The following is a 72,089-nucleotide window of genomic DNA, read 5'->3' as shown; positions in this document are numbered from 1 at the left end:
ACGGGAGGCCTCCCGGGAGGACGGAGCCTGGAGGCAAATTTGGAGCAGAATATGAGCGTGCTCTGGAGATGGGGCAGCCAGGGAAAGGGGCGCACATGTCAGTGTGAAGCCCCGAACAGAGTGGGGAAAATGGCTGAAAGAAAGAGCAAGAGGGAGTATATTAATTAGAGAGAGAGGTGGTGGAGGGAAAGACAGAGACAGACAGAGTGTGAGACAAAGAGAGGGAAGAAGGGAGAGAAGGAGATGAGAGAGAGAATGGAAGATGCTCCTCAGAAGAGGAAAGAATTCAGCTCTGCCTGGCTCTGTTCAGCACATTCTTATTGGGTATCTACTATGTGCTAGGTACCAGTCTCAAGTATTGAGGAACAAAGACTAATATGCTCCCTGCTGTCAAGGGACTTATGACCATATTATAACATGAAAAACAAGCAAAACTTTAAAATGTCAACCATGTCAGTGTGTCTACTGCAAGGGGATCTCGATCTAGAAGATAGTAATTCTGGAAAATAGTAACAGCTAACACCCCATGCCCTTATTATTTCAATCTTCACAGCAACCCTATAAGGTGGGTATAATTATCACCTCTTTTATAGGTGAGGAAACTGAGGCATGGGGAGGCAAGGTCACAGAGTCCGTCAGTGGCAGGGTTAGGATTCAATCCAGAGCAGCCTGGTTTCAAAGCCTGAGCTTAACCATTGCTCTCTACCTACAGGGTGGAAAAATGGAAGCCACCCTCCTCCAGCCTGAGACAGGGTAGAGGAAGCTCACCCCTTACTAGGTAGCTTTGCCCCGCAAAGGGCTGATTCCTTCCCCTGCATCTGCTTTGTATGGTAATAAGAAGTCTGTTGCTTTATAAATACACGCACCTCACAAGAGAAGGAGAAAGGAGCAGAGCTCTGTGGGGACAAGCTCCAATTCTCACAGTGAGGACCAGACCATGGCAAGATTGGCACATCTTCCCTCGTGTTGTCCCAAGCTCTCTCTAAGTGGTAATGGAGTGATGGTTTGAGTAAAATAATTCTGGTATCGAATCCTGAATTTGCCACTTATTAGCTCTGGGGCTATGGGCTAATGACTAATTCTTTCCGAAATGCAATCTTCCCATCTGTACTGCAAGCAGGTTGAATTATGTCCACTCATTCTTCACTCTGTGTCCTAGACTCCACTTACCTCCTCTGTAGCTCTTCTGTCCTTCATTTCTATTAGGTGCTACATTCTTAAATCTTGTATCAGAAACTGGTTCAGGCAGTGAGCTTGGCAAACAAGCAGTTTCCATCATGGAGATCAAGAAAGCGGTAAATGGCCGTGTCTTCATCAGTTGGGAACTAATTTGGCTGCCTATATCTGAAAGACACACAACAAAAGTAGCTAAAACAAGATAGAAGCTTATTTCTATTGTGAAAGAAATTCAGAGATGAGCCAACCACTCAGAAAGATGAATCCTCAGTGTCACGGACCTGGTTTCTTCTGTCTTGTGTCTCTCCTAAACCCAATATGTGGCTTCCACCTCATGGTTCAAAATGGCTGCTAGAGTTCCAGTCTTTACATCTACATTCCAGCTAGTAAGTAACAGAAAATAAATTAAGAAAGTTGTGCCTTCTCTTTTTCAGGAAGGCTTCACAGAAGTCTCACACGACACTTCCACTTAGCTGTCAGTGGCGAGGACCTAGTCATATGAACACACCTGGTTACAAGAGAGGCTGGGCAATGTAGTTTTATACGTAAACTAGGTTTCAAGCCTGGTGCTCAGCTGAGGGTTTTGTTGACACAAAACAGAGGAGGAATGGGTATTTTGTAGACACTCAGCAGTCTGAGATCCAGGACGATGGAAATGACCACCCAGGAGGTTTATCATCAGGAGGTGGCGTAGCATTCAGGGATTGGAGTCCGAGGTTCTAGAGTTATCTAGACTGCAAGAAGTTGAAGGTGTGGTCAATGCCACAAGGCAGGAGCTCCAAGAAGGAAGTACGACAGCTGTGCTACCCCCGCCCCACTCCAGGCCCTTCCAACTTCCTGTGTCCTGGGCAGTAGCAGCCCTATCTAGGAGCCAGGCAGCTCATCACACCAGGCACGTGGCCTGGGAGAAAGGCAGGTGGTGAGCAAATTGAAAATGTCAGGTGCTTAGACCAAGGACGGAAAAGCCTGGACTCCTCATTCTCAGGAGCTGAAGCTCACTCTCAGTCCAGGGGTGGGTCCACATAGATGGCAGGGCTGGGCCACTCTTGGGGAGCAGGAGGGGGAGGGTCTCAGAAGCTGGCTAATAGGAAGCCCCCTCTGCAATAGTAATGGTATTCTAAACAGGAGAATAAAGCTTGGGAGGCAAAACAAAGCTATTCCACTGAATAAATGTTCTCTGCATTAAAGCAGCCAGAATAGCGATGAATTAAACATCAGGTCTGAATGAAAGGAAAATGCCGTGATTTATAATTGCCTCAGGCAGGAGGCAGCCTGGGAGAGAGGCTGAAGCTTCATCAGGGACCCAGTTTCCCCTGCAGAGCTGCAGAAGCACTGAGAGGAGATGCTGGCCGCCTTCAGGTTGGAGAGGACTGGTATAGAGTCTTCTAGAAAAGAGGGCATCCTAGAGAGATGAAAGGAACATGCGCCAGAAGTCAGGAGGCCTGGCTACTAGCCTCCGTTCTGCATGACCTTGGTTAAGTCACTGGGTGTCTCTAGGCTCCTTTCCCGTTCTTCCAGTGGGGATAGTGACACCTGCCTCATCTCACTTGGTTCTTGGAGAATAAAGAGACATAATAGACGATAAAGGGTTTTGCAGATGTAATAAGCTGCTATTACTTCTTGGTCTCAGCATCACCCACCAGTGGTGAGGTTCATGCTGAGCTCTGGCAGCTTCTCCAAGGTGACCAGTCTTTAGGAAGGGGGAAGATGGTGGGGGAGAAAAGCAAGAGGTGTTGGCAAGCTCCACTTGGAAATGCCACTCTGGAGATGCCTGTCAAAACTGCTCCATGCCAGATGGGTGCATCTACTTGCAGGGCAGTGTGTGCGGTGGTTAAGATCCATCCCAGATCACCCTCTGGTTAGCATGTGACCTCAGGCAAATTAAGCAAATTTTCTGCACCTCAGTTTCTTCATCTGTAAAAGCAGGATAATCACAGTACCTCAACTCATAGCATCCTTGTAAGGATTAAATGAGTTCATATAAGTAAGACACTTGCAGTGTTGCCTGGCACATAGAAACTTACCTGTAACTGCTAGCTCTTATTAAGTTTCTAATACCAAGTGCATCAACTAAACCTCTGGAAAACAAGCCATGGGCTGGCTTTATAGGAACCAGAATACTGCCAAACCCCAGCTACTCATACTTTACTACGCATAGGACTCCCACAGGGAGCTTGTTAAAATGCTGATTCTGATTCAGTGGGTCTGGCCTGTGGGCTGAGATTTTGCATTTCTAACCAGCTCCCCAGGGATGCTAGGGCTGCTACTCCTGAGACCACACATTGAGGATCAAGAGGTGAAGGGATGCTACTGGCTGAATTTCGTGGCACTTGCCTCCCCTAGCCCAGATATTTGGCTATTTCAGGAGGCTGGTGGGTCAGCAGCCCTGTGCTGCTTCATTCCGCCCCCACCTCCCACCCCCAGGGAGCTGCTACCCAGAGCTTCCTTCCTGGGGAAAAGGAATGATCTTCATACAAGAGGGATGAGCCTGGATTTACCACCCAACAGACACAGGCAATCTGTCTTGCTAGGATATTCCTGATCTATTAGAAATGACACAGAAATCCATTCCTAAAAATTCCTAGCAGCTGATGACGGTGAGAAGGCTGCTGGGAGAAAAAGCAGTGAGTGGGCGGGTGTAGCTCCCCACTGGCTGCCCCAGATCTTGACAGGCTGGGCTGGTCTGTCCCTCCTGAGCTGTGTGGTTGGGGAAACTTACCTTCCCTGAGGAAGCCTGGCTTCCTCAGCAATAAGTGGGGACCACAAGAAACCCCACTTTATAGATCAGTATGCATGCATGTGAACAGTTCAAGACTGACTGTTAAGTTGAAGAAAGCGAATTGCAGCAAAGCATAATTTCATTTTTTAAAAATGTACAATCATATTTGCAAACCCATGGGAAAGTCTAGAAAAACACATATCAAACTGTTAAGAGTAGTTATCTTGGGGAGAGAGAGGTGGGATTATAAGATACTTTTCCTTTCAATACTGTGAATATCTTGAGTTTCTATATTGTTTGATTTTAAAAATAATGAGTATTTATTACTTTTGTAATTGGAAAGCCTCCACTAAAAAAAAAAATCTGCTTCAAATGGCTAGTGTCAGCCTTCTGGACCACATCGGGAGAGAGGGATTTCCATACAGTCCCTTCTCCTAAGCAGCACAGGCCACAGGGGCTGGGGGCAGAAGCCCTGGCTGAGGGGCTTGGCTCTGCTGCGCAGTCCTGTGCAGGTTCCTCCATCTTCCTGAACCCCTGGTTTCTTAGCAGCAAAATGGGAATAATAGCGACCTGAATCAGGAGGTCAGCATCCAGGGAACACCCTGACGACTGAGTGATAGCACCTTCCCCCAAGCCCGGACACTCCCCTACTCCCCAGAGAAGAGGAGGAGGGCAGGGCTGCAGGACGGCCTGGGAACTTCGCTAGGCTTCTTAGGGTAGCACTGAAAGCTCCCACAGTTGGGCATTCCTCAGACCAGGAAAGGAGAGGAACAGAGCCTGGTGCCTGGAATATGACAAAGTCTACTTACCCTATGTTCCACTCTAAATCTTCCATGCCTCCCAGCCTCTGCCCATGCTGATCCCACTCCCGGGCTTGCTGTTCCTGCCTCCTGATTTGCCCTTGCCTCCCTCACCTGCTGCTTCCTACTCACCTTTCAGGAATCCTCCAGGAATCTTCCCTGAGCCCCTGGTGAAGTTGGGGGCAGGGAGCCCCTCTTGGCTGTTCCACCAGCAGGCTGCATTTCTCTACCCTCCTGGGCTCACCTACTGCACAGTAATTACCTGTCTCCTCTTTGAGACTGAGAAGTGGGCAGATAGGGGTCTTATTCACCTTTTAATCCCCAGCAGCTGGCAGAGTGCCAGGCACTTATTTTTACCTACCGTTTCCCTTGAAAACCTTTTGACATAAACCTCTTAGATTATCCTGGGATTTCCTAGTTGGCTCCTTTCTGCCAAGTGTGATCTGGCAGGACTATAAGGAAGGCAGAGGTAGGAGTAGGCTGGAGAGCTGGGGTGGCAGTGAGGGCATGGTGCCCTCTTGCGGTCAGGTGCAGGGGTGGCTGCAGCATCCTTATGGAAGAAAGGGAGGAGAGGACAGGTGGGCTGGTGAGCTAGATAAGATAGAGAAGGGTCTCCAGGAACAAGTAGAGGAGTGGGGAGACCACTGCATTGGCAGTTTCCCCAGCACAGCTAGGAGTGGTCCTTCTTCCGTAGATCCCAGTGAGGGGCTGCGGCTTAGCTTAAAAGCACGAGGAAAGCTGGAGGAAGCCCAGAGACTGCTCCCTTGTGGAGAGGAGGCCGCCACTTGGAGGTGCGTCAGGGAAATGCTTAGGCAGGAGGATGGACGCAGAGGTCCTAGAGGCGTGTGACCTGGGAGAGGGACACTGGTGCAAGGCTCCTGCTCAGACATTGATGGAAGCCTGAGAACCAAGAGGCCTTCCAGCGAGGGAAACCAGACCGGCTTTCTCCTGCAGGGAACTCATACTTGGAAACCTCTTGATCCTCCTCTCTGCTCCAGCCCTTACTGTGAGCAGGTCTTCAGCACACTGGATACCATTTTGTGCTTTGAGATGTTGGCGAGGGACCTGGAGGGGGCTCAGGCATCCTCTGGGGTATACACATCTGTTTCCAGGTGACATCTCTAGGACGTCACACTGCATTCACAGTCCCTCCTCTATCTGCCCCCAGAACCCCACTCTTCCTGTGGTCTCAGAGATTAACTGGGGGAAGGGGCAGGTGAGAATGTAGGAAGTGGGGAAATCTAGGGAAGGCGGTTGGATGAAGCCTGCCAGCTAGAAAGTGCTGACCCCAAAGGAGCCCCCCGTGAGAGGCCCCCTCAGCAGCCCTGCCTCCTACACCAGCCCTCTACCCTTAGCTCTCTCTAAAACAACAGGAAATCTTGCCTGGCTCTTCTCACCACCCAGCCCAAGAGAGGAAAATCTTTCTTTTCTCTTTTCCTTCCTGCCCCTTCCCCATTTCTGGCCCCATCACCCCTTTCCAGGCCTCTATCCTTCTCCTGTGTTCATCCTGACCTCTCCCCTGGCCTCCTGGCTCTCACTTTGAGAGTCAAACATGAGCTGGTTGGAGGAACACTGGGTCAGATGTCCAGGGACCTGGGTATGCTGCTGATTTCACCACTGATGTTCTAATTTCTGAAAGCTCCCCAGAGCCCAGTGTCTTCACTTGGAAAGGGGTGGGAGGTTGGATTGGATAATCTGCCACAATCCTTTTAGTTCTGACATCCTGGGATGCATTAGGCTCCGTCAATCCTCGGCGACCCCTTTCCTAAAGCTGATCCCAGGGTCATAGTCAGAATGCATCAGCTGCCTTAACTGATGTGAGACATTTCCTAGGAGATAGCCATATGGGAGATAACCTAGAGGAAATGTGAAAAGTATCCAGTTCCTGAAACATCACTGTTTCCCCATGCCATATGACCTAGGGACAGTATCAGATAGCTCCTGCCTTTACAGCCCCCTCTAGGACTTCACATTTCCAGTCATCCTCATGCCTGGTCCCTTGTGGGACAAGGGAGGGGCCTGCCAGGCCCTCCTGAGCAGAGGGGCAGCCAAGGGAAGTACTTAGTTCACCAGAAGCCTTCATCGAGGTTCATTTCCTGGAGTCTAACTTAAACTTTTCTTGCTGCTGTATAAATCAATGTCCCCCAGTTCTGTCCTCCCCACCCTCCTCAAACTAAAGAGCTGCTCATTTGCATACACCTGCCTCTCCCAGCCCCATTTAACTCCCACCTCTCTTGGACTTTTCCTACAGGTTCTATTTTTTTCAACCTTTCATCATTTCTCCTATTGGCTCTGGCTCTGCTCCAGAGCTTCCAAATCCTTCTTAAATGTGACAGCTAAAATTAGATGCCGGGAGAAGGCCAAGTGCAGTGGGATGATCACACCCTGCCTGGCATGTGCCGCTTCCTCCTTCCTGGGTCCTGTCCCAGCATGGAAGAGGCTGGTCCTTCCCTAAGGATGTTATTAGACTCCCAGTCCCCTGTGATCCTGGGTCCCCTTGGGTTTCTCCTCACCTCCCCCTGGTGAGGAGAATTTGATGAGGCTTGTGTTGAATTTCTACAAGCCTTGCCTTGTATTTCACCCATCCTGAATGGATCATTTTTCTAATCTGTCAAGGTTTCCCTGAGTTCTATTTCCGCCCTCTTGGACTGCGTGTTTTCCTTCTGGTGCTCCAGGATAAGCCATGATCTCATTCTAAGATGTTCTTAGCTGGTCCTGGGTTATTCATTTGTTCACTCACTTGTTCATTCAGTCAACAACTATTTACTCAGTTTTTCCTTGGTGCCAGCTACTGTGCCAGGCTTGGGGATGCCTCCATGGAGATTGCAGCCTTAAACTGGCCAAGGCCACTCAGGGGCCTGTGGAAGAATATAAGAGTGGTCTCACTCTCTTTCTGGGAGAAATCATTATAGCATATAGCAACTGTGTTTTGGTAATACCAGGCTGTGCTGTTTGCTGTTGTTGTTATTGTTGTTGTTGTTTGTGTGTTTTTAAAATTAACCTCCGAATCTTGGTATCTTAATACAATAAAAATTTACTTTTTGCACATGTAAATTCCAGTGTAGGATGTCTGATTCTCCAAGGCAGCTGTCCTCTCCTTGGGGATCCCTTCTGTCCACTGATGTCATGTCAACACGAGTGGGCTTCAGCTTACTGTGGCAGGAAAAGGAGAACTTGGAGAACTCACACCTGGTTTTAAGTGCCTTGGACCAGAAGGGATCCACTGCTCACAGCCCATTGGCCAGAACAGGTCACATGGATGGGTCAACTTCACCTTAAGGGAGGCTGGGAGATATAACCTTGCCACGTGCTCAGACAGAGGAAATGGGGAGGTGAACACAGAGCATGGTCTCTCCCATAGCAACTCATGTGGCTGGATCCCAGAGAAAAAAGGTCGGGAGTGGCCATTACCTCCAAGATATAGGTTTAAGAACATGGTAGGAGGGGTGCCCAGAAGGTGAAGAAGATGAAAAGAAATGTGGGAACAGGGTGAAAGAGGTGGAGAGGAAGCAGAGGTACTGTTGCCCACAACCGCTCCCTCGCCTCACACTGACTGATTCCAGCAGCCAGGGACCACACCTTTTTCCTCAGCCACCTGTCTGCAAAGCAGCTGTTGGTCCTAGAGAGGAGGGCTGGGACAGAAAGCCAGAGAGATCCTACCCAGGATGGGCTGTCGGGGTAAAATCCTTGGCTCCATCCCTAGCCAGGTCCCAAACCAGGTCCCTAACCAGGTCCCTAACCAGGCTGCGGGACCCTGAAGAAGTTGCTTCACAATGTCAGTACACAGTGGTCTGGAAATTCTCTGGTATTGGTCTCCTGCCTGTTTGTCCTCAAGTCCCTTCCTCAAAACATACAACCACCCACCCTTCTCTGCAACGCTAGACTCTGTGCCTGTTTGGTTTGGTCTCCCTTGGGGGAGTGTAGGGTTCGGGGAAGAAGCAGCAGGTGTCTTTCCTGCTCTCCTTTCTGGGGAGACTCCTCTGGCAGTGGCCTCAGCTCCTGCCCTGTAGGCTGGCATTGTTCCAGCTCTCATGGGTGGCCCCGGCTCCCAGGCACTGTCAACACCACTCCCCTGCCACCAGCCCTCGAGCTGGCAGGAGCTTCCTGAGGTTGCTGATTTTGAAGTTTCTTCACTGTCCCACTTGGCTCTTGGCCCCTCCAACACCTATAACCAGGTCGCTGCATTACCTTCCTTCCATCATGTCCTGCCATTAACTTGATTTCTGTTTTCCTGTTTAGACCCTGACTGCTGTACCACCTACGTGGCAGGACCCTGGTGGGGCAGGGGGGAGGAACAAGGGGAGAGAGAGTGGGTGTTAACTGAGGCAGAGAATATGAAAAACAGAAATCAGATACAAACGGTGGTCTCCTTCCTACCCAGCCTTTGTGATCTCCACCACCTGCACTCACCCTCCAAAGGGCTGTGTCCTCCACATCGGCCCTTGGCCATGGAGGGCAATAAACATGCATCAGGGCAAGATCTAGCTGCTGCCCTCCTGGGTGGGTCCCAAGGCAAATGGTAAAATAGGCAGAGTTGAGCCCTCCAAGTGAGAACAGAATTTTTCTAGAACTTCCTGCAGGCAAGGCCTGTGTTGCCTCATCCATCCATAACCCCTGTGCTGGGGAAGCTTTGGGGGAGATGTTTTGGAACAGGTAGGGCTTTGCTGCATCACAAAAATCACCCCCAGGAAGCTGACCAGCTTCTCAGCCAACTCGGGGGACTAAAGCTGCACATCCATCCAAGCCCAGCTCATGGCGGCCCCAGCAGCGCAGGCAGCAGACAGCCTGAGTTCTCAGTATGCAGAAGAACAGCTCTGAGGCGGGGAAATAAATAAAATCAGAAACCATAAATAAACCTGCTGGCCTCACACAGGGTGAACAAGCAGCCCCCTGGGGAGCTGGGTTCTGCTTCCAAGGAGGTGATTAAATTCCAAACCAACCCAGCAACTTCCATGGGAAAGGCAGGGCCGGGACTCTGGGCTGGGGGAGAGGGATACGATCATAAAATACTAGAAAACTGAGATTTTAGAGTGAGGATAAAAACTTCAAAATTGTAAGGGATATTCTCAGTGGCTCTCAACCCTGACTGTGCATTACGATCACCAGAGGTGGTTTGTTTAAACATAGCAATGCCAGACACCACCCCTCCCAGTCCCTGCAGAAATTCACTCCTTAGGCTGGACGGGGGCTGAGCACCTCAGATGATTACAAAATACACCCCAGGCCAGATGCTCTAAGCTCTGCCGCTAGGGAACTCAGGGGTTCCCAGAGCAAGGTCAAGAGTTTCCTCCACTAAAATTGAATCATGCAGCTCTTTTTTCAGCGCACAAAAGAAATCAAGTTAATGAATAGAATGTTCTGTATTTAAAGTCCTTCCCCTATAAATTTTTCTCTCCTTTTGGCACCTGCTGCTGCATGCTTGCCAGTATATTGGTGAAAAAACAATTGGAACAGAAAATCTCAGAAGCCATTGATCATGTCTGCTTTGATGGCTTTTTTTTTTTTAATTTGGTAAGTTCATGTGCTTGAGCCTGTGTTTTTGTATTGTGTTTCTAGCACAAATTTAATTAAAGGTAACATTTCTAGGCAATATAAGCTTTGGATAACTAAATCAGATGGCAGTCCCCTCGAATCCTCTTTAGAGCAAAGTGGGTTAGGTGTAAATGAATAGGATTCCATCTTTTGCTGAACCTCAACTTCTAGGTGGTACAGCCCCACCAGGGGTCAAGATCACAACTCCCAGAACTAGCCTGTTGAGGGGTGAACGTCAACCCTACTGCGAATGAGACACCTGGCCTTGGGTAAGCTAACTGGCATCTCTGGGCCTCAGCATCCTCATGTGAGGAAGAGGGATGAGATATAGTCCTCACCTCATGTGGCTGTTGTAAGTACTAAATAAGTCTGTATATTTAAAGCTCTGTCAGCAGCACCTGGCAGTAATGCTATTTAGCTGAACACATTTGAGGACTCCGTGGGAGTGTGGGACAGCGGAGTTAGTACCTTCAGAGAGGATGCTTTAGTCAATAAAATTGGTTTTCTTCCATTACTTTTTAATCACCCATTAACACATGGATCATTCTCATTTTTAAAATCCAAACAATATAGCAGATTAGAGAATTAAAAAGTAATAGTTCTTCAGTAGTGACATCCCACCCTGATCCTGCTTCTTCCTGGGGGTGGGTAACTACTGTTCCTCTAGTGGTATATACCTCTTGCTGAAGCTTTTCCTGGTACGTTTACAGTCCTGGGAACACACAGGAAACTAAGACATATCCTGTTCTTTGGGGACCTACATTCTGGAAGGACAGACAGACAAGAAAACAAAGCACAAGAGAGAGTGGGGACTGGTAGGAAGAGGCATCTAATAAGAGGAAGCACATGCAATTTCTGACTTTACCTGTGAGGAAGGTGGCAGAGGCGTTCTGGTGCCAAGTCAGGAGCTAGACCAGTGGTTCTCAAAGTGTGGTCCTCGGACCAGCAGTAGCTGCACCTGGAAGCTTTGCTAGAAATGAAATTCTCGGGCCCACCTGGAACTCTAAGTCAGAAGCTCTAGAACGGTGGGGAGGGGGTGGGAGGGCAGCTTGAGTTTTGTCAAGCCCTCCAGTGGATTCTGATGGACCCTGAAGCTTGAGAACCACAGTCCTAGAAGAACTATTGCCCTCTAAAATCATTTCCTCAGACTCCCTGTCCTCCTGCCTGTAAATCGAGAAGGAGGGATCCGGCCGGAGCGGCTGTGGAGCTGCCCCGGGGAGACGTGCTGGGCTGTGAGCGCGGTGAAGAGCCAGCTGAGCGGAGCACTGAAAGGCGCAGGGCAGCCCAATGGGTGAGCGGGAGGGGAGGAGTCATTTTAGCCATTTTCCCTCCGGGCCTGACCTTTTCCTGGGAGACTTGTCTCAGCCCCTTCCCTTTGCTTAAGGAAAGTGCCGCTGCAAACTGCTTAACTGATACCTCTGGGGGACTCCGCAAACTGCACACACCATCCATTATGAATGAGCCCATTTCCTGTGCAAATCAGGCGGAAGTCGGGACAGATTAGCCCTGGTAATGGAGTTAAAGTCAAGCTCATTTGTTTGCAAGATTACTGGGAAGCCGGAGTCCCTTCCTGTAGCTCTGTCTGTGGGGAACAGCGGGGGATGTTTCCTTGGTTAAAAACACGTGTTGCCTGCCTGCCTGCCTGGGTTCATTCATGCGGGTATGTGTGTATTTTTGCATAGACATTTTTAGGAGAGAAAGAGGAATACGAATGTCTTGTTCCAGAGCCTGAGACCCTGACTTGGTACAGTCACGGCTGGGACCTTTCAGCCTCCCCGCTTCCATCCCTGCCCAACCCAGGACCCAGTTCTGGCCTTGCCCCCAGCCTGGTGGACAATGAGTAGGAAGTTCTGCTACTTTCTCAATATGAACTAACAGTTTCTTCTTTCAAAGCTCACCTTTTCCTGGATTCCCAAATGTTACAATCACAAAACGACCATCATTCATCCCATTAAGACAACTTGGATCCTTCAAAGTCACCCACCAGGGGCAGCGGAGTGGGGCTGGGGGTCGAATCACTAGAGAGGCGGTGCAGTGAGAGCTGGAGTGCTCACCTTTGTCCCCACAGTCACCCTCCCTTGAGGCTCTCCCAGTAATTACCATGGGACAGTTAGCTAAGACCTTACGGGCAGCTCAAGGATATAATAGGAAGAAAAGAAATACAGAGAATCCCATGCGACTGGCCCATTTGGTTCACAGGGCTCTCCTGCTCTGGGGTGGTCTGGCCCCTTTCCATCCCCATTCCCTGCCTGCCTCCTGGTGTGGGCACCACTTTGGTTCCTATGGCAGAGAACTCCTGCCTGGGCAAGAGCCCTTGTGTGACTGAGCCCAAGAGGACAAGACCTGGAGATAGACTGATGTTACTTCTGGCTGTCTAGGAACTGCCTTCAGCATTCCAGGTCTCTAACCAAGGATTCTGCTCTTCTAGGTATGACTGAAAAGGACGTAAGGACATTCTCTTTCGGAGAAACCTTACCCCTTCCCCTTGAGGATGGAGGGTGTGGTCCCAACAGGCACTAACACCTCCACTCATATCCCAGTAAACCGAAATCGACTCCCAAGTTTTATCTCTACCTCTGTTTATTTATAAACAGAGAATCAAGGGCCATTACCCTGGAGCTATGCCCACACGCCTGTTTGGTCCCAGCTAGCGAACACTGGCCTTTACCAGGCTTCTAACACTTTTCTCTACTTCAAGCCTGTGCCCAGAGATGTATCTGGTCCTGCCCTCCTGCCTCCCTCTCTTCCCTTCTCCCCTGCTGGTGGCTGGGTCTTGTTCCCTGTCCTGGGCCCATAGTCTCCCTTCCCAACTGAGGCGAAATATCCTATACCTCAGCTGTGATAGGAGAAGCTGCACCACAGGTTTCCAGAAAGACTTGTGAGAATCTATAGCAAAAATGGGCCTCAGCTCATAGAGCATACAGCCCAGGAGTGGGCTTCAGATGCCAGCAGCAAGGCAGGCCCCAAGCAGGACGGTCTGAGGGCCCAGACTCATGCTGCTTCTTCCTGGGAGATCCAAGGTTTCAGGTAAGAACATGCAGTTCCTCACTGGGGAAGGTACCCCTGCCTTTGTTTAAAATCCTCTATGGCTCCCATGCCTACTGTGGATAAAGTCCAGACAGCTCAGTCCAGTCACATGTCCTTTAGGACCTTGCCCCTCCCTGGACACGGGGTCTGTCCATTTCCAAGTCCTCCCCCATGCCCCTTGGCTGGTCCCACACTACCCTCTGCCTGGTGAACTCTGGCCTATCTGGCAAGACACAGCTCAAGTGTGACCTCCTCGGGGACCCCTTCATGAGTGCCCCACCCAGAGGGCTTCCTCACTTTCTCCTCTGTGTTCTCCCAGCACCTACATTTTCCCTATTTCTCCCACAAGACTTCTCACACCTTTGGTAATGATTTGTCTATGAGCCAAACTCCCACGGCGGGCTGTGGTCCCCCAGGGTGGGTGGGGGGGTTCCTGCACATCTTTGTCTTCCCAGTGCCCACACAGTGGGGGGCACATGGGAGATGCCAACTGGACAAGGAACTGCGTGAGGCTCAGCTTGAGCCCTAGCCAGGAAAGCTCACAGAGCTCGGAGGAATGTGGATTCCCCAGGGATGCAGCACTCTACAATGATAGCCATCTTCTCCTCCAAGCAGGACCCACTTTCATCACCAGAATGCCTTTTTCCTCCCAAAATGCTAAAACAGAAACTGTGGGGGAAGGAGGCACGTGGAAGCTCACTAGATGACTTTCTTCATTGTCTCTAAGCCAGGTGTCCCTGGAGGGTCAGGGCCCACTCTCTACTCTTCCCACCTGCCAGATGGTTCCTTTGGAATTGGCAAGTCTAATTTTATAGCCAGAAGGAGGCTGCAAGGATGGAAAACTCCTGCCTTGGGGACTTTAATCCCCTTGTATCTTGCAGGATCAGGCTCCTTTCCCATAGAGCAGGGCCTCAGAACCCAGATCCATGGCCATCTTCAGGCATGGGCAGAAGAGGCTGTTGCCTGGAGTGTGATGGAAGGAGGGAGGCTGTTTCAAAGAGTGCCAACACCCTCCATCTCCCCTGAATCCATCTCTCCCCACAGTTTATGATGCTCCTCCTAGGCCTGTCATTAGCACTTCACTCTTTGGGACGTGGATATGAATAGACTCTAGAATTCAGACGTCCCTGAGAGAGATAACAACTTAAGTAATTATCAATAAATTCTTCATGGAAAGTTACATTAACAGATGATGAGAACTGTCTTGGCTTAAGCTGCCATAAGAAAATACCATAGACTGAGTGGTTTGAACACCAGGGATTTATTTTCCCACTGTTCTGGAGGTTGGAAGTCTGAGATCAGGATGCCAACATGGTCAGAGTTTAGCAAGGGGTCTCTTCCAGGCTTGCAGTTGAAGTCTTCTTCCTATGTGCTCACAAGGTAGAGAGAGAGAGAGAGTTCTGGTGTCTTTTCCTCTTCTCATAAGGGCACTAATCCCATAATGAGGGCCCCACCCTCATGACCTCATCTAAATCTAATTTTCCTAAGGCCCTATCTCCAAATACCATCACAATGGGTGTTAGGGCTTCTGCATATGAATTTTGGAAGGGGAGCACAATTCAGTCCAAATCAAAGACAATGCCCTGCAAGAGCAAAGGGATTTACCTAAGACTCCTGACCACAATAGCAGGGCAGATTCCTTATTTGTGCATAGTGTATCATATCCTGAAAACAGGGCCATGTGTATGGTTGTTCAGGTTGTGTACTGCACAACTCTAGTGGTTACCAGTCACATAAGAGATGTTGTAGATTTGAAAGTTTAATATGGCCATTTTATGGCAGATGGCTCTAATGTGTCTTATTCTAGGGAAATCAGTACGTTAGGATAACTAGTCAATGGATGGCAATGAAATGTCCTGAGGAAGGGTTTCTTTCCTCTTATCTACACAAAGGCACTGTATAAGCTAGATGGGCTCTTCTGTAAAGTCTCCTTTTGAAATTCTATCTCAAGATAACTCTGTGATTAGGTATTCTGAGTCCATTTTACTGGTGAGAAGATAGATATGGGCAGGATCAAGGTAATTCGGTAGATAAGGAAGGAACTAGCGACCTGCGAAGCAAATGCAAAACAGAGCCCTTTCCCACTGTGTTTTGGCCACTGTGGATGTGGATCCTGTGTCTGGTTCCATCACCTTCCATGAAGATGTTCCTACTGATGGTGCTGTGCCAGGCATCCACTCCCCAACTCAGTGCCCCTGGGAGCTTTGGTTCCTTATGGCCACACAAGAGCCACCTGGCTCAGGAGGAAGGTGTGCTGAAAGCTGCCATCCCCAGCCCCAACTTATCCTGATGGTGGAGCTCAGAAAAGGAGGAAGTCCCTTTGGAACCTGGGGATTTCCCTTGTTGGAATCTGGGAGGTGGAGTGAGGGGAGAGGAGAGCCCCAGAGCCGTCTCTCAGTTAAGGTCTAGCTAAAGCACCTGTGCAGAGATACGCAGAGAAATGAATGGGAGCCTCTACCCCAAACCTCAGGTAGGGGAATCCTCGGGTTCTCTTTGGAAAGCAGCAATTGATTAATAAAGAACAGCATAGACTTGAAGGGCTTAGAACTTTTGTCTATCAAACTTGTGAATGAATTTTTTTTAATTGAGATATGATATACATAAAGTATACAGAACATAAATGTACATCTTGATGAATTCTTATCTGTGTACAGACCTGCATAATCACTACCCCTATCAAGATATCTAGTTTTTGAGCCTCGCAGGCTTCCTGATGCTCCTTTCCACTCTCTACCCACCCCAGAGATAACCACTAGTCTGGTCCCCGTCACCAAGATTAGCTTTCCCTCTTCTTGAACTTCATATAAGTGAGTGTACATAGTATGTTCTCTTTTGCGCCTGGCTTCTGGTCCTTTGCTGGCCTGGATGAATCTGTGAGATTCATCCATGCTGTTGCATGTAAAAATAGTCCTTTTTTTTTTTTTTTTTTGAGATGGAATTTCGCTTTTGTCTCCCAGGCTAGAGTGCAATGGCGTGATCTTGGCTCACTGCAACCTCTGCCTCCCAGGTTCAAGTGATTCTCCTGCCTCAGCCTCCTGAGTAGCTGGGATTACAGGCACACACCAGCACACTTGTTGTTTGAGACAGGATCTCTCTCTGTGACCCAGGTTGGAGTGCAGTGGCATAGTCTCAGCTTACTGCACCCTCAAGCTCCCGGAGTCAAGCAATTCTCTCACCTCAGCCTCCCTAGTAGCTGGAACTACATGCAAGCACCATCACACTCAGCTAATTTTTGTATTTTTAGTAGAGACGGGGTTTTGCCATGTTGGCCAGGCATGGTCTCGAACTCCTGACCTCAGGCGATCCACCCACCTCTGCCTCCCAAAATAGTGTGTTCTTTTTCCTTGCTGTGTGGTATTCCATGTATGAATATGCCACAAATTATTTATTCATTCTATCGTGGATAGATATTGACTTGTTTCCAGTTTGGGACCATTAGGAATAAAGTTGCTGTGAACATTCTCATGCATGTTTTTCCATGGCCATAAGCCATTATTTCTTTAGAGTAAATACACAGCAGTGGAATTGCTGATGCTTAGAAATGGTTTCACAGTGTGGTTAGATTATCTGTAGAGCTGAGCTGATACAGAGTGGTCAGGAAGGCTTATTTCAAGTGCCCACTCCATCACCGTGTAACCTTGGCTAACTCACTTTCCCTTTCTGAGCCTCAGTATTCTTCACTAGTAAAATGGGTCCAAGAATCTATCTCTTGGCTGTGTGTGATGGCTCGTGCCTGTAATATCAGCACTTTGGGAGGCCAAGGCAGGTGGATCACTTGAGCCTAGGAGTTTGAGACCAGCCTGGCCAACAAGGTGAAACCCAGTCTCTACTAAAAATACAAAATTTAGCTGGGTATGATGCTGCTTGTGTGTAGTTCCAGCTACTCGGGAGGCTGAGGTGGGAGAATTGCTTGAGTCCAGGAGCTTGAGGCTGTAGTAAGCTGAGATTGCGCCACTGCACTCCAACCTGGGTCACAGAGCAAGACCCTGTCTCAAACAACAACAAAAAAGAATAATATCTCTCAGGTGATCAACAGGAGAGACAAGCCTTGTTGAGTGCCTTGGACGGTACCTGGCACACTTAAGACAATGATAGTCCCTGTCTACTTTCCTTCTCCATTCATATTTCACTTGACCAAGCCCAGCCTCTCCTCAAGAAAAGGGTGGCTTAAAATCTGTATCTGTGCTCATCACCCATAAGCTGGTGAGGCTCTGTAGGTGAGGAACCTCATGGTGAGGACCTTCAAAGCTGTCCCTGTGCTAGAACAATCAGCGCTCTGTGGTGGACGTGAATAGTTCATTCTGCCCAGAACAGTATTCCTCGTCTTCCTAAATGCACGTGGTTCTGATGAGAGCTGCTAACCACTGGTGCCCCACCCCTGATCCATACCCCAACTCCAGCCACAGCGATCAGCCCAGGATGGCTCACATGATGCAGGCCTGGCCAATCAGACCATTTCCCTAGAATATTCAAGCATGAGCTCAGAAGAGAGAGCCCTCTCCTGCCTGGCCAGAAAGTTTCCAGACGGATGTGGGTTCAGAACTGGTCATTGATCAGTTTCTCAACAACTCCCGACCTGTCTACCTACAATGTGGAGGAAAATGGTGAGATGAGACTTCATCTCACACAGGGAAAAGCTGGGAAGTAGAGGAGACAGGGAAAGAGGCAAAGCTTCTGACAGTTGTGTCTGTGGCTCCCGGTATTCTTTGCTGGCCTTCATTGTTATTTGGTTTCACGAGACAGTAAATCTCTCATTCTATTTAAGCTACCTTGAGTTAGATTTCTGTCAGCTGCTCCCATGACAGTTCTGACAAATATATCCTATACGGAGGGTTTAAACAAAAGTCCTCACAGGTATTCTCCTCACCTTTCTCGAGCTACAGGTGTAACAGCTCTCTGCTTATGAAGGAGAGGCCAGGGATCACATATTAGGCACACAGCAGGTGTGCACCCAGCCCTGGTGTGGGCTCTGGGTGTATGGAAGGCAGGTGCATGGCCTGGCCACTGACCTTGAGCTTTGCTGCATCCGTGTACAATTTCTCATAACTGCTTTCTGATTTATGCTTCCTTCCTTGGCATGGTATTGATGAATGGAAGATTTGAAAGATTCTCTACAAGCCATCTATTAACATGCCCTCAGGTAATTCAGGAAAGAAATGGTGTTCTGTTTTCAAGTGACTGAACTCCAGCCACATTTTATTTTCAGTAACATGCCCAGATACCTAAGCAGCCACTCTGGCCTGAGCTTGGAAGTGGGCGTGTTGGATGCAGGGAGATCAGCCCTGCTTGACTGCTGCCTTCCTAGGTGGCCCCTGAAAACTATAAAATTGTGTTACTAGCAGTTTTAATCCAGGGCAGGTGAGGAGCACGAGAGGGAGTCAGATACATTGACTCTGACGCTAAGGCCCAAATAGGATTGAGGAGGGAGGGAGGAGGGTTCTGTTCATTCCTGCTCTGGTCACCAAGGGACACCCTAATGGATGATTAGACCAGCTGCCTGGCATGGCTCCTGTGAGAGGGCTGCCCGAACACCAGCTGTGATGGATTACATCACTTGGCTCCAATTCTTTGCTTCTCCTGGTACTCATGCCCTTTGCTGTGTAACTTTGCCAGCATTATATCACCTGGTGGGGTGATATACTCCATCTCTCGACTCTGGGTTTGCCATGTGACTGGCTTTGGCCAATGAGATATTTGTGGGTAAAATACAACTGAGGCTTGAAAAGGTGCTCTCTTGAACCACTGACTTTGCCATGAGAATATGCCCAGTACAGTCTGTTGGTAGATGAGAGAACATGGAGCAGAGCCAAGTTTCTCAGTCCCGCTGGCCAAAGGTAGCTTGCAGCAGCCAATTGCTAGCCCACCTCCAGGCTCCAGGCATATGAGCAAACCTGGCTGGGATCAGAAGAACCATACAGCTAAGCCTCACCTAAATCACTGACCTACTGCGTAAATGTTCATGGTTTAAAGCCACTGAACTTTGGGATGGTTTATTAGATAGCATTATTGTGACAATAGATAGTAAATACACCAGCTCTAATGTAGAGCTTGTCAAACCACACATTTGCGAACTAACCAGGTAGAAAAGAATGCTGAACTACTGAGAAAGCTGAATTCATTATTTCCAGGAAACAGACTTTTGGAGAATTGCTTCTTAAGGCCTACAATAACTTAAGGTAGATGTTAAGCCATTTTCAGGTTGAGGAACATACTTACTTTAAGAAAAAAGATAAAATAAACTTGTAATTTGCTTATGGAGATGGCATCGAGAGTTACTAAATGGTTTAGGAGAGAACTTTAGTTGTTAGTCATATGGAATATTTTTCTTGCTAACAGGTACAAACCCAGGCACAATTTTTCTTTTTTTATGAAATTTTTTTTGTTTCCTTTCGTCTATTTACCTCCCTCTTTGAACACATTCTCCTCCACAGGTGCCCACTGTTTTAAGGCTGCCCTGGGGTACCTCGCATAAAAAAGAAGGTAGTTAAGAAAACTAACTCAGGTTAAAATGTGGCAAATTTTTACACATTGGAACACTGGAACCAGAGTAGAATATAGAGCAAATGCTTCTTACAAAATCCTTTTTTTGGTTTTTGTTTTTTTTAGATAAGTTCTAATTCTGTTGCCCAGGCTGGAGTGCAGTGGCACAATCATAGCTCTCTGTAGCCTAGAACTCCTGAGCTCAAGTGATCCTCCCACCCTAGCCTCCTAAGTAGCTGGGGCTATAGGCACATGCCATCATGCTTAGCTAGCTAATTTTTAAATTTTTTGTAAAGCTGGGGTCCTAACATACTTGCAATAGTAAAGGAAAGGAAAAGTGGGCTTCAGGGGAACTGGAAAAAATCTATGCTGGCCATGGTGGTATGTCCTTAAAGATTCATATTTAATCTAACAAACCCATGTGATATTTGCCAGTGATTCTGCCTTGGCGATGTCACCAGGAGCCTTGCAGAAGCAAACGCAAATCTTTTCTGAGGAATGTACTCTAAACACAGATCTCAAAGGATTTTCACAGATAAAATGCTGATAGGGCACAAGCTCACAGTTTAAAATCCCCACACCCACAGGGAAACAAGCCACCATGAGTAAGAGTAACAAAAAAATGTTTTAAAAATAGGAAGTATTGTAATAGTTCATTACCCAGCATATTAGGATTATCTAGAGAAACAAAACCAAAAGGATATATGTATAGATATACAAGAGGAGATTTATTATGAGAATTGATTCACGTGATTGTGGAGGCCAAGGAGCCTTATAAAGACGTCTGCAAGCTGCAGAACCAGGAAAGAGGTAATGTAATTTCCTACAAGGCTGAAGAATTTGGGATGGGGTGGGATGGGGAGAGGGGGGTTAGTCCTTGAGCCTAAAGAACCAGAACCAGGAGCTCCAATGTCCATGAGCAGAAAATGGGTGTCTCAGCCCATGAAGCGGGGTTAGGCTGGGGGGAGTTTGCCTTTCCTCCACCTTTTTGTTCTATTTTGGGCCTTCAATGGATTAAACGATGCCCCTGCAAAATGGCGAGGGCAGATCTTCTTTACTCCATCTATAGATTCAAGTGCTAATCTATTCTGGAAACACCCTCACAAACACAGAAAGAAAGAATGTTTACCAGCTATCTGGGCAGCCCTTAACCCAGTCAAATTGATGCATAAAATTAACCATCACACCCAGTACAAAAGTGGTATGTTTTATATGTTTTAAAATTAAAAGGAGACTCAAGGTGTGTCAGATGTATGAAAAACAACAAAAATGGACTGGATAATTTGCAAAAGAACTAACTATAACTTTTATAACAAAAAATAATTGATGTAATACACTCAATGAAAAGGAGAAATGGTAGCTTTCTTGGTGAGGCAAAAATGTGTGAGCTAGAAGATAGCTTGGAATTGGTCCCACTACCCAGGAAACTGGTCCCTGGCATTCAGAGTCAGTCTGGAGGTTGAGTGTTGCTGGGAGGATGGCTGGCAGTTGGGCCCAGGCCAGCAGTGCCTTGTGACCTGCAGGGAGATGGGCAGATGGAAAAGCAGCACCCATTCTGCTTTCTGTATCAGACAGGGGCAGGAATTGTGGGGACAGAGAAGTTGGGAGAGGTCTGTCCCTGGCAGATAGAGCCCAGAGGTAAAATAGGGTATTTCAGAGAAGACGACCCAGAATCACAAAATGTCCCCAAAGGTAGACACAGCTGGTGTTCTGTTTATCTACTGCTATGTAACAAGCCACTCCAAATCATAGGGGCTTAAAACAACAATAATCATTTATTTTGCTCAGGAATCTGCAGTTTGGGCAGGACTTGGTGGGGACAACTTGCCTCTGCTTTACATAGCATTAGCTGAGTGACTCAACTTGGGGCTGGAAGATCATGTTCAAAGTGACTCACTTGACTGGCAAGTCACTGCTGGCTGTCAGCTTGGAACTTGATGGGCCCTCAGTTTATCTCCACATGGGTCTCTCCAAAGCCTAATTGGGCTTCCTCACAACATGGTGGCCAAGTCCCCAAAGAGAAAGGCAGAAGTGCATGACACTTGTATTAGCATCAGAAGCTACATTTTGTCACTTTGGCTACATTTTCTGGGAGAGGCAGTCACAAAGATCTGTCCAGATTCAGAGAGGGAGTGTGAATGTTCTAAAGATATTGCTGTGCTATCTTTGGAAAACACAATTTGCTAAAGATGTTGCCAATCCAGAATCAAGTGATGGTTGGAGACCTAGATAAGCAGTCAATCAAGCTGTCATCCCTGAGCTGGGAATCAGTGGCAGAATTACAGTCCCTACTTAGGGCAGCTGACAAAGAGCAAGGCCAAGCCTGGAAGTCGGGTTTTTAGCATATGGTATAACACAGTGGTCAAGACCAGAGACTCAGGGCCAGAGAGCCTGTGTTTGAATCCTGGCTTCACCAATTAGTAGTTTAGAATCTTGGGCAAGAAACTTACAACCCTCTTTGCCTCAGTTCCCCCATCTATTAAATGTGATAACAACCATACCTATCCTATAGGGTTATTGTGAGAATTTGGCAAGTTACTATAGGTAAAGAGCTCAGAACAATGCCTGGCTTGTGGCAAGGGCTGTGGGAGGGTAAACTAATATTGTTAATAGGCTCCTAATCCTTTCCTATGAAATAACCTAACAAGCGACCAAGTTGCCAAATGGTGTGTATCAGAGATCAGAAGCGAGACAACCTTCCAGTCATGGAAACTGGTACACACAGTCTAACCCCTCCAGAGCCTTCCTACCTCCCATCATCATGGATCCTGGCACCAACATTAGGGCAGGCTGAGCCCTCCCTGGGGTGGGAGGGGGTCTGAAGAGAGAAGGGAGGTAGAGCCTGCAGGAATCCTTGTTGAAGTGAAGACAGTGTCCTTGGAGCAGAGTGATTCGCCACACAGCTCTGGCTTGGAGATCCTTCCAGGCTTAGAGGCAATACCAAGTCCAAACACTATAAAATTATCTGTAATGTTGTTTGAGCAGTAAAAGTGGTGAAGAGACCTGAGGCTACTTAGATACAGAACAACTGTTTTCTCCTTAATGAGCCACCATACACAGTGTTTAATTAAAACTGCAGGAGCATCCTGAGAACGTGGACCGAGGAGCGTGGAAGTTGTGGTGGCAGTCATCATGTGTCAGGGCTGGGGTGACCCCCAGAGACTGAACACAGTCACGTCCTCCTCCCTGAACTCCTTTCATGTAGACCCCATGTCTACTACCATGTCTCCTGGTTCCCGGTGAACTGTCTTAATCCTTTCCCCTCTCGCCATCATTTAAGAGCACCCGGTGAATAGTCACATTCCGCTAGCTTCAAATATTTATGGGCAGCATAGAAAAATTAGTTTAGTTCCCTGAGCCTCAGCTTCCCCATCTGGAAAGTTAGGATAAGGATTCCTTCTTCATGGAGCTGTTATGGAGATCAAATAAGATACACACAGGAGTGGCCTGACATTCACCCTCTTGTATCCCTGGCATTTCTGCCCAGGAGGATTGAAACCGATCTTGATCCACTGATCTTGATTCCTGACCAGAAGGATTGAAATCGATCTTGCACTTTTTGTCCAAGCCATGTCCTGTGAGATGTTCCTTGGAAAAGTGGTTCCAAACAAAGCAGAAAGAATTCTGCTTTGTTGAACCTAGTGTTTTCTAAAATTTCTCACTGTGGAAACTATATTTTATGTATATTTGTCTTTATTTGTTTCACCCATTAGCATCACTGGGACCATCTCTGGAAAACACAGGGGTGGCATAAATCACATGTCAAAGTTATGCAATCTCTGTGAACTCATTTCTCATCTAAAAATGAGGATAATCAATGCTCACCTTGCAGGGTGCCATGAAGATCAGAGGTAGCAAACACAAAACACCCAGCCCAGGGCCTGGCACTCAGTGGGTGGGCAACATGCATGGACACTGGGATGAGGCAGGGAGGATGCAGGTGCAAGGAATGACACCAAGGGATGCAGATGCTAAAGGCAAGGACAAAGGACAATGTCTTGACCACCAAAGGCAAGACCACCACAGGCCGGCGGGGGCCAAACCAGCAGATTTGAGACCTAGGGGTCTGATATAGTTTGGATGTGTGCCCCCTCCAAATCTCACATTGAAATGTGATGGGACCTAGTGGGAGGTGTTTGGGTCATGGGGGAGGATCCCTTATAAATGGTTTGGTGTCATCCTTGCAGTAATGAATGAGTTCCCACTTTGTTAGTTCACTCCAAGAGCTGGTTGTTAAAAGGAGGCTGGCACCTCCTCCCCTCTGTCTTGCTCCCTCTCTCTCCATGTGGCACACCTGCTCCTCCTTTGCCTTCTGCCATGAGTAAAAGCTTCCTGAGGCCTCACCAGAAGCTGAGCAGATGCCTGTGCCATTCTTGTACAGCCTGCAGAACCATGAGCTAAATAAATATCCTTTCTTTATAAATTACTAAGCTTCAGGTGTTCCTTTAGCAATGCGAAACAGACTAACACAGGGTCCTTACATCTCCCAGACGAGCATGGGGATTGTTCCCAGTATTACAGGCAAACTGGGTCTGTGGGAGAGGGATCTGTGGCCTTGCCAGGAGCTGGGAGGACTACTGGGCACAGGGGGAGGTTGAAGAGTCATTTACCAACCCCTTCACTTCACAAATATTTATTGAACACTTGTTACATGTGAGGTAATCCTAGCTACACAGGATACATCAGTGAAAAAAAAAAACACAGATCCTGCCTTCCTGGAGCTTACACGAACAACAAATAATTAATAATTAATAAAATTAATAATATTTTAGATGATAAGTGCTGCAAAAAATAAGGCAGGGTTACGGAGAGTGTTTGGTGGTGCTATTTTACACAGGGTGGTCAGGGAAAAGCCCTTTCGAGGAGGTGATGTGAGCAGAAAGTGGCAAGAGGTAAGTGATTACACTCATGACCCATCATCATTATCGTCATCATCACATCATCACCATCATGATCATATCATCACCATCATCACATCATCACCATCATCATCGTCATCATCAAACCTCCATCATCCCTTGGAGTAAGCGCTTCTCAGGACAGGCTTTCCCAGGGTGTAGTTCCAACAATGACCACGAGGTGGAGGACTGACTCTAACCCCGCCCAGGGGCTGAGCGTTGGTTGACTAATCTCAAGCCCCCAGCGCTAGATCCTGTCAAGGTTGAGGGTAGTCTCAGGCCATCTGCAGCCATAGGAGTCCCATGTAGTTGGGTTGCCAACTTGACTGTGTGCGGGGGCTTTGGCTCTTTGCCACCAGTGAGGTGCGAGGAAGGGGAGGGAGAGCCACAAGGAACATCTGGAGAAGCCGAGGCAGGGAAGGGCACACAGCCCCCAGCACAGGGTCCAGGGGTCCTGGGGCTGCGGTGGGCGTGGCCACCAAGAGAGCGGTTCCAGGCCAGACTTGTTCTGTCGGTGACTGAAGGGTCTTTACGGCATTCTCCTGCCTTCAGCTGCGGGAAGCAGGTGAGGAAGCAGAATTGGAGAGGGAGTGAGGGGCTACAGCTCAGCCTAGCCAGGCTGGAGTGAGGAACAGCCTATCTTCGTGTGTTTTACGCCCTGCTGGCCCTCCTATAAATTCGTCTTAATGTGGGGAGAGGGCAGCTGTGAGTCTGCTGCCTGCCCCCTCTGGGGAGAAGGGGACCCTCTCGGGCTGCCGCCCCTGTTATCCCCTGGACGCTCCTACAGGACCAGCGTCCAGGGGATAACAGCCCAGACCCCCTGTTTGGGGTCTTCTCTGAAAAGGGCCAAGCCTGGCTTGCTGTGCTTCGCAGCCTCATCTCGAAGATTGATTATCCTCCCTGGCTCGTTCCAGCAAGGCGGAATGGTGGGGTTTCTAATTTCGCTGGCGTTTTGCTCCCTGATATCATGTGAACAGATGCTGTAGAGTTTTCTCTGAAGACTCTTAGGTAGGTAGGGAGGGAGAGCCTCCTGGTGAGGTTCTTTGACTCTGTCTGGGAGGAGGAAATCCATTTCTCATTGCTCTGTGATTTCACACTAATCTGCGAATGCATGCACTGATGACTTAGGGTGTGGTTCTACCCCTGCCCCGACTTTCCTCTTCTGCAAATGGGGTGAATAATGCTTACCCTGTGGAGTCATCTGCATGACTCAGTAGCTTAGCACTTGTAACACAGCAGCTGGCACCAAATCAGCGCTCTATAAATCGTAACTATTTTCATGTGTAGGAAGTGCAGGTCCTTCTTCATACATCTATAATATTGTGTATTCCACAGAACAATCCCATTTGGTGCATTCCTTTTCTCTTATTTTATTAAATTTTTTCACATAAAATATCTGAAAACAATCTTCATCCCAACAGAGTCAAGCACTGCCTCAATACTGGAAGTAAAATAGGAATGTCTCACCCCCTCATAAACACACACACACACCCTAGAGTTAACTACTGGTATAAGTTTGGTATTTATCTTTCCAGACTTTCGTTTCACCAATACAGTTCTTGGGGCTGTAAAGCTTAGTTCCGTATCAGTGAGCATGAAGGGGAGATAACCCTCTGAATAAGCTTACTGGGGAGTGTGTAGACACAACTCTTTCTCTTGGCAGCACTTAGTTCCATATCAACCTCAATGTGTGAATTGCAAATGAGCTTTATTTTAAAAGGCCCTCAAAGTGGCTTGGCAACACTTTATAAAACATTAGTATTAATTCCTAGAAGGTCAAAGAGGCGTTCGTGTGTGATTCTTTAACTCACTTTTCTACTGAATGACTGTGGCCTCTATTCCCAGTTCGGATTAGGGGATGTGGCTGCAGAGCCTCTGGACATGATTCGCTTCCTGCCAAACAGAGGACGTGCTGGCTGCATGCAGGTGGAGTCAACCCCGAGTGCTGGGTTTTGAGCTCTGTGTGAGCAGGGAAGAAAGTGCCCTGTAAACTCTAGGGACTAGAGTCCTAGCCACAGAATCACAGAAGTGGGCCCTCCATCCCCTCTCCACTTGCCACCTTCGCTTTCCTCAAGCCTCCCAGGGGCTGGAAGCACAGTACACGCTGAGCATGCCCTGTTGAGTGCCTGCAGGGCGTTCTTCACCAGGCTGCATGACTCGTGTACACTCTCTCACGCGTCTCTCATGTGCACCTCATGCCAGCTTGAGGAGGTGGGTACCATGATTAATATTCCCCTTTCATAGACGGAGAAACTGAGCTTGGAGAAGCAATGTGTTCGCCCAGGAACATACAGCTAAAATGCAGCAGTACTGGGACAGAGCCTGCTTGGTTGAAATCCCAGTTTCAACAGTGGGACTTGTTCTTGTCCTCTGTTTTCTTTTACTTCTTCAGTTGATCCTTTCATTTTTTCATCCATAGGTAATATGTCAGTATATACTGATTATATGTAAAATAAAAATGCCACTCCTCTTCAACTCCCATTGGTCCTACCCTCTCTGCTTAAGTGACCACCATTATTTGATGAGTGTATCCTTCCAGATCTTTTCTGTACACATAGAAATACACACAGAGTTGTTATTTTAAAAATATAAAAGGGATCACACTATACAAATATTTCTGCGACTTTTTTCTTAACAATGTGTTTCTTTCGAGATTCATATATCTGGACCTATTTCCTTTTTTAAATGGCTGCACAGTGTTCCACAGTATGCCCATACCACAATTTCACTAGAACCTTACTGATGTTTGATTTACTCACATGTAAACTAAAATAACAGTACCTGCCACATAGGATTATTGTTAAACAAGATGATGCATGGAAATTGCTTAGAATTAAGCCTGACTCATAGTAAGTGCACATGCACACACATACACGCACACACATCATATACCTATTGGCTTTCATAATCTTTATCAACATCATCATCACTATTATTGACAGATGTTAATATTGTTCCCAGTTTTTCCCATTCTAAACAATGCTAGTGTGAAGATTTTTCTGCTGATATTTTGTGTGTATGTGTGTTTGTCTATGGAATAGATTTCTGGAATGCTGGGGGACAGGAGGTTGAAGGGTGGGAGGAGAGAAGAGAGAGGTCAGGGTGTTCCTTTCCTGCTCCAGCCCCGTGCCTCTGGTATTGGCAGTGTTCTAAAACTACAGCTCCCATGGGGTGGCCCCTCTTCCAACTTCTACCTCTTTAACCCCTTCTGCCTCTTTAGCCATAGGAGAGGTAATAACTTCCTGCTGCTGCCAGCCTTAGGCACTTCATCATCCCTTGCCTATTCCTTTAATTCTGTCCATTTCTTTACAAGCTGATGCTTTATTTAATTGCCATCATTTGAACCATCAGGATGTAAATTCTGTGTTCTGCCTGGGTCTTGGCTGACACATTAGCTTTTTTTTTTTCTGTAAATTGCCTGTTCATATTCTTCACTTATTTTCTATAGACTTGCTTTTATAATTATTTATAAAAACTCTACATTACAAATGTCAATATTGTGTTAAATATAGTATAAATGTTTTATCTGAGTCTTTGCTTCTCTTCTCTCAGCTTGACTTCAGCATCTTCTTTTCACTGTCCTTTGCCGGAGCCTCCACCTTGGTCCTTCCTCTGATGCTGGGTGCAGTTCCAAGACCCTGTATTCTTCCCTACTTCTCCTTGTCCTCCCAGTCTCTACGTGGCATTGCCTTGCACCCATTGCTCAAGCCCCCCAAACTAGGAGTCATTCCACTTTTTCCTGGTCCTTCACATTTCACATCCAAATGAAAAATAAATCCTGTTGACTCCAATTCAAAAGATAACTCAAATCTGTTCTCATATCTACATCTCCACAGCCTCTGCCTCACTCCACACTGCCACCATTGCTTGTGTGACCGATCGTAGCAGCTTCCTAACCGGCTTCCTGCCTCTTCTCTTATGCATCCAGGATGAGGTTTGCTTTTACCATGAATTGTATTGGCCATTCTCCTGCTAACATGCCCAGTGACTACCCATCACACTTAAAATAGTGCCTGTTTTATCAGAGTTCATGAGCCTTACTCCATGCCCAACCCCCTGTCCTTGGAGTCAGCCATTGCCCTTCACTCCATTCCCTGGCCATGCTGACCCATGACTCTGCTGCAGAGTGTATCATCTGCTGTCTCCTTCGTGCCTGAGATGTCATGCCCTGGGTCATGCCGTGGCTGCATCCTTCTTGTCACTCTGTCTCAGGCCAAAGTCTCCCTCATCAGTATAGTCTCCCTGTTCACCTGATCTAGATGACCCATCTCTCCTGCTTGCTACCATATCATACTTAGTTTCTTCAAAGTAATGCTCACTACCAGAAATTACATTGTTCATTGTTGTGTGGGGAGGCTGAGGGCCTAGATTCTGGAGCCCAAGCACATGGGTACAAATCTCAGCTTCACTATTTGTGGCTATGGGACCTCCAGTGACCTATCTGGTCTCTCTGTGTCCTACTTTCCACATTTGTGAGATGGGGATGATGTAATAAATCAGGGGTCGGCACACAATGGCCCATGAGCCAAATCCAGCCCGATGCCTGTTTTGTTCTACTCTCGAGTTAAGAAAGGTTTCTACATTTTTTTTGGAGATGGAGTCTCGCTCTGTCACCCAGGCTGGAGTGCAGTGGGCCAATCTCGGCTCACTGCAAGCTCCGCCTCCCGGGTTCACACCATTCTCCTGCCTCAGCCTCTCCGAGTAGCTGGGACTAGAGGCGCCCGCCACCACGCCTGGCTAATTTTTTGTATTTTTAGTAGAGACAGGGTTTCACCACGGTCTCGATCTTCTGACCTCGTGATCCGCCCGCCTCGGCCTCCCAAAGTGCTGGGATTACAAGCGTGAGCCACCGCGCCCGGCCTCTACATTTTTAATTGGTTGAAAAGTCAAAAGAAAAATATTTTGTGACACATGAAAATTAAACATCATGGTGCCCATAAAGTTTTACCGGGGCACAGCCATGCCTGTTCATTCACGTTTTGTCTACAGATGCTTTGACACTGCAGTGGCACAGTTGAGCAGTGGTGAGAGAGATTATACGGCCCACAAAGCCTAAAATATGCACTATGTGGCTCTTTACGGAAAATGTTTGCCGACCTCTGATAGGAAAACCTGTCATCTACAGCTGATATAAGTGAATAAATCTATGTAGAGTTCTTAGAACAATGCCTGATATATAAGCATGTAGAGATATATAGATGGATAGAGATATATGTGCATATCAGCAAGATGCACTGTTGTTACTTAATATCTGCCTCCCCTCTACCGCCCGCCCACTAGCACATTCTAGGACGATGGAAAGGCTCTCTATCTGTACTGTCCAGTGCATCAGCCACATGTGCCTATCAAGCCCTCGAAATGTGATTAACATGACCGAGGAACTGCATTTGTAATTATAGTTATTATAATTAATTTTAATTTAATTTAAAATGCCACATGTGGCTAGTGGCTATCATATTGGACAGGGCCATGAGAACATTCATGCCTGGCATATGGTAAGAGCTCAATTAACAGCAGCTACACTCATTTCCTCCCTCTTCCCCTTCTCCCAGCCTCTGTTCTCCCTCTCCTATCTCCTCTCATGGCCCTGGGCTTTTTCTTTCCCCTTTGCATCACTTTCTCTTTTGGGATCACCCCTCCTTTCCCTGCTTCTGTCCCCGTCCCTACCCCACCCCCACCTAGCAGGCCCCTTACTCGGTGACTTTTGACATCCACACCTCATCCTCAGCCGACTTAGCTGTCACAGTAAATCAGCCCCAGTCATTCGCCATCTGTTCCCAGCCCTTAGCAGAGAGCAGAGGGAGCCAGGTGGATTCTGGCTGGAGGTCGGTCGGGTAAACAGGCCCCTGGGGTGGCAGCCAGAGATGCTCCATAATTTCCAAGGCTGGCACGGCACTTATGCTGCGCCTGATGCCAGGAGTTTGTGCCAGGCCTGAATGGACTGCCAGTCACAGAGAAGCCTGGGCCTGGAGGGTAGAGAGTGGCCCCGGGCCTGGCTGCAGGTGCTGCAAGTGGGCGGCAGATGGATGGTATGGATGCGGCAAGGAGGGGGCTGCTGGGTAGTGTCTCCCTCCCGGGAGCATGATGTTAGGGACTTAGGGCCTCATTACCATCACTGTGGCTGTGCAGCCTTCATCAGCTACAGGAGAGGCATTAGGGCAGCCTTGTGGGAGAGTGAAGTTCCCATCTAGCCACAGCCTGTGCTAGGCCACTTTGTAGCCACCAGCCATCCCCTTACACAGAGCTCATTGGCAACAGGGTACCGATGCTGCCAAAATCCTTGGGGACAGGCCTGAGGCCATAGCAGGAAGGTGCCAGGTTAGACATGAGCGAGGGGAGACAAGGGTCTAGAGCTCAGACAGGACATCTAAATAAATTGTGATAAATGAATGAATGAATGAGTGAGCACTAAGCCATCCCAATTTTTTTTTTTTTTTGAAAAAGCAAATATAACAATTCAAGAAACTGGCGTTTTAGACTTAGCTTGGCCTCTCACAACTAGCTGTGAGTTGCTGGATGACTCACAGTCCTTTATCTGGAAAATGAAGGGATTGATTGTATTGGGGGTCCTTAACTGGAGGCAGGAGGCATTTAGAAATGTGTAGGGGCACTTTTGTTTGTCATAGTGACCAGGAGGTGTGATGGGCATTGAGTGGGTGGGATCAGGGATGCCAACATACTGCAAAGGGCTATTGTCCCACACAAGGAAAGTTGTTCCAACCAATGCTGATAGCACCCCATTGGGATGGTCCCTTCTAATTCCTCCAGCTGGGACAGTCCTTGTGTCTGTGGTAATCACTGTTGCATGCCCCTGGTCTCACCATTGTAGCCACTCTCCTTGGGCACTGCCTGCATGTCTGTGCCTGGGGCCTTTTTCTGGCAATTTCATCCTGTTCTGCCTGCCATGTGGCATCCAGAACACTGGGGGATTACAGCCCCTGGGCGCAGCCCTCAACCAACAGCTGATGGAGTTGGTGTATAAGTGCTCCAGCTCCCTGTTGCTTCAGGGTCCACTCTGAGGCATGTCCCACATGGTCTTCCAAAGGCCTGCAGTGGGACTGAGCTGCAGTTGCTCACAGTGGGACCTAGGATAGGACTCCAGTGCGGAAGCTTCCTGCCCTTCCTTGCCTCGTTTCCCACCTCCCCTGTGTTCACTCAAATCCTTGACTCAGAGTCGGTTTTTCAGGGAGTTCAGACTAAGATGGTGACCATGAATGACAGCTGGGCCATCTGGTGAGACTGGGAAGATGTGCCTCTTCCTGCCCAGGGAAGTTGGAGAGGCGCTGAATGACAGGTAGGCACTGTGAAGCTAACCAAACTGGGATGGGTGGAGGCTGGGTCAGGACATTCAGACAGCAGGAATTCCTGGCTGCTGGCTTCCCAGTGTCCCACGCAGACACAGGGCAGCTGCGGGAGCCTTGGATTCCATTTCTCTCCTTGGCACCCTTCTGCAGACCCATCACCCAGTGAAATTGCCCACTGGCCAGGAGAGGGAAACAAACACATGAAAATACATCATTCTCATTATGCATGGCACTCAGTTACTGATGAAATCAGATAATGCCTGCTTCACCTGCAAGAGAGACTTCTTTCAAAGGACAGATTAGTGGAGGGGATAAAATGGGAAAGCTCCTGATTGTTTTCCATCCCTCCTCATCCATCTGGTCTCAGTGGAGAAGCCCAACATTCACCCTAAATGGTCCCAAAGACCAGGGCCACTCAGGCCAGCTGTGAGTTAGGAACAACAAAGAAAGTGTGTAGTGTGGGCAGGGGCAGAAGTCAGCTCCTCGACAAAGGAAAAAGAAAATGAGTCTATGTCTATGTGCAGACTGCTGGCTGCCCACTGCCCATCCCTCACCCCAGTGTCCTCATTCTGCCCTCCTCCTTAGACGTGCTGCTTTATGACTGTTCTGGCCAATACATTGTAGTGGAAGTTCACCGGAGTGTTCCTGGAGACAGCTTTGGCTGACCTGATAGAGGTGCTCCCCTGCCCCTACCTCCACCATGCTTCCACCTTCTTTCTGCTGGAAGTGTATATGTGATGGCTGGAACTGCAGCAGCCATGCTGCACTCACAAGGGAAAGACTAACAATCTCAGATTTTGGTTTTGACATCCTTGAACCTATGCCAGCAGCTGCCTATTTCTATATTTCTTCTTATAGGAGAAAAATAAGCCTCTCTTTTGCGGGCAGTGGAGTTGGGTATTCTGATGGTTGCTGCTGAGCACAGTCGTTGCTGGCTGTGCTTTCTTGTTCTGTTATGACGGCATTGTGAATCTGACACTCATGTGCCCTGCCTCACAGCCTCTCAGCGCAACCTTTCACTGTGGCCATTGCTGCAGAATCAGCCACATGCGGTGTCCTCTCACAGCACCTTGCCTCAGCAGCACCACTTCTCTCTACACCTTGGCAGTGACTGCCCCCAGGAAGCTGCACAGCCAGCTATACAGACATAGGCACAATGCCAGAGGTGCGAGGATGTCAGCACCCCAATAGCAGGGGGCAGCCATTGCCCAATGGTGGCCAGAAACCGAAGGATAAATGGTCCCCTCTTTCCCCTCTGGAGTGGACCCTTCTGAAGCCCTCAGTGAGCCCATCATGTGATGGAACCTGCAGTGCTCACAGCACAACCCAGCTTGGTAGGGCGTGCTTGCGCTGGCTTACTCTCCTTCCTACTTCATTCTTCCAGCCCCTATTTCTGTCCCCTCCCAAAATATACTATCAGCATCTAAAACCACGTTTCAGACTTTTCAGACTTTTGGTGGAGAACCCAGACCAGGACAGTGTAGGTTGCTGGGCGACCTTGGACAGCCTGCGCACTGTCTCTGGGCTTCAGTCTTCCCTCCTGCACGGTAGGTAGACATTGGACCACATGCTATCTGCGATCCTTCCCTTGTCATCCCTGCGCCCTATCCTTGCCTCTCTATGTCAGTGTGTCAGCTCCACTGCAGGATCTCCTGGGGCAGGGTCCACACCTGCCTCAGCCTGTCTTGGAGGGGATCCAGTCCCAGATCACACATACAGTCAGTAGAGGAGGGAAGAGAACAGTCAGAAGAAAGCATTAATTACTAAGTGAAGCAAGCAAGCAACCCTCAGGCTGGAAGCTAAATCATGTGAAGGGTGAGAGGATGGAGGTTGCCAGGCAGGCGCTGAGCCCATTAAATGGGAATGGTCAGGAGTGGAGTGCCAGCCAGGGCAGGGGTCAAGCACACAGCAGGGTGTTAATTAGCTGCTGTGGCTTTGGTCACAAGTCACTGAGAGCAGAAAATGCTCAGTCCTGCCAGGGCATTGCAGAGGGAGCGAGGGTGAGGGCAGGGAGGGCTGAAGATGGCTGAGGCCTGGCACAGGCTGGAGGCACAGGGCAGGCAACTGTGGCTGGTACTGAGCTCTCCGATCCTCTGAAAGCCACTCCTGGCTCCCAAGTCCTGCTCAGAGAAAAGTCAACAAGCCTTCCCTGAGCCCACCTGTGCCAGGCTATGCAACAGAAGGGACGCAGCCCCTGACCTCGTGGAGGGTACTGTCTAATGTGGAAAGAGCTTCTGGGTAGGAAAAGCAGGAGGCCTGGTGAGTACTCATAAGGGATGGAGCTACAACAAAGGTCTCCAGGAAGAACTGTCTTCTCTGTTGAAGCCTGGGAGAAGTGGTCCAGTAAAACCATATGGGGATGCTGGAGAGAGGGAAGGGCATGGCAGGACAGGAAAGCTTATGCGAAGGCCAGGAGGCAAGAGAGAGTATGGCAGGTTCGGGAGCTGCAAGTCATCCTGGAAAACTCTCCCTCAGCCAATTGCAGAACTGGGACATCTACCTCTGGAGGGCTCCCCCTATGTCCATGGCTCCCATCTTGCCTGAGGCCTCCAGGGTACCAGATTTGAGCAGCACAGGAAGTGGCCCAAGCTAGGTGCTTAGATCCTGGGCCTCCAGTTTAGGATTCCATTCAAGATGAGACCAAAAGGGAGACTCTTAGGTTACCTTTCTTTTTTTTTTTTTTTTGAGTTGGAGTCTCGCTCTGTCACCTAGGCTTGAGTGCAGTGGTGTGATCTCGGCTCACTGCAAGCTCTGCTTCCCAGGTTCATGCCATTCTCCTGCCTCAGCCTCCTGAGTAGCTGGGACTACAGGCACCCACCACCATGCCTGGCTAATTTTTTTTTTTTGTATTTTTAGCAGAGACGGGGTTTCACTGTGTCAGTCAGGATGGTCTCAATCTCCTGACCTCGTGATCCGCCCACCTCGGCCTCCCAAAGTGCTGGGATTACAGGCGTGAGCCACTGCACCTGGCCTTTAGGTTACCTTTCCACAGGTCAAGTGGCAATGAAGGTATGTCATTCATTCATTCAACAAACACTGAACACCTACTGTATGACAACCTCCTTGCTGGGTGCAAGAGACACAAAGATAAATAAGCCTTGTCAGGTCCTTGCCCTCCCTGAGTCCCCAGCAATAAGAAGATAGACATATACGCAGATAATTACAGAAAACCCAAGATAAATAACAGTCACTGACGAAACACAGAAGCTTATTACCACTTCATATTAATCAATTTCAGAAGTAGGCAGCCTGCGGCTGGTATGGCACCTCCATACTCATCTGAGACCATGTGCCTATCTTGTTTCTCCACCTTCCTCAGCCCATAGCTTCTACTGTGTGATCCAAGATGGATGCTGGAGTACCAGCCATCTCATCCACATTCCAGCCAGCAAAATGAGAAATGAAGGAAATGAGAAAGAGAAGGGCATTCTTCTCTTTAAAGACACTTCCTAAGTGTCCTTAACACTTTTCTAACTTTAGCTTATGTCCTATTGGCTAGAATTTAGTCAGAGGACCACACCTACCTGCAAGATAGAATGGGTTTATAGACTTTATTTCAGGAGTTCATGAGCCCAGTTAAAAATGGAGGGATACTTTCACCAAGGAGGATGGAAGAAAGAGAGATTGAGGGCATCTAGCAGTCTCTGCCACAAATCAGAACACTTCATGTCCAAGGATGGCAGAATCCTGAGCTAGGAATTTCCACTACTGCGTTGGTTTTGGGCCAAGGGGGCTCTGATAGATGGTCTCCATCACAGAATCTCAGATTCTTGTTAGGGACTAGAAGACTGGATCCTTAAAGGGATGACATCTCAAAGCTGACTCCCTTGCCCAATCTTCCTCCCTTTTTCCTTCTCAAGTGATACTTCTCAAAAAAACTTTTGCATTCCCAATTCTACTTTAGCCTCTACTTCCCAGAGTACAATCAGTGGGGGGTTGGGGTAGGAGGCAGTAGATGCTGTATGTGCTTCATTGTTGTATTAGTCTGTTCTCAGACTGCTAATAAAGACATACCTGAGACTGGGTAATTTATAAAGGAAAGAGGTTTAATGACTCACAGTTCCACATGGCTGGGGAGGCCTCACAGTCATGGCAGAAGGCCAAGGAGTAGCAAAGGCATGTCCTACATGGCAGCAGGCAAGAGAGTGTGTGCAGGAGCTCCACCCTTTATAAAGCCATCAGATCTCATGAGACTTTTTCACTATCACGAGAACAGCATGGGAAAAACCCACCCCCATGATTCAATTACCTCCCACCAGGTCCCTCCCACAACACGTGGGGATTATGAGAACCACAATTCAATATAGGATTTGGGTGGGGACACAGCCAAACCATATCAATTGTATAATCTCATCTCTGCCCATCCCTTCAGTCCCTGCTTCAACCAGCCTTGTGCAGATGCAACCCAAAAGAACTCACCTCTGCCTGTGCCCTGCCTCTCTCACTTCCTGCCCAGGGTTTCTCTGATACCAATTCATTCCCATTGGTACCTGTTTCATGCTCAGGCACCTGTAACCAGGAAGTGCAGGTCACCCGTGGCCAATAGGAGGTGACAGCCAAGGGGTAACTTTTTCTCCCTTTCATCCCCTTGGGCACATGGTGCTGAGACACATTACACAAAGCTCCAGAGATGTCCCAGAGAGATCACACGCCAGTTGCCTACAGGAATGGCCAATGTGATAATGCAAGCTTGGATGGGGTTTCCTGCCTTCCCTGTTCAGTTTTCCTTCTACTCCCCTCCTGCTCCTTGAGATCACTTCCCAACTAAATGCCACCAGGAGGCAGCCTCTGTTTCAGACTCTACTTATAGGGCAACTCCAGACCAGGGTGTGTAGGAGGCTTTTCTCTCTTTCTGTTTTATTTCCCCTCACAGATAAGAAACTATCCTAGGAGCACTTGACTGAGCTCTGAAAACCCAGCTTCAAGTCTGATTCTGCTGCTTCTCAGCTATGAGCCCTTGGGCTCAGCCTCTCTGTGCTCCATTTGTCTCCTCTGTAAGTTGGGAGTGGGTATGCTTACTTGGGCCCTTCTGGGGCCCCTTACTGGGGATTCCTGAGGATGGGGCTGTGTCTCCCCTCAGACTGGGGCTCCCAGAGGACGGAGCTGTGTCTCCCTCAGACTGGGCCGTCTCTTACGTGTGCACCTTCAGGGGCACCACCCTCATGGTGTCCCATATGAATGATGCCCCCTGGAGTCAGGCAACATGTGACTCTGGGTACACCACAGGGGATTAAATGAGTAGCTAGGTGCCTCTACCATGCAGCTTGGTATACAGTAGGAGCTCAATGGAGTTTAATTCACTTCCTTCTGCCATCAGTTTGGGGGGCCTCCTGAGACTAAGGGATCTGTCTTTCTCATCAGACTGAAAGCTTGCTGAGAGCAAGGGCTGCGTCCCCTCTATCAGATAGAGAGTGTTCTGAGAGCAGGAGCAGTGTCCTTCTGCCATCAAGCTGGGAGCTCCACCATCACCCTGTGAACAGCTAAGAGCAGGAATCACATCTGCCTCTTGCAGGAGGCTTGCTGAGACCAGAAGCTTTCTTTCCTGTATCAAACTGGGGCTTCCCGAGGACGGGACTGTCTGCTCTTAGACTGGGGCTCCCTAAGGACAGGGCTGTGTCTCCCTCAGACTGGGACCACCCAAGGCCGGGGCTGCGTCTCCCCTCAGACTGGGCCCAGGGGCTGTGTCTCCCCTCAGACTGGGGCTCCAGACGGGGCGGTGTCTCCCCTCAGACTGGGGCTCCCCGAGTATAGGTGTGGTGAACTTCCCTATTCCTGTCTCCAGCAGCTGTCCCATTCTGGCTCCCGACCCGCCTGGCCATGCTGCAGTCCCTTTCTGCCCTGGATCATCACCGCCGTCTTCCTGTTCAGCACGCCTCTCTCCTGGCATCTGCCTCCCACTGCTGTGGCTGAATCAGGGCCTGCTCCTCCCTGCTTGCTCTGCCCTCCCCACCAATGCCTGTGTGTATTAGGATGAACATGTTGTATTATGCTAACTGCTGGCTTTCCCTTTGGTGATTAAAAGGAACATCACACTGCAGGCAGAGTAATCCTAATTACAAGGTAGAAACCACTGCTTTTTTATTAAGAGACAAACAGGGACGTTTTGTATCTTTTCCAAGTGCAACGGAGGATATGCAAAGCTGTCACAGGCTTCTAGGGAGCTGGGGTGGGTGGGGCTTCCCTGAGGACTGTGTCAGGAGACCTCTGGTCTCTCCATCCCCCGTAGGCTGACAGAGCAGCCTGGGGAGGAGAATGACCTTTGCAGGAAGGAAATGAAATCCCTCTGCAGGCCAGGTTCATTAACAAATATCAGTGATCCACAACCACAACCCTTCTCCCTGGGAAAGCACAGAGGCGTCAGCAGGAACAGCATCAGGCTGGGGACAGGAACATGGGGGAGCTCACAGAGCCCCAGCCACTGCAGCCGCCCTGCCCACCCCTCCCAAGGGCTCACTCCTGCAGGTCAGACTGCCCCCCACAATCCAAGGACCCCACCTATCACCAGAGACGCAAGAGCCTTCTGGGACCCAGAGTTCATGCCCTGGGGTTTTCCATGACTCAGGGCTACTATCTGTGTTCATTTGCTCTTTCCCTCTCTCACTTCCTTCCTCCCCTCCCTCCTTTCATCAATTATCATGCACCAACTTTGTGACAGTGCTCAGCTCTGGGGAAATCACAGTGAAGGAGGATAGACAGGATTCGAACCTCGTGGGACTTTTATTCTAATAGAGGAGACAGCTATTAAATGATTACACAGAATATCAGTCAGTGTGATTATGGTGGGTGTTACAAGGAAAAAGGACAGGATGCTTTACCTAATCTGAGGTTAAACTCTTATGCCAACAAGCTAGAAGTTACTATGTACCTGGAGTTGTTTCCATTAATCCATTCATTCACTACTTCCTGAGCACCTGCAGTTTGACAAGTACTGTCACCTGCATGGCGAGGCAGCCAAAAGAATCCTTCCCTCAAGGGGCTCACATTCTAGACCAGAAGACAGACAACGGACACACTTAAACAGTAAGTGGTTAGGCTCACACTCAGCCAGGCGTTGTGCTGTTTCATATGCTTTATAGACATTATTCCTTATAACAATTGGGGGAAACATTATTATATTCAACCTACAGGTGAGGAAGCTGTAACCTCCAGGAGGGCAAAAACAGTTTTTTGAATCTCGGTGTTGCCCAGAGTGGTTAGAATAAAGAAAATATTAAATTCTGGTAGTTGAGAAAGAAGTCTGACCCTTCCTGGGGGCAGCCAGTCGCAGCTACTGTGCTGGTTCCATGTCCACCTTCTCTGGCGACACTACTCCCTAAGGCAAGGCCTGACACACCTTTGCTGAGCAGGTGAAGGAGGAAAGTACCGTGGGGCCGCACAGCTTCCTAAGCCCACATGCATTTCCAGGCTCGACAGAGGCACATTTCTTTCCTTGATAGCGACAATTTCCCGATGCCTTCAGGGGAAATCATTTTCTATGTAATGATTTCATTTTACATATGTCTATTGACTTTTCTTCATGTTCCATTGGCATTTTTCAATACCTAACCCACAGAACGGCCCAGTTACACCAATTCCAAGCAAACAAGGACATACATATTCAGACATATTCATCACCATCACCTCCCTGCTCCCCAAGCAGGGGTGCCACTGCAGCCTGTCAGGGCTCAACCTTTGAGGCAAGCATCTCTTTACAGGTGAGGGATTTGGGACCTTCCTTCTCCTGCCTCCACACCCTGCCTTGTGGTGGTTCCTTGTTCTCAAGTCCCCCGTCAGGCAGGGTGGACATAAGACTTAACTCACCGGTGTCTGTTGTACTGCTCAAAGCCAGGGGTGGGTAGGGGGCCAGGCAAGTGAAGCCATCCAGTCAGGTGAGGTCTTTGTCTCATCTATGAACTTAAATCATGCACATTCAGGCCTGACAACATGTGTTCTGTGTTGGGATTGGGGATATGCATGAAATGAGGCTACAGAGGCTGATCTGCATGCCCAGGGACAAGGGGTAGAGGGGACATCACCACTTATTCCAGGTATTTCAGATCATTCATTGCTCACCACTCTGGGTCTAGTTGTTTTGATTTCTAAGCCAGAAGTGAGGATCTCTGTTCTCTCATTTAGGAGGTTGGGGTTTCCATACTGAACACTGCCAGAGCCTCACCCATATCTCCAAGTTGCACACAAGCCGACTTCCAAATGCCTCCTTGCACGTGCATGGTTTTTTTTTGTTTATTTTTATTATCTGTATATTGTTTGAGGGCTTTCCTTGTCCTCTAAAGCCTTCTTTGCCTGTTCATGATAGGCTGGAAGAGCTGAGGAACTATCAGCCCAAGAGAAGCTCTCAATCCGTGATTGATGGGGCTTGGTGTATAAATACCCCAGCTCTCTCATCCCTGGGAGGCATATAAAACCAAGGTGCATGCTCTGCCCTGGCTCCTAGTCCTGGCAAGCAAGATTAAGCTCTAGTTGGCAATCTGCTTTCCAATGCACCCTGTATTGACTTCGTCCTTTTCTCTATCCCACTTCCCCTCTCCCTTTCCTGTGTTTCCTGAGATCTCCCAAATAAGCTACTGGTGCTCAAGTCCTTAACTCAGACCTCTTAAGATTGAAGACACGGGCATCATTGTTAAGTGTGTGGATTCAAATTCTATTTGTGCCTCTTAGACCTTGGACAACTTACTTAAGCTCTCTTTGCTTCAATGTCTTCACTTGTAAAATGGGTATAACGACAGGCCTTACCCCATAGAGTCATTATGAAGACTAATGAGTGACTACATGGAAAGCCTTACAATAATGCCTGGCACGTGGTGAATGCTCAAATGTTATTAACCATGAGACCTGCTACAGTTTCAGGGGCACTTTCAGCCTCCACCCTACTTGTGCTATTAACTGTTCCTGGACAGGGTGTGGCAATTTTCAGGAGACCCTGCCCTCTAAAGAAACCTGTCCAAGCCAGGGGTGACATCTTCATATCACACACAGCTTACTCTCTGGCTTCTGTTCCTTTCACCCTGGGCATAGGTACCAATAAGAGGCCCAGGACAGCCTCCCTTAAGACTGCAATTTCTAATTAGCCTTTGCTCTGTGAAAAGAGTAAACTTCTACACAAATGTTAGTTTCTAATAAAAACAATTAATCTTGCTGGGGTTGGGGATGGGGCCAGTGGATCCTCTCAGTCCTCCTTCATGAATGCAGCATGATAGAAAAAAAGGACTGGAAGGAAGTGGACCAGGAATCCAATCCCAGTCTGTTACTAACTCCCTCAGTGACTTTGGACAAGATACATCCTCTCTCTGGGCTTTGGTGTCCTCATTGATGAAATTGGACTTTGTTTTGAGACAGGGTCTCGTTCTGTCACCCAGGCTGGTATACAGTCGTGTGATCACAGCTCACTGCATCCTGAACTTTCTGGGCTCAAGCCATCCTCCTACCTCAGCCTCCCAAGTAGCTGGGACCGCAGTTACAAACCACCATGCTGGGCTAACTGTTTTTTTAATTTTTGGTAGAGACAGAGGTCTCTCTATGTTGCCCAGGCTGGTCTCAAGCTCCTGGGCTAAAGTGATTAGGCTACTTGAGCTCCTATAACAAATTTGCCAGAGACTGGGTGGCTTAAATGGCAGACATTAATTTTCTAACAGTTTTGTTCCTTGGATTTCCCGTCTCGGCCTCCCAAAGTGCTGGTATGATAGGCACAAGCCACAACACCCGGCCAACATGAGGGTTTCAACAGCCATTCCCTTCTCTGATTCCAGGGAGAACTCATCAAAGATTGCAGCAGGGGGCCACATATTTACTACCTGTTATGTGCTGGAGGATTTTCTCCAATGAACTAATTCTGCAATGTGACCCTGTTATATGATGATTAACTCCTGTTTTATAGATGGGGACATCAAATTTTGGAGAAATCACATAACTTGTGTAATGTCACAGAGTTGGCAATGATGGAGCTGGAGAGTCAGCCTTTCCATTGTAATAGGCTTTCTCCCCTGTTACCTCTGGCCAGGTGGGAAGAGAATCTTTATTCTCTCCTGGAAACTCTCTCAAGGGGTCCCTAAGAATGAACATGGGTAGCAGGAAGAAGTGTGCATGTTTGTGTGAGTGTGCACACATAAGTGTGTTTGTACATGTGCATGCACATGTTTGTGTGTGCATTTGTGATTGTGTGTGCATGCATGACTGTGTTTGTGTACATGCACATGAACATGTGTGAGTGTGCCTATTTACATGTGTGTTTATGTGTATGTGCCTGTTTGTGTCCGCTTATGTGGGTCAAGATGTGTGTGTGTGTATGCACATATGTGGTATCTGATCAATGTTTAGTTTCTCTGAGACTAACTGGACAACAGGCATCCCATGTCTGACTTCTCATCTTGTTTTCCCTTTCTTTCTTCCGCTACTCCTTCCTCCCAGTTGCTGGGCAGGACCACCTGAAATGGTTTTCTTTTGCAAGGAAAACAAAGCCTGCTTTTACCTGCTGGAAAATCCATAACAATTAACCAGATCTGCCAGGGGAAAGAAAAACCTGGGACCTGCTGAGATGGCTTCAGCAAAGGCAGGATGTTCTCCAGAGGTGGGCGCTGGTTAAAAATTCCGAAGGAGCATTGGCATATGATATGAGGTGCAGTCTTTTACTAAAGAGATTTAATGGCCCACGATTCAATTTGAACTGAAAGAATCCCCCCAATGACTCCTTATATAGTCTTCCCGAGCCCTGAATCGATATCTATGGGGCTGGTGAGGAGCAACTATCGATTAGCTGTCTCTGCCAATGAGCATTACAAGCCAAGGAGGTTGGAGGGGTGCCTTGAGCACCATTACACGAACAGCACCTAATAAAATTGGTACCTATTGACTGGCTGCAGTGCCATGTAGGCCAGGACAAAGGGTGGCTAATGCAGGGCCTGATCACTAATCAAATTCCCTGCGAACCGATTAGAACAAATGAGTTGAGTCCTCTCTCATACCTGTGGGCACGTAATAGGTGGCCCAGAAGCTATATTTCCAATAATTTCAAGCTAGAAGATCCTGAGGGTAAAGCCAGAGTTTCATTGTGTTCTAACAAGTTTAGATCACAAAAGAAAACAGAGAAATTACTGCGTTACCAACCACACTTTCCTTATGCCACTTATTTGACCTCAGCTGTCCAAGAATCTAACAGGGATTCTAATATAAGAAAAAAATGGCTTCTGGGCATTTACAAAGTCCTCATGATAATGTCTACACATTAAAATCCTAAAAGAGTCTATTTAAGGATGAGCAATTCAGACTCTCACTCAGAACCTATTAACTCTTGCTTTATACCCAATTCTAGTGAACTTGATTTTTCTGGTCTGACATAACACTTTAGTATTAGTAAATAATGGGTAAGATTGAAGTAGGTAAGGGATGGCTTTGCTAATGGTAGCAACCCTGTTAGCAGCAAGAGGTAATAACTGGCAGAGCTAAGGCAAAGAAACTGTAAAACGAGGATGAGAAGGCACTGAAATTTGGAACTTTTTCAGTCAAGGACTAACAGTTCTACGCTCTTGGGTCCCTGTATTAGTCTACATGGGTGCCATAACAAGGTGCCAGAGACTGGTTGGCTTAAACAATAGACATTTATTTTCTTACAGTTCTGGTTCTTGGAAGTCCAGAAGCTAGCAGGATTGATGTATTAGTCAGGGTTCTCTAGAGGGACAGAACTAATAGGATAGATGTATAGATAAAGGACAATTTATTAAGGAGTAATAGGTCCTACAATAGGCCATCTGCAAACTGAGGAGCAAGGAAGCCAGTCCAAGTCTCAAAGCTGAAGAACTTGGAGTCTGATGTTCGAGGGCAGGAAGCATCCAGCACAGGAGAAAGATGTAGGCTGGGAGGCTAAGCCAGTCTGGTCTTTTCATATTCTTCTGCCTGCATTTATTCTGGCCATGTTGGCAGCTGATTAGATTGTGCCCATCCAGATTAAGGGTGGGTCTGCCTTTCCAGTCCAGAGTCATATGTAATCTCCTTCGGCAACACCCTCACAGATGCACCAAGAACAATACTTTTCATCCTTTAATCCAATCAAGTTGACACTGAGTGTTAATCATCACAGTTGGTTTCTGGTGAGGGATCTCTTCCTAGCTTGCAGACATTGACCTCTCACTGTATCGGCCTCTCTTCTGTGCATACACATCACACGTGCACACACACACCGATCTCTGGTATCTTCCTCTCTTTTAAGGGCATCAGTCCTATCAGATTAGGGTCCCACCCTTATGATCTCACTTAACTATCTCCTTAAAGGCCCAAATACAGTCGCATTGGGGGTTAGGGCTGCAACATATGATTTTAAGGGGACACAACTCAGGTCCATAACAGTCCCCAAGGTGTGCAGTGCCCAGCATGATACAACAATTGCTGCTCATGAACTGTTATCAAGAGCAGTTTTAAAATCATGTGCAGTTACTTCTTGTTAAGATGGTAGAGAAATAGGAGATGCATTTTATAAAGATTTCCCTTCAAAAAGAAGAGATGATTTGCCAAAACGCTGGTTTTTAAGGGAGAAAGCTCCAATTACTTAAAAAGAGTGTTACTGTTACGGAACAGTTCTAACTATCTCCATCAGGGTCCTGACAGCTGTTAAGAGATGTCACCCTCCAATGAGGATCATCTGAGGAGAGTTTAATAAAGGGGTTATTTACAAAGGTGGAGGTGGATTGGGAAACCACAAGAGGGGGCTGCTGTAGTCCAGGCTGATGAGGGTGGGGCGGAACACCCCTCAGCCTGAAGCCCAGGTCCCTAAGACTCTGAGACAGAGGAGAGGGTTACCAGACAAGAACTAGAATCTTAAATCTAGGAAGACGGCCGACCTGCAGACCACAGGGAGCCCTCAGAAAGATGGGAAAGTAACTCACTTCACTCCTTCCCACCAATCTCTTTCAGGGGCTCCCTACGTGCTAAATCAACGAGAAGTCAGACATCAAGGGAGTCCTTGGGTTGAGGGCATGGTTCCAGCCTGCTGGGGCAGACGACAGGTTGGAGAAGGGTGGTAATACACAGGGGATAGTGAATAGAAGATGTCCCGTTGCATTAGCTTTTACAAGGTGCAGCTGGCTGTGTGACAGGTGACCTAGTCTATCCACTGTGTGCTGAGTGCAGGTGCTGGGAGTAGTCAGCTCCTCTCCTCAAGCCCCTCCTCCCAGCTCCGGCCCTATTTGATTCTCTTACGTTCCCCACAGCAGAGGAGAGCTCAGCTGAAGGGTTTCCCCAGCTCCAACCATCTGTGTCCCGCCATCAAACACACAGACACACTTCCACATCTTCAAAAAGAAGAGAAGCCCATTTCATACGATAAGGTGTTTCAGAATACAGCCTCATCATTGACTCAAGCCCCCCCCAACCTGAGAGACTCCTGAGCTGCTGCTGCCACCGGTGCTGAAAAGAACAGAGGCGGCTTCCCCACACCTGCACGGGCTGATTTGCACCAAACCGCTCTAATTAGCACATTCCACGCTCTGATTAGGCTTCCAGGGGAAGCATGCCATTAATTATGGATGTGATCTTAAATTATTCACTTGAAATGTTTTTTTCCTTGATATGCCCCTTTCATTTCCCACTAACTTTTTGTCACATCCAAGAATAGATCCAATTAAGCCTCAAGAAGCGGAAGTTGGTTATGTTAAAGAAAAGATAAACTGAAAATGAATCACTTTTTTTTTTCCTCCCAGTTGTGGTGTTGGTGGAAAATCTGGAAGCGACCAGAAAAGAAAAAGGGATATGGTGTTCGTCCCTACCTCTTCTTTCTGTGGATCTTGGTGCGTTACGGCTGGTCAACGCCACCTTGATCATTTCTGATGGGAGCCTGGATGGCGATTTCTCGGGCTGGCTCCCTAGAAGCCGATCCTGAGCTGAGAATTCATGTGCAAATGACTTATTCAGAAAGCTGGAAAGGGGTGGAGGAAGCAGGACAGCAAAGGAGAGAAAGCCAGGTGAGGCATGAGTTTAGACACTATCCCAACCTCAGTCTGATCCTGCCAGGAACTCGGGGGTTCAAATTACACCTCAGCATTTGCAAGGCAAAGGAGTTGGGCTTTCAGACTCTGGCACTAGACAGTCACTGTTTGCAGACTGCTGGTGGCTGGAAGAGGTGTAAATTCCCAGGCATCTTCCTACGGACTGCAAGTGTGGAACAAGCAGTTCCAGGAACCCACAGGCAGGTCTTTAATGAGATTTCCAGGTGTGGGTCATTAGACACAGAGTAGAAGCTGGAGGCTGAGCACACAGAACTACTAGAGAGATCCAAAGGGATCTGGGTCAAGGAAACACAGTCTCCATTAAAGGGGGCTCAGCAGGGTCACAGGCGGCGGAATAAAAAGTAGAGATCAATTTCTTTTCAAGCCCCCAAACATCAGCACGCCTGTCCTGTGGTCTGTCACTCAGATGCTCTAAGCATCCCTGGGGACCCAGCACTGTGTCCTGTGCCGTGGTGGAGACAGAGGCAAATCCTGCTTGTACTTTCACTCTAGAGCAGAAACTAGCCTACATCAATGGGAATAAAAATTTGAGGACGTTGAGTTAAGTACAGAGCTGTGAGGCTGAGATGTAATTGCTAGAAGAGTTCATAGATGGGAAGAGTTTCCTGGGAGACTTCGAACTTGAGCTGGACACAGGAGGATGGGAAGGATAATGAAGAATTTCTTACTTACATGTAGTATTTCATACTGTACAGAAAATACTCTCCCATCTATTTTCTCATTTGTGCTTTGAAACAAGACCCTCAGGTGATATGATATCCCCATTTTTATAAATGAGAAAAATTGAGACTCAGAAAGGTTATGGCATAGACTTGTCCAAGTTGCCCAAGTACTTTATGATGAAGCCATGCCTTGAGTTCACATCTTTTGATTCTAAGGCCTGTGTCCTTTCCACTATGCCATGTTGTCTCCCCAGTGCACAGAACCTAGCAGGGCAGAAAGGAGAAGGAAGGGCACTCTTGGTGGGGAAAGCATCAGCAAAGTCTTGGAGGCTGAAATGCACATGTGAAGACTTTGAGGAAATTGACATGGTGTGATGAATATTTCTCTTGCAGCAGAGTTAGAGGTAAGTTGTTTCCACCCCCTTGACATGCCCCTACCCCGTCACAAAGGAATAAAATAGTCCCCCTGTAGAAGGAATCCAGGCCTTGAAGCAAACTCCAAGTGGCTGCCCATTCAGGCCTTCGTAGAGTAGGCAGAGCAGAGCAAGGCCAGGGAGGAGGCCTAGAGGGCCTATGGCCAAGCCCTGTAGGGGAAACAAGCAGGAGGCTGAGGTCAGAGGTGTATACGGAACAGGAGGACACTACTGGTCAGAGAGCAGGCCAGCGAAGCCTGCTACATGTGTTCCAAATAAGCCAGAGCCCAAGAGCAGGAATGTGCAGCCCAAGAGGTCCAGGGACAGTGCTGCTCCCAAGGCAGGGGCTATCTCCTATCCCCTCGCAGCTTCAGAGCGGCATTGGGTAGAGGTGAGCTGTCAGTTCGGTTCAACAGACATTTATGAAGCATCTACTGCATACCAGACACTGGCCTAGCCATGAGGATTCAGAGAGGGGAGAATGAGTGCAGGTCCTCCTTTCAGGGTGGTGCACCCCGTTTCCCAAGACAAGACAGATACTTTGGGACTGTGGCATTTTAAAATCTGTCTGCATAATAGTTAATATTCTTCCCTTCATAAATTCCTTGAATGAGCCTAATTCCCTTGAATGTGGGCTGGACCTAGCGATTTTTTTGTAGTCCAGAGAGTGTGGTGGGTGTGACCATGTGTGACTCCCCAAGCTGGGTCATAAGGACATTACTGCTTCCATCTTCCTGTCTCTTGAATTGATTGCGGTGGGGGAAGTCAGACAGCATTTTGTGAGGACACCCATACCACCTTGGAAGAAGGTGACATGAGGGAGAAATGTGGCATCCCACCAATAGCCAGCATTAAGTGGCCAGCCATGTGAGGGAGCTACCTTGGAAAGGGCTCCTCCAGCCCAGATCAAACCTCAGGTGATCCACCCCTGCCCCACATCTCAACTGCAACCTCAGGACAGACCCCAAGCTAGAACCACCCAGCTAAGCTGCATCCAAAAGCCTGACCCAAAAACCAAGAGAGAAAATATTGTTGTTTTAAGCCACTGAGTTTTAGAGTAATTCATTACACGGCAACAAATAAGAAATACAATGGTGCTACGGAGTACCAGCACCCCAGCAAAAATGGCCCTTCTTGGTTCCACCTAAGGCACATATTAGCACAATGTCACAATAAAAATAACAGAAAACCTGGCTCTAAAAGCTTTTGAAAATAATGGGCAGCTTTGCTAAAGGTTCTCTGGAGGGGAGGGGAATGAAGTGGGAGTTACATTTCACAGCAGAGAGCAAAACTTCTTTAAAATCCTTTTTACCCTCCTCTTCCTTCCAGAAAATGCTCTCCAGATGTATCTGGTGTTTCCAGAACTTCCAGCCCAGCTGGTCTCTGTGGTCTTCCTAATGCTTCTACTGCTGCAGCTGTCCCAACGTCCTTTCCCAACTCGTCATCCAAGACCAGTACCACAGACGTAACTCCCTAAGCAGCACAAACCCCTTGGAAGGTGGGGACGACTGTGATCCTTTCCACAGTTGGTCCTTGTCACAGCAATGAGAGCAGCAGTGGACAAATGGGCAAGGTTAGTGAGTGTTCAGAGGAGAGTGTGTCTGGCCACTGAGGGCCGCAGGAGTTTCACAGAGGGACTAGCATGAAAGCTGAAACGTGAAATATTCCAGGAGGAGGGGAGGGTGTTCTACAAGTTGTACAAAGTCACTACCATGTAAGGGAGGGTGGCTTGAAGGAAAATGGTGCCCAGTGGCTCCTGTACCTGAAGAGGAAACTCCAGCATTCGGGGGGCTCTGGCCAATCTGCCTAGCTTTGGGATTCTCAGAGCAACTTGAGCTCACCCTGACCCTGAATTGTACTTCCACAAAGAGCACAAACAGCTCTTTGAGGTTTCAGCTTGGTTGCTAATTAGTGGTGAAGACTTTGCCAGCAAGCTCACCTCTCTGGGCTTCAGTTCATTCCCTTGTAATACAGGAGGCTATATAGGGTCATGGCTCTCAAACTGTAATTAACTTAAAAACTCCTGACGAACTAGGCAAACGCTAATTCCTGGATCAACCCACCAGAGATTCGGGCCCTGAGAGCCAAGGTAAGGCCTGGAAATCTGAATCTTAATAAGGAAACCAGGTGCTTCTGCTGCAGGTGGCCATCACATTTTACTAGCTCCTTAACTGTCTTGATGCTGGAATCGCCTGGGAAGTTATAAAGAGCATAGCTTCTGGAGCCTTCCCTGGAGACTCTGGTCAGTGAGCCAGCCTAGGGCTTAAAGTGTAGCCCCAGGAGGAGCAGCAGCAGCAGCAGCATGGGGGATTTGTGGGGCTATGCCCACAGTAGACCTGCTGAATCTGAACCCCAGGGTTAACAAGCCCTCCAGGGAATTCTGATGCACGCTCAAGTAAGAGAACCTCTGGCTCAGAGTTTGTGTTGTTCAACAATTATGCAGGTGATTCTCAGCATCCTGAGGGGTTGGGAAACCTTGCAAGGATCAAGCATGCTCCCAGCTGCCGGTACCTAAGGTTCTAGGAAGGCCTGGATTGTCCTCAACTAGCCTCTGAGCCTCCCCAGGAAAAGGTGTCTGGGAAACAGCCAGGATATCCTTTTTATAAGCAAGCAACATTCAGAAGAGCTGGGGACCAGGTGACTAAAATTTCTCACCCCAGCCTCACAACTTATAAACCCATTCACTCCTCCACACCTAACCTCCCAGCATTCCCGAGAAGTGGAGGCCATGGAAAAACTTCCCAAACCCAGGATTTACAGAGAATGAGGCCAGGTCAGTAGGGTCTACTTCTTTTTATTAATTCATTCCTTCCAGCTGACCTCTCATTTTCTTGAAGGCGACCTGCAGAGGTTGGCTCCCTGCCCCACCAGTTCACCCCCTCCTTCTCTCTCTGCCAGGCAAGATCACCCCTCTAAGAATAACAAGGAGATTAGAGCAGGCCGCTGGGCCTGTTATTGGAAGATGAACTGCTCCCTCTGCTCCCCCTTGTAATACATAATTCCGGGGCAGACCCACCATCTCAAGGCTGCCACAGGGAAGAGAGGCTCCTGGCCTCCTGCTTCTATGTTCCCCAAAGCTGTGGCTCATGCAAACCCTCTCTCCCTGTCCTTTTCTCAAGGGTGTCTAAAATTTCATCATCAATGCAGCTTTCCTTCTGTCCTCTCACCTATACACACATACTTCATTGATTTATTAATGCATTCAACCTTTATTTACTGAGCACATTCTTGTTCTTGGTATTGTGCTAGGAATTGAGGATGCTTGCAGTTGCATGTCATCTGAAAAAGTATTTTAAAGCATAGCAGACAAAGCTTGATCCTAGAGGCTTCATCAGAGCTTCCAATAGCTGATAAGGAGACCTTATAGGTAGAAGAGATGGGCCACAGGCTCTAGAGCCTGCATTGTTAAAGAAAACCTTTTAGATTGTTTTCAAACCAAACTTGAGTCTGCCTGCCCAGCCTAGCAAGCTAAACACTGACATTGGGATCTTCAGAGAGAGAAAGTGAGGCACTTACTGCAGAGTGCCAAGCAAGGAGAATCAGACACACCTCATGCTTAAGACCCAAACTTTTCAATGGCTCACATGTAAGAGTTTGTTTGTTTTTCTTTTTGTTTTTTTGAGACAGTCTCACTCTGTTGCCAGGCTGGAGTGCAGTGGCACGATCTCGGCTCACTGCAGCCCCCACCTCCCAGGTTCAAGTGATTCTCCTGCCTCAGCCTCCTGAGTAGCTGGGACTACAGGCATGTGCCACCACATCCAGCTAATTTTTGCGTATTTTTAGTAGAGATGAGGTTTCACCATGTTGGCCAGGATGGTCTCGATCCCTTGACCTCGTTATTCACCCGCCTTGGCCTCCCAAAGTGCTAGGATTACAGGTGTGAGCCACTGCACCCGGCCACATATAAGAGTTTTTAAAGGTGGGGCGGCAGAGGTTATAGGCAAAGTAATACATCAGTACATGAAGATTATACTTTGGCCTTGGATTGTCCCAAAACGGTGGGACATCTTACAGCAAAGGGCTTACAGATCATAGGTGGATTCAGACATTCTTTAATTTGCAACTGGTTAAGGAAGCAAGGTTTTGCCTAAAACCTTGGGGTCATCAGAAAGGAATGTTATGGTTTGGCCTGTGAGCGTGACTGTCTCTAGGCCACTCAGGAAGAAATTTATAAAAAGATTGGCAGTCGAAATTCAGTCCTCACTTCCCCCTTATCTGAAATCTACAAGACAGTGGTCAGCATGTTCCAACTGGTGGGGGTCCAGGTTTCTGAAAAACAACTCAGGGACACAGGTCAAGAAGTTATCTTTAGTTTCTATAGGGAACCAAATATCTTGTGGCTCTAACTTACTTGGGTGACAATTGTTTTAAGCTACCATTGCCTTCTTGCTTTTCAAGTTGTTCATTTACTTCTCAAGTCTAGCTAGGTGCCTGGGATTTCCCTTGAAGGAACTCAAGATTTTATTTCCATGCTTGGGGGGGTGGGCAGCAGGCCTCTAAGAGGGAACCCTGCTCTGTCTCAAAATGAGAGATGTCCTCGGGGAGCTTACGCTGAGATAGAGACATCAGGAAGGTCTGGGCCTTGAGGGATAGATGACATTATGCTAGGAAGAGGTGAGGTCAGCGAGGATGTTTCCAGGTGGAGGAAGAACAAGTGCAAGGGTGGGAGAGAAGTGGGTGTGTTCATGGAAGAGTGAGTGGCCCAGTATGGCTGTCTTCTTTCACATCCTCTCCAACCTTGGAGAAGCCAGCGTTTGGGTGCTTCAAGATGACAGCTTTCCAAAAATAATTTATCTTCAGCTTTGGTGTGTGTCTGATAGTTTTTTGCTCGATGATTCACATTTTACTCAGGGTGGTAGTAAAGTGAATTATTTCCCTGAGCACAGAGACTGGTGAAATTGCGTGTGTGTCTGTAGAGCGGGGGAGGTGGTGGGTGGTAGGGAGGAGGCCTGGCTGAGCGAATCTGGCCTGGGATTAAGCATTCTCCCCAGATGTACCTTGAGCAAGACCAGGTGATAGAGCCTGGTGGGAGGTGGGGCTAGGTGGGGGATGGCTGTGCATGGATGTTCCATCATTCTCTCTAGGACAGCTCAGAGTCTGCAGTCCAGGCCACTCTCATGGAGTTCATGAGACAGTGAACATCTCTGGATTGCCTGTTATGTTATCCAACGTCCTTTGTAAGAGCATCTCTGCAATAACTCCCTCTTGGAATGACAAATTGCTCTTTTTGTACTCTGAACAGAGACTACCCACTTTGCAGTAGAAATTTCATCTCTCCTGATAAGCTTGTTTGCCTTCTTTTATCTGCTACCACAAACTATATAACCTAACCATTGGCATCTTTGGAATTGCATCCTATACGTTTAACGTAGGTCTGTGTAATGGGCTACAGAAAACAGAATGGTCCCAGTGAGGTTGTGAGTGGTCATTCTTCCTGGAAAAATACTACTGGACAAGATGGTAAAAATAGTTTTGTTTTCCTAGAATCTTAAACAGAAAAGTACTGTCAGAAAAAGCCCAGGGACTTCAATTTTTCCAGAAGGTTTGGAAGATCTTGAGGGTATTGACTCTTCTAGAAAGAAACATAAGATCTCCAGGACTGAGGATCCACGTTTGAGAGATGAATGAAGTCAGATCAATGTCCAACTGAGAACCACAGGGGAAATGATGTGAATAGGCACCATTGCATCCAAGGTGGACCAATGGTGAAAATGTGAGGTGCATGTGTCTGGAGACTGAGGAGAGAGAGGCTACCCACCTGAGGAATGGGGGGCAGCCCTTTTCACATACAGGTATTGGGCATTGCTGGTTCTGGCTCTAAGAGACCAACCAATCTCCCCCAAATCAGAACTCTTAACTACAATGTATTTTCATTATTGCCTGAACTACCAAGACATTCAGGGGTAAAACTAGCGTTCAGCTAGTGACTAGACATTCCATGTTCCCTACATGTCTATTTCTTTGTAGTTCTTTTTTGGTCTTTTTTTTGAGATTGTGCTAAAAAACAGAGGCAATATATAATAGTAAAATAGAATAGCTTTTCAAAATCAACTTCTATCCTCAAATAGTGACTTTTCATGAAGCTCTGGAGAAGAAAGGCACTCCCCATACAATTAGTAAGAGGGCCTTTGCCCCCATGCACAGTGTGTGTGTGGCTCTCCTCCCCTTCAGGTGCCCTCATATTTGTCCTTACAGGGGCCTATATCCCAAACACTTCTAGCTCCTCCACATTTCTCGGGCTCTATCCCAACCAAGTCCATCAATCTGTCTATCTGTCCATTCATCCATCCATCCACCTCTTCCTCCCTCCACCCACCTACTCTACTCCACTCTTAAACATTCAGTGCTTTTCTTCTGTGCCAGGAACGGGGCTATAAAGATAACCAGGAATTGATGCCTGCCTTCCAGCAGCCTTTGCATGTAGTAATGGAGAAGATTTACCAATACGTACCTTCGAGAGGTGTTAGAACAGCTAAAGGAGTAGTCGGTACAAGGTTCAGAGGAGGAGGTGAGAGCATGGGCTTTGGACCCAGGCTACCTGAGTTTCAAATTCTGACTCTACCACTAACAGCTGTGTGACCTTGGGTAAACTACTTAACATCTCTGTGTCTCAGTCTTCTCATTGGTAACATGGTGCCCTGTTGTGCCTACCTCAGAAGGTGGTTATTCTGCTTATCTATTGCTGCATAAAGCCAGCCATTTTATTATACTTCATGCTGTCCTCCTGGGTCAGTCGCTCAGGCTGGGTCTGCCACTCAGTGCATATGCCCCACGTCATGTCAGCTGATGTCACTCGATGGTGTTCAGTTGGCCTGGAGGGTCCCAAAAGGCTTCTCTCACACATCTGGCATCTCAACTGGGGTGACTGAAAGACTGGGTCCAGCCGGGATGGTCGACTAGAGTGCTCACAGGGCTTTTATTTTATTTTTTTTTTTGAGACAGAGTCTTGTTCCATCACCCAGGCTGGAGTGCAGTGGTGCGATCTCGGCTTACTACAATCTCCACCTCCCAGGTTAAAGCGATTCTCCTGCCTCAACCTCCTGAGTAGCTGGGATTACAGGTGCCTGCCACCACACCTGGCTAATTTTTGTATTTTTAGTATAGACGGGGTGTCACCATGTTCGCCAGGGTGGTCTTGAACTCCTGACCTTCTGATCTGCCTGCCTCGGCCGCCCAAAGTGCTGGGATTACAGGCGTGAGCCACCGCGCCTGGCCGACAGGCTTTTTATGTGGTATCCCAGGGCTCCCAAAGAGAGCATGCCGGGAGATGGGAGTGGCAACATCTTTTAAGGCCTGGGCCACAGCGTCATTCCTGCCACATTCTACTGGTGAAAGCAGACCCAGAGCTTGCCTGGATTCAAGGCGAGATGACCCAGACCCCTACCTCTCCATGGCAGGAGTACAAAGAATTTGTGGCCATTCTTGAAGCCACCACAGGTATGTAAAGATTAAATGAGTTAATACATAAAAAGTAGTTACAGCAGTGACTGGGAGGGCAGGATTCCAAGTAAATGGTGGTGTTTGCACATATGACTTGTGGGCAAGTTTATGAGAGTCATAGTCTTTGCTAATCAAGGTAGATGCTCAGACTAATCAATATATGTAAAACACATAACTGACTAGTAATTAACGAGACACATACTCTCCAAGGACATCGCAGAACAACCTGGTGGGAGGCAGAGGGCAAGATGTCACTCAGGGGCCTCTTCCCTGCCTCAGGACATGCAGAGTCCACTTGGAGTGGCTACTTGTCTGGTGCCCTGGGCTCACAGATCCCTGAATGCGCGGATGAGCAGACGGCTTTCGGCTGCCTGTCTGAGATCCCCCTCCCAGAGCCCACTGCCTAATTGGAAAGGGCCATTTCAACATCTTTGCAGAAAATGGAGTTTTTCTTTCCTTGATGTTGTGATTTGACTGGGAGTTAGCAAAGCATCAGTAGAATCCTAAATGACTACTTAAAAAAATCAAGCCTTCATCTCAGCCTGGTGCGGGGCTCCCCCTCTCCCTTTGTGGGAGGAAGATAAAACGCTTTCATGCGTGTCCTCCCGCCTGTGAACACGGGCTGGTTAAACATTTCTGGTAATGGCTTAGCTGTGCCAAGGATTTTATCTTTTCCCAGGAACAGTTCCTGCCTTAAAAGGGCTTCCACAGGAAAGAGCCATAACGCATATGCAGAATGCAGGCTAAGGAAGTCTTCAGGGAGGAGAGAGTAGCTCAGAGGGGCAGGTGCAGCCACAGTGTGGGCCTGCGTGCCTGGTGCTAAGCTGGGCCCATTACGCGTACATCACGTGATTCAATTCTCACTAAATTGCAAGCTGGGATGGGGCGGGGGGACGTGGGGGTTATTTTTTTAAATCTCTTTTTGTAGTTGGAAAATCCTGGAGCCCGGAAAGGTGAAGTAAACTGCCTGAGGTCAAGCCCATAATGTGAAGTGGAGCTGCAATGTCTACTCAAGAGTGTCTGACATCTGCACTTTTTACTCTGCCAGGGTAAGCATGGGGGTCTTTCCACCCCTGTCATTGCATTTTACCCTGTTACTAACTTTTGTAAGGCCCCAAGCCTCAGGGGGTCCCCACTGTGGGGTGGACCCATGACTGGCGGCACAGCTTGGTTGTATGTCTTACTTAGGAAGACCCCAAGGCATGGCATGTACTAAGTCTGAATATGGGTGCGAAACCAGGACAGAGATCACAAAGTACATTGCAGGGTAAAGAAAGGGAGTAGGGAATATTTAGATAGCCTTAGGAGATGGGAGTGGAGGCTGGGCGCGGTGGCTCACGCCTGTAATCCCAGCACTTTGGGAGGCCGAGGCAGGCGGATCACAAGGTCAGGAGATCGAGGCCTTCCTGTCTAACACAGTGAAACCCCGTCTCTACTAAAAATACAAAAAAATTAGCCTGATGTGGTGGTGAGCACCTGTAGTCCTAGCTAGTCGGCAAGCTGAGGGAGGAGAATCACTTGAACCCGTGAGGCAGAGGTTGCAGTGAGCTGAGATCACGCCACTGCACTCCAGCCTGGGCGACAGAGCGAGACTCTGTCAACAACAACAACAAAAAAAAAAAAAAGAAAAGAAAAGAAAAAAGGAGGGAGTGGATAAACAATGGTGCTGCCTGAGGAGCCAAGAGCTGCAGGTTCACATCCCAGCCATGTCATTAAATCACTGTGGCATGACCTTGGAAAAGTCTCCTCTACACCTGGAGCCTCAATTTCCTCTTTTTTTTTTTTTGAGACAGAGTTTTGCTCTGTCACCCAGGCTGGAGTGCAGTGGTATGATCTCGGCTCACTATAACGTCCGCCTCCCGGGTTTAAGCGATTCTCCTGCCTCAGCTTTCTGAGTAGCTGGAATTACAGGCACTCGCCACCATGCCCAGCTAAGTTTTGTATTTTTAGTAGAGACAGGGTTTCACCACGTTGGCCAGGCTGGTCTTGAACTCCTGACCTCAGGTGATCCACCCACCTCAGCCTCCCAAGGTGCTGGGATTACAGGCATGAGCCACTGTGCCTGTCAATTTCTTCATTTTTAAGTTGAGAGAATATGCTCTAGCCCTTCTGTGATCCCTTTTAGCCCTGAATTCGGGAGTCTATCAGGGCTGCTGCATTCAGCTGCATCGGTTGTACACTACACAACTCCAGGTGGGTGCTGCTCATGGATTGCCACTGCAGTGGCCCTAGATTCTATAAAGATGGATATAGATGAAAGAGATGGGAAGCAAGGACCTGAGAGGGCAGCAAAGAGGGGAGAGGGGGCTCCAAGCAGAGAGAAAAATGGCCTGTAACCACGCTTTTCTGCATTCAAGAAGTAGATAAGTCTTTATACCACACGAAGGAGTGGTCAGGTAGGCGTATCTGGACCAGTGGAGGTAGATCTGTGGGGTTGGGCGCTAATCATACTCACTACTCACATCTGATCAAGCCCAGTTTGATTAGCCCTGATTTTAGAGGGTTAGGCTTGGTCCACTAGGGGAAAAAGTGAAGCCAAAACACAGCTGAGATAATGATCATGGACGTTCCTTCAGAAGCAGCATAGAAACTAACCACGGTGAGATACCTGCAGAAGCAGCTCTGCTCATGAGAACCCCGAGGCCCCCAGCTCTGCCCCACCCCCAACTGCCACCCCCCAGTTCGTCTATCAGTGTGCTGGTCTCTCCCTATAGTTTGTTCCGCTCTCTCTTATCACTGCCTGCGTATGTCTTGAATATATTTGCATAGTTGTCGTTGTGTGAAAGCCTCACAATGAACCATGAATTTAAAAGTATTTAATTGGCCACTGAGTCGTGGTGAAACCTCTCAGCCCTGGTCAGAATTAGTATAACTAAGCTGACTTGAATCTGGCATGATATCATGGGAGCAGGTTTGTTATAAAAGTGATTCCAGCCCTCTCTTCCTCCTTTTCCCTATTTCTTTGACATTGTGCCATGGGATGATGGCAGCAAGAAGGTCCTCACTAGGTGCTCCCTGGCTCTTGGATTTCCCAGCTCCAAAACTATGAGCCAAATGAATCCATTTATTATAAATTACCTAGTTCAAGTACTCTAGTATAGGAGCAGAAAACAGACTAAGAGCATTGGTACTGAGAATGGGGGATGTTTCTATAACAAACGTCTGTAAATGTGAAAGCAGCTTTGGAACTGGATAATGAGCAGAAGCTGGAAGAATTTGGAGAAGCAGGTTAGAAAAAGGCTAGATTGCTGTGAGTGGACCATAATGAGCAATTCTGGTGTGGCTGCAGAAGAAGAAAAGACCTCAGGAAAGCCAGAATCTTCTTAGAGATTACTTAAGTGGCTGTGATCAGCATGTTGGTAGAAATATGGGCAGTAAAGGCCATTTTGATGAGGTTTCAGATGGAAAAGAAGAATATCTTATTGGAAATCGGTGTAAAGGCCCTCCTTGTTATGAGGTGGCAAACAACCTGGCTGAATTGTATCCATGCCCAAGGTTTTTATCAAAGGCAGAATTTCAGAGTGATGAACTAGAATAACTGGAGGAAGAAATTTCTAAGTAAAATATTGAAGGATCTGCATGGCTACTTCTAAATGCACATGCTAAGATGCAAGAGAAGCAAAATGATTTAAAGACAGAATTTTAAGTAAAAGGGAAGCAGAGCAGAAACAGTTGGAAAATCCAAAGTCTGGCCATGTAAAGAGTGAAAAGGCAGCCAGGCTCGGTGGCTCATACCTATAATCCCAGCACTTTGGGAAGCCGAGACAAGTGGATCATGAGGTGAGGAGTTCAAGACCAGCCTGACCAACTTGGCGAAACCCTGTCTCTACTAAAAATACAAAAATTAGCTGGGCATGGTGGCACTCGCCTGTAATTCCAGCTACTCGGGAGGCTGAGGCAGGAGAATGGCTTGAATCCAGGAGGTAGAGGTTGCAGTGAGCCAAGATTGTGCCACTGAACTCCAGCCTGGGTGACAGAACGAGACTCGTCACAAAACAAAACAAAGCAAACAAAACAAGAGTGAAAAGGCATATTTAGGAGAACAAACTGAGGGTATGGCCAAGTGACCATTTGCTAAAGCAATTAAGATGGATAGAAGGAAGCCAAGTGCTATTTATCAACACAATGAGAGAAAGACCCCAAAGGCATTTCAGAGATCTTTGAAGCTTTCCCCCTCATCACGGGCCCACAGCAGGACCATAAAGGCAAAGTTTTCAGAGAGGCATCTGTAGAACTTCAGCATTTGCTGCCCTGCACTGTCTTGGGGCTCTGTTCCCCAAATCACAGCATACTGCCCCTTGGCTACCTTAGCCATGGCTTAAGCCTACCCAGGTTCACCTCGACCTGCCAACTCTGGAAGACATAAGCCATAAATCTTGGCATTGTCCACGTGGTGCTGACACTACAGGCGTGCGGAATGCAAGAGCTGCAACCATGGCACCCTCCATCTGGATTTCAAAGGATGTCATGAACAGCCTGGAGGCCCAGGCAGAGACCTGTTGCAGGGATAGAGCTACTTTTGAAAGCCTAAACTTGGTCAATGCCTAGTGAAGCCATGGGAGTGGGGTAATGCCTAAGACCCTAGGACTGTGGGGCCTTTCTTCTTGACTGTTTCTCCCTTTTAGAATGGGAATGTCTATCCTATGTCTCTCTCACCACTGTATTTTAGAAGTAGATAACTTGTTTAATTTCAAAGACTGACAGGTAAAGAAAAATTTCCCTCAGGATGAATCATGCTTTGATCTCATCTATAACTGACTTAGAGGAGATTTTGGACTTTTGACTTTTGAGTTGATACTAGAACAAGTTAAGACTTTCAGGGCTATTGGGATGGAATGAATGTATTTTACATGTGAAAAAGACATGAATTTGGGGGGCCATGGGTAGAATGCTAAGGTTTGAGTGTTTCCCCCAGAAAGGCAAGTGTTGGAAACTTAATTCTCAATGTAACAGAGTTGGGAGGTAGACCTTTAAGAGGTGATTAGGTCATGAAGGCTCTGCCCTTGTAATGGATTGATTTTATTCTTGTGAGAGTGGGTTCGTTAGAAGAGCAGGTTCAGCCCTCTCTTGCTAACCTCTCACTCTCTCTTCCTGTCTTCCATATGATGATGCAGTAAGAAGACCCTCACCAGATGTGGCCCCTCACTCCTGGCCTTCCAAGCCTCCAGAATCATGAACGAAATACGTTTCTATTTGTTATAAATTACTCAGCCTCAGGTATTACTAGAGCAGTAGAAAACAGACTGAAAAAGGCTATGTCTCCCTCCTCAGACTGAAGGATCTTTGTCATCAGATACTGTGCCTATATCCTTCGTTCATTTGTTTGATATTTGCTGAGGACCTTTTAAGTGCCAGGCACTATTCTAGATTCAGAATACTATGTTGAAAAGACAGACAAAATCACTGGTCTCATGGAACTTACAAGTTAGTTGCGATAAATGACAATAAACAACAAACAATTTTAAGTTACAATAAGTATGAAGAAGCAAATAAAAGCAGCATAATTGTCATGGTAGGAGTGGGGTGTTAACGGAAATGTGTGACTGAGGCAAGAGTCTCAATCAATCAAGGTTTATTAAGCCAGAGCTTGAGGGTATGCCTGGGAAAAACACAAGTCACAGATGCATCTGTGGCTGTTTTTTCCAGAAAAATTTTTTTTTTTTTTCAGGAGGCTTAGTATTTATATACTTTCTGAAAGGGAGGTTTGGTAAGTGAAAGAATTGTTGATCTAATCTTGTCTTGGTTCTGTATCTGCAAAGATAAGCAGTAACACTGTGAAATCTAACAGACTTTAGTTTTAGGAGCTACACTTAGATTGCAGCCCTAAAGTTGTAATTGACATGTCCTTGTCTTGTGGGAGGATATGCATCTTGAAAGTTTTCAAAAGCATCTGGAGATGCTAGAGGCCTTTTGCCTTTCTGTGGGGATCTGGCTAATGGATAACAGTTTGATGCAAGGTTGTAGAGTGACAGCTATTCATTTGGGGAAAAGATGGCAGTGTTGGGTTGCTCAGTCTCTAAGGCTTAAATTTTTCTTTGGCATAGTGAGTTTGGGGGTCCTGAGATTTTTTTTATTTTCTCTTACCGGGTGTACGTGTCTATTTCAGCTGGCATGGTTTGGGCAGCCTCTCTGAGCAGGGGCTTCTTATTTATTTACTTATTTTTGAGACAGAATTTTGCTCTGTCGCCCAGGTTGGAGTGCAGTGGCGTGATCTCAGCTCACTGCAACCTCTGCCTCCCGGGTTCAAGTGATTCTCCTGCCTCAGCCTCTGAGTAGCTGGGACTACAGGCACACACCACCATACCTGGTTAATGTTTTGCATTTTTAGTAGAGATGGGGTTTTACCATGTTGACCAGGCTAGTCTCAAATTCCTGGCCTCAATAATCTGCCCACCTCAGCCTCCCAAAGTGCTGGGATTATGGGCATGAGCCATCGCGCCCAGCCAGAGGCTTCTGAGATATGATACCTGCATGATGAAAATGAGCTAGCTATGGGGGGAAGGTCTGGGTGAAAAGCAATTTTTCAGGCAGAACTGACTGCAAACGTGAAGACCCTGAAGTAGGAGAGAGGACAAGAAAGAAGGTCAGTGTGTCTGGACTTAGTGCTTGAAGGGGGTGGTACAAAGATGAGTGAGAAATGTTGGCTCGGGCAGTGTGGTGATCATGCAGGACCTTGTAGGTCACCAGGAATAGAAGCTTGCAGAGAACAGACTGTGACTCCTATCCTAGGGGGTCTCCCTGAACCCGTGAAATTTCTGTGGTTTCTCTATAATATTCTGATGAGTATCTGAACATCTGAATGTAAGGACATCATCCGCTGTCTCATGTTCCTCTGCCCAGGACACAGAGCTCTGCTGACCCCAAGCAATAATGGAAGAAGTATCCTGCCCATGCCCTTTCTGCAGCTGCCTCTGGGTGCAGACCCGCTGACAACACTCCCTACCCTTCCCCAGCTTTGTTATTGCAGACTTGGTCCCCAGAGCTCAGCCACTCACTTCCTGCTCTTTAGCACAATCTTAGTGAAGCCAAAGAAGAAAAGACCTCCTTAATCCCAAGTCTGGATTTACAAACAGGGCGCCTGCAAAGCGTGCAGCCTGGCAGACCCAGAAGAGGCAGCCCATCTTCAGCCTGTCTTCCAGACCTGGCGGTCATCACTGGAAGCCCCAGTGTCTCTTCCCTGCCCCTACAGCTCAGACAACCTACAACAAACGTCAGTGAAGACCCGTCCTTGTCACGTCCCCCGCAAATGGACTGTTAAAAGGCCAGGTTGGGAAGTCACAAGGACCCATTGTTGAAGTCTGGCAAGTTATTTAACTTCTCAGTTCCTCAGTTTCCCTATCTGTAAAACAGAGAAAATAGTATATAGTTTTCAGGGTTGAAATCAGATCATAACTACTTGGCTCCATATGTTAAAAGGGGTAAAAATGATTATGCTATGTGCAGGCCACTGTGCTTAGTAATATCTCATTTAATTATCATAGCCATCATAGCTCAATGAGGAAGGTGCATTAGAATCCTCGTTTCTCCAATGAAGACCCTGAGGTGCAGAGAGGCCACAACAGCTCTTCAAGTATGCCACCTACCAGGTGGTGGTTCTCAGCCAGGGTTGGTACTATCTCCCTAGGGGACATGTTAAAACACGGGTGTGTGCTTTTGGGTTGTCATGCTGGCTGGAACCACTGGGGTTGGAAGAGGGGGCAGGAGGGATTCCTAGTAAGTATGCCCTCTTGGCAATGTATGGCTCTCATCGTGTTGAATAGTCCTACTCAGGAAAAACTAATCAGCCTCTGTTTTGAGAAACACTAATTACAGCACAATCCCACGTTAACAGAAAAGGAACTGAGTCCCAAATAAAGTGATGAGTCCACATTCACTTGGTGCATCAGGCCAGAAGTAGGCCAAGGGCCAAGCCACTATCTTGACCACCAACCTTTACCATGTGGGGGCCCAAGCCAGATTCTGGACCACCTGTAGGGGCAGGCCAGTTGGCAGCAGTAGGTTGGTGCTTCCTCTCAAAAATCCATTGGGAATGGCCCTGTGATTTCCCCTTCCCAGCCTGAGGAAAACTTGCCCCCCTCCACCCCCTATCCCCTGGCTAGAAAGATGTTCTTAGTTATCTTTGATTGGGTTCTCAGATTTCCATTGCCCAAGGCCAATTTCCACAAAGGGAAGGTGTCAATAATTACATTTCTGCTCTCCATACCCTGTAATTAATAATTGCGATTAATCTGGCACACTTAGTCAAATATTGCAGGGCCTAATTGGCTGCCGTGCCTTTCTTCTTTTGATTGAGACAATCCTATTCTTGGCGGTTCTGCAGCCAGCTGCAGTGAACTCAGCAGGACCTGTCAAACGCTTCTGCTTGGCAATTTGCGTGACATTTTGGAAGGCAAAGCAGAGCAAAGGGGTGAGGTAGCTGGGCCTTATGCGTTGGGGCAGAAGGGCTGAGATTAGGAGGCCCCTGGGTCCTGGGCAAGGTGTTGGAATAGATCTGTTTCACCCTTAACTTGCCCTGATCAAGACAGAGCACCTCAGGGTTTATTTCAGTTCCAGATGCAAGGTAGCCTTGCCCTCTTCTTTTGCATTGGATGTGAGAGGGTTTAAGGGGAGGTAGTCTGGTTCCCTCCTCCTCTTGCCTTCTTGTCCCAGGGGGCAGGAAGTTTGCTTCCTATCGGGTGGGGAAAAAAAAAAAAAAAACACCATTGTAACCCTGGCCTCTGTCAATTCATCTCTCAGGCCAGAGGTGTGTACTGCAGCATCCAGTCCCTAGGAGGTCTGGGTTGGGGACTATCAGATTGTAAGGGAGGGAAGACAATCTTTCCTCTATACATTTAGGTTTGCTAACTGGAACTCTGCAAGTTAAACTGATGAAAGATTAACAAGAGGAAAACAGAAATTTATTTTAGGCCATACTTGCATTGCTATAAAGAAATGCCTGAGACTGGGTAATCTGTAAAGAGGTTTAATTGGCTCATGGTTCTGCAGGCTGTACAGGAAGCATAGTGGCATCTGCTTCTGTGGAGACCTCAAGAAGTTTCCAATCACAGCAGAAGGCCAAGGGCTAGCAGGCATGTCACAAGGTGAAAGCAAGAGCAAGAGAGAGAGTGAGGGAGGAGGTGCCACACACTTTCAAACGACCAGATCTCTTGAGAACTCCGAGAGCTCACTTATCACCAAAGGGATGGCCCAAGCCATTCATGACAGGTCTGTCCCCATGATTCAAACACCTACTACCGGGATGCACCTCCAAGATTGGGGATTACATTTCAACATGAGATTTGGGTGGGGACAAATATCCAAACTGTATCATTTATTAATGCACGCTTTGTGCATACACATGGGGAGAAACCCAGTGATGAGTACTTCAAAGGGGTGTTTAGAACTCGGACTTGCATTGCATCTTAGCAAAGAACAATAGTTTTGCAGAGAAGTGACAAGACAAAGGAAAATTCTTTCCAGCTTCTAGGGGAGACAAATTGATGGAAGGCAAATATATGGGGAAAGAAATAATAGATAAGTGCTAGTTAGTAAGGTTTGTCTGTGTATATTCTTTCTTCTATATTGTCTTCTTCCTGGTACAAGAAGCATTCGTGTATATGCATGTGTGTGCCTGTGTTGGGGGGTATGGGGTTGGGGCATCTTTACAAGGGAATTTATGTTCTGTTTTTATGTAGTAGGAGTCCAGAGAGCTTCTCCTGTGTCTGCCTTTTCATTATTGCATTCAGCTCAAAATAATCCTCATATACCTGAGTGGCATATTTTGGCATAGCATACTCTGAATTCCTTTAAAATAAATCCTGTCTTCAAGTTTCTTCCTGAGATTTCCTTGCCATTCCTAATTACAGGTCTGAAATTCTACCATTGTAGGTTCATTTCTTTGGGACCTAGCAGTCCCAAAGAAATGGTAGGGGTAGTGGGTCCCCCTTTTCTGAGGTTCCTGATTGTATCAGTTAGGATCCTTTTAACTGTAAATAACAGGACACTTAGCTTGGTCCTAGGTAGCATAACAATTTATTGGCTTAATGATTGAAAAGTTTGTAGAGACTGGCTTCAGGCATGGTTTGATCCACGGGTTCCCATTGTCAGAAGGGCTCTAGCTCCATTTCTCTTTGAGTTCCTTGGCTCTGCTCTACTCTTAGGCCAGTTTTCTCTTCTGGCCACCACCCTCTTCCCCACCACCATAGTGGCTACAAAACTATCTGGACACACACACAGCTTCTCTTCTGAGATGTTCCTGCAGAAGAAAAGGAAGTATCTCTGTTGAAGCCCCTAGCAAACATCTCACAACTCATTGACCTAGATTGGATTTTGTGTTCCTCTCACTTAACTCCCCCAATAAATCTCTATGGTTCAAGAGGGGTATGCTGACTCCCTCAGTCCCCTCAGAGTCCAGCTTAAAGTCATCACACCCAAACCACATGAGAGACAAAGGAGGAGAAGCAGTGACCCAAAGGAATGCCTGGTGCTGTTGGTCAGGAGGGCAGGTAAAAATGTGTCAGGAAACCACCAGTGAATATCCACACGTCCACTGAAAATCGGTTACCCCAAGGCAGAATCATCACATTTATTACATAGCATGGGAGTTGGCAAAATATGGCCCTTGGACCAAAGAACGTGGTTTTGCAGGTAGTTTTATCTGAGCACAGCTAGGCTTATTTTTTTTGCATATTGTCAATGGCTGCTTTCATACTACAACAGCAGAGTTTAGTAGTCATGACAGAGACCTTATGGCCTATAAATGTAAAGTGTTTGCTTGCTAGCTCTTTAGAGAAAGAGTTTGCTGGCCCCTGATGGAATGTCAGAGCTAGAAGGGGAATCAGACATTATCTAGTCCTATACCTTTCCTATCACAGTCAGAACTGTCCCTAGAAATATAGATCCTGGTCCCAGAGGGAGAGCATGACTTGCTGCTGAGGCTGAATGGGGATTAGAACTCTGTTTTTTTGTTTGTTTTGCTTTGTTTTCATGAGCCAACATCTTAGCTGTGAAGTACACCCAGAGCAGTTGAAGACCTAGAATGAGGTGGGAAAGTGGCCGAGGGTGTCTGGGAGAGGAGACTGGGGATTCACAAGGCACCAGGAGCAGCTCTCACCTTTCCCACCTTCATCAGCGGCAGCTGGGCATTGAGCAGGCCATGGTTGGGTGTCCAGTTGAGACTCTGAGGCTGGGAAGGTAGTCAGGACATTCCTCACCTTCAGGACCTTATCTCCCAGGAGAGAGACAGCACCTGCTCAGGCCTGACCCCCAGCAGATCTGCAGCCAGATCCCAGCCCCTGGCCTCTTTTAGCTCCACAGTGGGTGCCTTGGAAAAAGGAGCAGAGTTTGCATTTTTATGACCTTATCTCACATGCATCCAGCTATGTGTGTGGATGAGTCCAAGGGCTACAGACTTTCTGTGGTTCCTTTACTTAGATGTAGGATTCCATGCAACTGAAATCCACGGACAAGCAGGATTTCTCAGTAACAGCATTAGCTAACATGTAGAGAGTGCCTACCTGTGGCAGGTGCTATTCCAGCCCCTTACCAGGATTCATTTACTCCCTAAGGGATGGCCCATATCACCCTATGAGTCAGATATGAACATAAGCCCAATTTACAGAGGATAAAATGAAGGCTGGAGAGGTTAAGGAACTTGTCCCAGGTCCCACAGCTTGTGTCAGTTGAGGCCTCTGGGGAGTAGATGCTAAGATCTATTGAGGTTTATTGGAAGTATTCCTGTGAAAAAATATAAAAGGGGGAGAAAGTAGAAATGCAGAGGGAAAACCTTCAGACTAGAATGCAGACCTGAAACCTGGGAAAGGAAAAGGAGCTGGGAGAGCCTCAGACCTCCGAGCAGCTCAGTCTCAGCCAGCCTGGTGGGACACTCTGGAGCAGAGACAGCCCGTTAGAGGGCCTGGCGTTGGGCAGGCATGGCCAGGCCCTAGTACTCCCACTGGTCTCTGTCATTGGCTGGGACTGATAGGGAAGAATTGGCCTTGGCTTCAGAGCCAAGGTGGACCCTGAAGGTGCTGGCGTTGGAGGCTGTCGGCTAACTGCCCTCTTAGAGCTAAACAGCAAATTCCTTCTTGAAAGGGAATCCGAGAAGCCTGCCTTCGTGGCCACCGCATAGCTAGCTAATGAACCAAGATCCAAACTCCAGCAGTCTGGGACCAGATGCTGGTGTACTTAACCCCTCTGCTTCACCCCTTGGCGGATAGTGTGGGGCCCTATCAGGAACACAGCCAATGCTAGCACAGGGTGTCCTGGATCTGCCACTACCAACAACTATGCATCTTTGGGTGAGTCACCCCACTCATTGATTCATTCATTGAAACACTGAGCATTTGCTGGGTGTCAAGTCCTGTGATTAATAAAATGCAGGCCATGGCTTCATGGAGCCCTTCACATGGAGATCCAGGACCACAATGGCCCACAGCAATGCTGAACAATATAATAGGGGCGGTGATGGAGGGCCCTCAGGTCATGATGGAGTACAGAGATATGGGTGCCATCATGGGCCTCAACTTTATCTGAAACAGGGAGTTGTTGGGCTCAAGGAACTCTGAGGCTCCTTTTACTCTATAAAATCAGTTTCAGGTCAAATATGGGGAATCACAGGGTCTGCTCCAACAGATCAAGGGTCTGGAACTAGGGTATAGTACAGCTGGGCGAACCCAACCCCATCTGTGCAAGCCCAGACACAGGCACAGCTGCCCCATCCTACTTCTTGCCCAGGTGGTCTCTGCTCTATTTCCGAGTTGTCTCTTCAGTGGGCTCTCGGCGAATGATTGGCTTCAGGCTAGAGTTCATGCTCCTGGATTTGAACACAATGCCTTTGCTGCCCCAGACCCCAGGGCAGGCCCTCCATCTTTGCATTTATTCAAACACAGCTGGGCCAGGAGTCCAGGCTGAGAGCCAGGCCAGCCGGGCTGGAACCCTCAGTTAAACAGTAGACATTCATCAACTGACCGATGAGTCCTAGCAAAATCAGCATATTCATTTATAAAGCCAATCACCCAGAATTTTCTGAGTCCTTTTCCTCACCCAGCCATGCCCAGACACATGACCTTGAAGAGGTCTGTTATCTTGCTACAAATTATTACCAGGAAAGTCTATGGCCAGTTAAACAAGCAAATGTTCCTCTTGCTCTTTTTATTTTCATTCTCTTAAATAAGCTCTGGCCTGACCTGCAGGAGAAGATGCTGGACTCTGTCCTGCTCTCTTCATCAGGCTAAACATTTTTCCCCACAGCACAGACTCCAGAGCTTGGTTATTAAATCAGCAAAACCCAAAAGCTCCCAAGATAAACTCCTGATGATGTGCTAATAGCAATTACTCTGGAGAATTTCAATCGGTGCAAATCACCAGGGAAATGTCAGCAGCAGCAAGCCTCCTGGCTAAAACAACCCAATAGGTAATTTGCCAGTTTATTGTTCAGAAACGAAAACGTGAATGCAACGGGGCTCCGGTGGTCAATGAAAAAGCACTGAAAGTGGAAAACCTTTTCCTTGCCTTAGCCAGAGAATGTCCCAGAAAAACAACCCTGGTATATAGATTCTTCTCTCCTTCTCCAGACATTTTTTTTTTTTTTAAGAGAAGGTCTCACTGTGTTGCCCAGGCTGCCAACACTGTAGCCTGAAAGTCCTGGGCTCAAATAATCCTCCTGCCTCAGCCTGTTGGGTACCTTAGGATTATAGGCATATGCCACCATGCCCAGCTAAGTTTTTAAATTTTTTGTAGAGACAGGGTCTTATTATGTTTCCCAGGCTGGTCTCAACCTCCTGGGCTCAAGTGATCTTCTGGCCTTGGCCTCCCAAAGTTCTGGGACTACAGGCATGAACCACCACACCTGGCCTCCAGACATTTTTGACTAGTATAAAGGAATATATATTAGGTTGGTGCAAACGTAATTGTGGTTTTTGACATTGAAAGTAATGGCAAAACCGCAATTACGTTTGCACCAACCTAATAGAGCAGGGGCAAGGGGCATGATTGTTTTCCCTGAAGTTAGCCATATCTTTCCCACTCACTCCTGGCCGACTTTTCTGATAGGACAGGCAGACTACACTGCCTACTCCTCACTGAGCCCCATCTCTCAATAATATGTTTCTTTCTCTATTCTTTCTGTCTCTGCTTGTCTTATTCTCTCTCACCTGCTCATTTTTCTATCCTGCCTTCTCCTTCCCCTGTCTTTCTCCTCCTTTTCCTCAACTGGGTCTTCCGTGACTTTGCTCTTCAATCCATCTGTCCTACTACCTTGATATTAGGAAGTTCTTCCTACACCCTAGCCTTCCTCCACCATCTCAGTCATGTTTCCCCCCCTGGCCTCAAAAGTTCTGCCCTCTCTCTGGTGATCCCAGTTTGGTCCTAGTGAATGGTCAGGCTTCCCCAGCAGACAAATCCACAGCAGTTCACAGCTGTTTCCAGCCCATACAGCAGCTCTGTGTAAATTAGAACAAAGTGGCCCTTTTCTTGGGGCAGATGCAGCTTCCATGCCAGGCACACAACCTGGAGGATGTCAGCCGCATTCACCCCCTTGGCCAGGTACCTTTGTGTACAATGAGTGGATGGCAGGATGGGCAGGACCTAGTGTTCTCTGGGGATGGGCATCCAGAGGGGACTACTGTGGGCTGGATGGGTTCCTCCCACAGCTGCAGAGGCAAGGCCCAGAGTGGCCATTGTCCAAGATTAGTGGGCATAGACTTACCTGGGGAACTTGTCTAATATGCAGATTCCTGTCCCAGCCACCAGGGAATCTGCTCCAGCAGGTTTGGCCTGGGGACCCTGAATCAAATTCCCAGATGATTCTGTTGCAGACCACACTTTGAGAGTCCCTGATTCCCTAGAACAGTGAGCTGGAATTTATCTGGATTTGTATACTCCCAAAATAAGTACATTAATTTATAAGTTTTATACATGTAATACTGAGAGCTAGGATATTAAGTACTGGAAGTAAAATATTTCAATAAAGAAAAATAAATATAAATGGAAATTATTTTCTTCCTGCCTCCAAAACTCTGCTTTTAACTTTCAGGGAGTATGTCCCCCACTTTGGAGGCCAAGGCCACAGAGGCGAGGAAAAGAGCTTTAGCCATTGGAAACGTGATGCCATCACCCCACTTGGGGCCTTTCTCCTCATGTGCTCCTTCCCTCTACCTTCCTGGCCCCAATCAGCAATACTGATGCTCAGGTAGGGGACCAGCCTCTTATGATTAAGGTGAGACCTCCAGGCTTTCCTTCTGTCCACTGTGAATTGCCCATGATTTCATTTCCTTTCTAGGCTGGCAGGGGGCTATGGTGGGCACATTCTTGCAGCTCCTGACTGCAGATGCTGCAGCCCAGTCCTCCATGGATTTGCCTTTTGCTGTAGGAGTGTTTGGACGTTTCACTCTGTAATTTTCAGCCATAGCCAAGGCTGTGAATGAAGCCTGTGTTGATTTAGTGGTGTACAGTATTTCTAGAGGCAGCTTCCTCACCTGTGAAATGAGAGGGCTGGACTGATCGACTGCTAAGGCCCCGTCCAGTTCCAAGAAGCAAGGCTTCTATAAACCCTGCCAGCACCATTCATGAGTGGAAGAGTAAGTGGTAGCTCTTGGAAAAGACCAGGACAAGAGGGAAAAGCTGATTAGTAAGTTCGGTCTTTCTACCAATTCTTTTTGTTCCAGTGAAAGACCTGAGAGAGTCACGTGTCCCCAGAGAAAGGGCAGTATGTCTTTCAACCTCAACCCTTCAAAGCGGGATCAATAGTCACAATCTGGGTTCTAGTCCAGAACCAACCTACTTAGAGCAAATGGTTCTGAGCAATTACTTCTTTTTTTAAACTCAGTTGCTTCTTCCAAAAAGACAGGAGTGGCCTGCATGATCACCATGGCAGCTGCCGTGGGTGTTATCCAAAAATTTTTTTTTTTTTTTTCAAAGTGAAGGTCATGAATACATTTTAATTGTTTGGTGGGGCCAGATAGGGCATAAAAGACTAGAAAGTTTTTTGGAAACTTTAGCTTCAGGTGTGTGTGTGTACTGGGTCATTATTTACCAGTGTGCTAGTCAGGGTTCCAAGAGGAAAGAGAAGACACACGTAAATTAGGACAAGTTGAGCAGGGTTTATAGAAAGAATATTCACAAAGGAGAGAAATAGGGAAACCACCATGCAAGACCCAGAGGCTAGCAGCAGTGGAGCTGTTAGCACCCCCCAGGGCAGAAGGATCTTGGGGAGGGAGTACTTTCCAGACCCAACAGGGGAGTCTTATGGAAAAGGCCACTGTATTAGTCCATTTTCATGCTGCTGATGAAGACAAACCCAAGACTGAGTACTGTATAAAGAAAAAGAGGTTTAATGGACTTACAGTTCCCCATGGCTGGGGAGGGCTCACAATCATGGCACAAGGTGAAAGGCACATCTCACATGGTGGCAGGCAAGAGGGAGAATGAGAACCAACTGAAAGGGGCTTCCCCTTATCAAACCATCAGATCTCATGAGACTTAGTCACTACCACGAGAACAGTATGGGGGACACCACCCCCATGATTCAATTATCTCCCACCGGGACACTCCCACAACATATGGGAATTATAGGAGCTACAACTCAAGATGAGATTTGGGTGGGGACACAGCCAAACCCTATCAATCACCTTGGGAGAAACAGTGGCTGTGTTGGGGTATAGCCTCCTACCTCAAATGAGTAAGAAGCAAGTGAGGGGAACAAATGCCCCAGCCTGTCTCCTTTTTTTTTTTCATCTCCTGCTGGAGCCACCTTTAGTGGACACTCCCCACCTTTAGTGGACCCTTCCCAGAAGCTGGAAGGTAAGACAGGCACAGGTGCAGTGTCTTACAGCCCCTGGGACAGAAGGCAGTATGTCCTAACAGGCAAAGAGAAGTTCTGGCACAGGGAAATGCACAGTATATCTTTTACCATGGATTGCAGTCAAAAACGCTTGAAAGCCATTGTCCAGTAAAAGGCCTTCATGGCATTTGGAGCCAGTATGGACTTCGAGTCAGCCAGAACAAAGCTTGAACTCTGGCTCTGCCACTTGCCAGCTGCATGACCTTAGACAGACTACTTAACCCATCTGAGCCTTCACATCCACACATGTAAGAAGATAGAGAATATTGTTGGCTGTGTAGGTTTATCCTGAGGATTAGAGATAATCATTGAGGAATGGCTGGCAAATGGGGGTATTCAGTAGGGACAGCATTAATCCCGTGTTCTAGGTGTCGCGACAGGAATTATTCACCAAGGACAGGCAGCCCCTTTAGCACTGGGCTAAGGACTTTGACAAGTTTCTATTTCTGATTTTTTATTTCTTATTTTATTAATTTTTTTAGAGATAAGTTCTTGCTCTGTTGCCCAGGCTGGAGTGCGGCGGTGCACTCATAGCTCACTGCAGCCTCTATCTCTTGGGCTTAAGTGATCCTCCCGCTTTAGCCTCCCAAGTGGCTGGAACTACAGGTACACAGCACCATGACTGACTAAATTTTTTATTTTTACTTGTTAAGTGATGAGGTCTATTTACCCAAGCTGGTCTCGAACTCCTGGCCTCAAGAGATTCTCTTACCTCAGCCTCCTGAGTAGCTGGGATTATAGGCATGAGCCACTGTCCCTGGCCTGCAGACAATTATTGAGGGGATGATTTATAAATTGCAAGGTGTGTATTGCTTCTGGAGAAAGCAC

This window comes from Nomascus leucogenys, chromosome 17 (genome assembly GCF_006542625.1).
Source record: "Nomascus leucogenys isolate Asia chromosome 17, Asia_NLE_v1, whole genome shotgun sequence".
NCBI classification, from domain to species: domain Eukaryota; kingdom Metazoa; phylum Chordata; class Mammalia; order Primates; family Hylobatidae; genus Nomascus; species Nomascus leucogenys.
Note: the sequence above shows the minus strand (reverse complement) of the source record.